Raw genomic sequence first — 72,089 nt, forward strand, 5'->3', positions numbered from 1 at the left:
GAGAACACACACACATGTAAACAACGTGAGGAACAGGATAACGAGAGGGCACACACACATGTAAACAACGTGAGGAACAGGATAACGAGAGGGCACACACACATGTAAACAACGTGAGGAACAGGGTAACGAGAGGGCACACACACATGTAAACAACGTGAGGAACAGGATAACGAGAGGGCACACACACATGTAAACAACGTGAGGAACAGGGTAACGAGAACACACACACATGTAAATAACGTGAGGAACAGGATAACGAGGACACACACACATGTAAACAACGTGAGGAACAGGATAACGAGAGAACACACACACATGTAAACAACGTGAGGAACAGGATAACGAGAGAACACACACACATGTAAACAACGTGAGGAACAGGATAACGAGAGAACACACACACATGTAAACAATGTGAGGAACAGGATAACGAGAGAACACACACACATGTAAACAACGTGAGGAACAGGATAACGAGAGAACACACACACATGTAAACAACGTGAGGAACAGGATAACGAGAGAACACACACACATGTAAACAACGTGAGGAACAGGATAACGAGGACACACACACATGTAAACAACGTGAGGAACAGGATAACGAGAGAACACACACACATGTAAACAACGTGAGGAACAGGATAACGAGAGGGCACACACACATGTAAACAACGTGAGGAACAGGATAACGAGGACACACACACATGTAAACAACGTGAGGAACAGGATAACGAGAGGACACACACACATGTAAACAAGAAATATCAATAACCTACGAAGATGTCAACAAAGAACTTCGCCGTGAGAGTCATCAATGAATGTGTTGACAAAGTTGAGTTTAAAGGCAAGAGGAGCGCCCCGCGAGCACCTGCAGGGGTGTGCTACAGTTACCCCAGCACCTCCTCCTGCACACCCCGCCCCCTACCCTACACGGCGTCCTTGGGGCTGCTTACACCCCTCACCCCCCCCCCCCCCACCAGCACCACACATCCTACCACCATTCCAATCTACTAATCCCCGCCCCCTCCCCCCCCCCTCACGCATACAACCGATATTCTGATGCATCAGTGACGGAGCCCCCGGGGAGGAAGACAGCGACACCTTCACCCTTACTGAGGGAGCACAAGAAGGTGATGAAGAGTCCCCCGGGGTGAAGATGGCCGTCCATGGCCCGTCCACCCCTCACGACCAACTTGCTCTTATCCTTACGGTCCAGTCTGGGGGGGGGGGGGGGGAGAAGCGGAGAGGGGTAAAGTGGAGAGATGGGGAATTCCAAGGTGTTGTGATGGGTCAGTGAGAGGCAATGGGTCCCCTGTGGGAAGGGGGAATGGAACGTAAAAAAGAGGAATACACAGTTAGAATAGGAGAAAAAAAGAGGAAATGGAGGCGAGAGAGAAGGAATGGATGGGTGTAATAATGTGTACCTAGAAAAGATATGTCTGTTTCTCATACCTTGGAGGCCAGACGCCAGGGGCGAGCCTCCACAACTTTCCGATATGATTCACGGACGGTATTTGAGTGTCGTAAGTCTGTGTGCCACAAATTTGAGTGCCACTCTTTATGATATATGGGCATGTATAACCCCCCCCCCCCTCCCCCCCGCCACCAGCAATTTTCATGAAGTCTGAAATAAAGGATGAGATTACTGTAGACTTATATAAGGTTGCATGAGTCTTTATGTAACATTTCCTGGGAGGAGGAGAGGTGTGGTGATGGAAGAGAGGGGGGGGGAGACATTATGAGGAAGGAAGGAGAGGGAAGGAGAAGGGACGCCAGGTGAGAGGGGGAATACTATTGTCTTGATCAATTACATTGATGATCAGGAGGATGCATAATGGATCTTCCTCACCCGCGCCCCCCCTAACACCCACACTGGGACAGGTGTCCCGGGCCGCCAAGACAGCATGACCATAACATGTCTTGACAGAAGGGTTGAGGAAGAGACCCAGATGTTGAGGGAACTGAGCCGCCTTGAACGCCAGACCAGACTCAAGGCCGCACCCCCTTCCCCCCCTCCCCCCACCCTTGACCACGACGAAGACGCCAGGACGCTCAGACTCCGGTAATGTCTTCAAGTCGGATAAGGGTTGACGAACGCATGTTCGTCAACCCTATATTTTAAAGAATCAAAGAGAGGATCGATACGACATCTCGCTCAGTAATTAAGCTGCAAAACATTTAGATACCGAACCCCGTCACTAGCAACGGTCACCTCCAGGATGCAAGTGTTGCTCCACTCACTCACAACTACCCTGCCCCCCCCCCCCCCCCAACAAACATCCCCCCATTTACAACCCCCCCACCCCCCACTCAACTAACCACTCCCACACTCACATATATATAACTACTATGAGGATTGGAACAGGATTGTGAAGATCAGTACAGCAATATAGGATTAAGATTAATTCTTCAGGCACAAAAGGAGAAAGAGCTGGGAGTGGACATGACCCCAGACCTGAGGCCAGAAGCCCACATCAGCAGTATAACAATAACTGACTATGACATACTGGCCAACATCCGCCTGGCCTTCACAAACTTGGACAACGGAGTGTTCTGGGCCATATATACACCGAAGGTCAGACCCACTCTTCAATATGCAGCCCCACCATGGAACCCTAACATGAAAAATGACAAGGACAAACTAGAAGACGTCCAAAGATATGCAACGAAACTTGTTCCGGAGCTGAAAGAATTGAGCTATGAGGAACGACAGAAAGCACTGGACCTTACCACGCTGGAATAAAAGAGAGAGAGAGAGAGAGAGAGAGAGAGAGAGAGAGAGAGAGAGAGAGAGAGAGAGAGAGAGAGAGAGAGAGAGAGAGAGAGAGAGAGAGAGAGAGACAGACACACAGACAGAGAGAGAGAGCACATGATAACAACATAAAAGATTCTTGGGGAAATTGACAAAGTAGACAATTAAAAGCAGTGTTGTTCAGAGCTGTGAACAGTAGAACGAGCGGTCATAGATGGAAGCTGGAATGGAATTATGAGGGGAAAGCGCCAAGCCATTACGACTATATAGATGGAAACTGGAGAAGCAAATGAGTGAGAGAGACACCAGGAAGAACTTTGTCAGTGTTAAAGCTCTATAAATGGTTCAGGTAAATACAGGTTACATGCACAAGTCGTTAAAGATAATTCAATTCAAAATTTTAAATGTAAACATTATAAAAGCTTGATAATGCTCCAAGACGGACCGTAACGTCGTCGTTTGTCCATCTTGTGATGTGTGGCGTGGTCATCATATCTTGAGCCCCGTTATTGTCACTCATTGTCTCCATTATAAATGCATGAGAAATTAAGTAATTTCTTTAATCTAAGACGTTCATATAGCGAGGCCAGGAGCTTAGCTCGATCCTGCAAGCACGTCTAGGTGAGCACACACACACACACACACACACACACACTGGAAAAGGTGCAAAGACATGCTACTAAGTGGCTCCCAGAACTGAAGGGCAAGAGCTACGAGGAGAGGTTAGAAGCATTAAATATGCCAAAACTAGAAGACAGAAGAAAAAGAGGTGATATGATCACTACGTACAAAATAGTAACAGGAATTGATAAAATCGACAGGGAAGACTTCCTGAGACCTGGAACTTCAAGAACAAGAGGTCATAGATTTAAACTAGCTAAACACAGATGCCGAAGAAATATAAGAAAATTCACCTTCGCAAATAGAGTGGTAGACGGTTGGAACAAGTTAAGTGAGAAGGTGGTGGAGGCCAAGACCGTCAGTAGTTTCAAAGCGTTATATGACAAAGAGTGCTGGGAAGACGGGACACCACGAGCGTAGCTCTCATCCTGTAACTACACTTAGGTAATTACACTTAGGTAATTACACACACACGCACACACGCACACATTCTCTTATCAAGAGGATAACATCAGCAGCATATGCCAGGTTGGCTAACATAAGAACGGCCTTTAGAAACTTGTGTAAGGAATCTTTCAGAACATTATATACCACATATGTCAGACCAATCCTGGAGTATGCGGCTCCAGCATGGAGTCCATATTTAGTCAAGCATAGGACTAAACTGTAAAAGGTTCAAAGGTTTGCCACCAGACTAGTACCCGAGCTGAGAGGTATGAGCTACGAGGAGAGACTACGGGAATTAAACCTCACTTCGTTGGAAGACAGAAGATTTAGGGGGGACATGATCACCAAATTCAAGATTCTCAAGGGAATAGACAGGGTTGATAAAAACAGGCTATTTAACACAAGGGGCACACGCACTAGGGGACACAGGTGGAAACTGAGTGCCCAAATGAGCCACAGAGATATTAGAAAGAACTTTTTTAGTGTCAGAGTGGGTGACAAATGGAATGCATTAGGAAGTAATGTGGTGGAGGCTGACTCCATACACAGTTTCAAGTGTAGATATGATAGAGCCCAATAGGCTCAGGAATCTGTACACCTGTTGATTGACGGTTGAGAGGCGGGACCAAAGAGCCAGAGCTCAACCCCCGCAAGCACAACTAGGTGAGTACACACACACACATATCCCTAGTCTTACCTTTCGCTAAGAGGAGATCGTTAAGTGTACCCCTAACTACTCTCCCAGACAATAGTATAAGAGAATATATCCGCAATAATAATGTGAAGTGAAACTCTTGTATGGTAAGAACGTGTAAACGTGAAATCAAGCAAATGAAACAAATATAAAAATATAACATCGATGAAAATTAAAAGTTTACCTTTACATTTTATTTGATGCATATCCCGTCATAGAAAACGAAATATAGAAAACGAGGTGTGCGGTTCTTTGCAGACTAAACTAACTCAATTTACCTGAGGGGGCCTCTATCTCTCTAGTGGCCTCGACGAGGATAGGAACCCAGCGGCTTGTCCGCCATTTGTCCTGACGATTTAATCAAGCTGGATGTTACAATAATTCATTGTATCGGGGGACAGGCAGCCACGGTGTAATTTTGTTGTTATATATACACAAGAGTTTTGACATTGTTGTACAGCCAGCAGCAGCTCCATGGCGTCTCGGGCAGGGCCTTAATAATAATTTCCCCTGGAATACCACCCGCCAAATCGTTTAACCACCAGGTACCGGTTGATTGTTTAATACATCACTGAACTTTATGTTTAACAAATCTCTAACCCGATCCATGGAGGACACAAGACAATTCAAATTCAAATTAAAAAATTCTAAATGTTTATTCAAGTAAACATACATACACAGAAGATGAGTAACAAACATAATGTTGGATTTATAGAGTTAGTGCAGTACATACAGTACCTAAAACCACTAATACACAGTGTTACACATCAGAAATCACAATAGCGTGATGCATCAAATAAATAAATCAACAAGGGCCGTGGCGAGGGTTCGAACCTACGTCCGAGAGGATCTCAGACGCTGCCTTAATCGACTGAGCTACGACATGGCAAAAGAATTGCAACCGGAAGTTTTACTGACCTTACTCGAATCCTGCAGCCTCTCCGAGACACAAACCAGGATTTGAAATGAAGTAAGGGCGAAGAGGTAGAACACCTTATTGATAGAGCTCGGGTGCATGGGGGGAATTGTGTAAAATCCTGGTTTGTGTCTCGGAGAGGCTGCAGGATTCGAGTAAGGTCAGTAGAACTTTCGGCTGCAATTCTTTTACCATGTCGTAGCTCAGTCGATTACGGCAGCGTCTGAGATCCTGTCGGACGTAGGTTCGAACCCTCGTCACGGCCCTAGTGGATTTGTTCACGCACAGCGTTTCGGCCAATGTATATATATATGCTGGTTAGCATTGTAAATGTATGGCCATGTCTGTGGTAGGATATAATAAAACTAAACAAACTATTTCCCAGCGGCGGACAGTTATGGATTGGCGACCAGTCAATCCTCCCCCGGACAGGATACGAACCCAAGTCAAATCGCTCGTGAAGCGCAGGGCGATTTTCTTACTGCTGAGCCACGGGGACTGCGACGTGTTCATACACGTTAGGTTTATATTAAGCCCCCCCCCCCTCCCCCCGAGGACGAATTACTGACCTCTTCTTCTTGATAGTATGTACAGTGTGCATGAAGGGTTTGTCCTCCCGATGACTGCACCAGTACACGTGTTGGGTGAAGAGTTTATGTTCAGGATGATAAAGAGTTTCAAAAGTGCTTGTTGCGTTGTGGTGTAGGTGGAGGAGCGGCGACAACAACAGAGGTGTGTGTTAGAGGGAGACTTGCCGCACCGTAGGCCGGTGTGTTGTGTTTATGGCGTCAGCTGATCCTTGGTGTTGCCACGAGGCAGTTGTTTTCTGTGTTTAGCTGTTGGTGGCGCCAGGTATAAATGTGGCGCGGGTCAGATGTGACCCCAATTTGTTGGTCGACTGAAGATATTTAGCCAGTGCTTTGACTAGTTGGTATTTTTCCTGTAACGAGTGGTCACCTCCTAATATATGCTCCATGGTAAAGGGTATTTTAAGTGAGATAAGCCCAGGATGTAACCCCACAACAAGCTGAATACCTACTTACAGCTGGGTGTAAACTAGTTTACATATTGTAAACAACAATGCATTTGTAATTTTATTTGCAAGAAGCTTTATGGAAAGGGAAACAAATAATTAAATATTAAAGAAAATTAACAAATAAATTCAGGTTTAACTAAGGCTTCCCTGAATTATAAGAGAAAACGAAAAGCCAATTCTTTATTTAAGAAAACGAAATGTTGAAGGACAGGGGTAACATTGTTATTATTCTAACATCCGCACTGGTAGTAGGAGCTCTAATATAGATGGTTACAATTACAGTTCATAAATAAGACATTTATTTCGTGTTGTGTATCAGTCAAATACGCAGACCGAGGTGACATAGAGCACAATATGGATTGATGTGTGGAACATTGAACGCTGGCAGTAAGTAGTGATCCAAGCTTGGCCAGCAGGTAAGATGGGCGAGATGGTACAGTAACTGACGAGAAGGTAGAAGTAATAGGGAAAAGTCAAATATACGGAGAATGTAGTGGTAGAGGGAGAAGGAAGGGAACAGGAAGAAGGTAGAAGAAGCGAGAGAAGGCAGAAGAAGCGAGAGAAGGCAGAAGAAGCGAGAGAAAGACAGAGGCAGAATACTCGCCCCACCAAACACTCCTCCCTACAAGAACACACACTCCCCCAACCCCCACCAACACAAGTCTTCATCATTACACAATTATTCTCGTCCACACACACAAACATCAGCCAGACGATTCTCGTTGTTAAATAACCGGCGAAGGCGACCTCTGCCACTATGGCAGCTGACGGGCAGCAACAGACGGGCAGCAACAGACGGGCAGCAACAGACGGGCAGGTGGAGCTGGCCACGGGTGAACATCCAGCCTACAGGGACACAATGACCGGCGACCTGACTGACATAGGAAGATATCTGCGCAGAGATACAGCCTGGACCGGGGATACATTTGGCCAGGTACAGCCTGGACCGGGGATACATTTGGCCAGGTACAGCCTGGACCGGGGATACATTTGGCCAGGTACAGCCTGGACCGGGGATACATTTGGCCAGGCACAGCCTGGACCGGGGATACATTTGGCCAGGTACAGCCTGGACCGGGGATACATTTGGCCAGGCACAGCCTGGACCGGGGATACATTTGGCCAGGTACAGCCTGGACCGGGGATACATTTGGCCAGGCACAGCCTGGACCGGGGATACATTTGGCCAGGTACAGCCTGGACCGGGGATACATTTGGCCAGGTACAGCCTGGACCGGGGATACATTTGGCCAGGTACAGCCTGGACCGGGGATACATTTGGCCAGGTACAGCCTGGACCGGGGATACATTTGGCCAGGTACAGCCTGGACCGGGGATACATTTGGCCAGGTACAGCCTGGACCGGGGATACATTTGGCCAGGTACAGCCTGGACCGGGGATACATTTGGCCAGGTACAGCCTCCGTGGTATACATGGACCAGGTACAGCTTGGACGGGGTATACATGGACCAGGGACAGCTTGGACGGGATATACATGGACCAGGGACAGCCTGGACCGGGGATACATTTGGCCAAGTACAGCCTGGACCGGGAATACATTTGGCCAGGTACAGCCTGGGACCGGGGATACATGGGCCACGGACAGCTTGGACGGGGTATACATGGACCAGGGACAGCCTGGACGGGGTATACATGGTCCAGGCTGTACATTTGGCCAGGTACAGCCTGGACCGGGGATACATTTGGCCAGGTACAGCCTGGACCGGGGATACATTTGGCCAGGTACAGCCTGGACCGGGGATACATTTGGCCAGGTACAGCTTGGACCGTGGTATACATGGACCAGGTACAGCTTGGACGGGGTATACATGGACCAGGGACAGCTTGGACGGGATATACATGGACCAGGGACAGCCTGGACCGGGGATACATTTGGCCAAGTACAGCCTGGACCGGGAATACATTTGGCCAGGTACAGCCTGGACCGGGGATACATGGGCCACGGACAGCTTGGACGGGGTATACATGGACCAGGGACAGCCTGGACGGGGTATACATGGACCAGGGACAGCTTGGACGGGGTATACATGGACCAGGGACAGCCTGGACGGGGTATACATGGACCAGGGACAGCTTGAACGTGGATTCATGGACCAGGGACAGCTTGGACGTGGTATACATGGACCAGGGACAGCTTGGACGTGGTATACATGGACCAGGGACAGCTTGGACGTGGTATACATGGACCAGGGACAGCTTGGACGGGGTATACATGGACCAGGGACAGCTTGGACGGGTTATACATGGACCAGGGACAGATTGGACGTGGATTCATGGACCAGGGACAGCTTGGACGTGGTATACATGGACCAGGGACAGCTTGGACGGGGTATACATGGACCAGGGACAGCTTGGACGGGATATACATGGACCAGGGACAGCTTGGACGGGGTATACATGGACCAGGGACAGCTTGGACGGGATATACATGGACCAGGGACAGCTTGGACGGGGTATACATGGACCAGAGACAAACTAGGCCTGCGATAGATTAGGTCAAGAGAACACAGAGCCCAGCAGAGACTGCACATATTAAAGTCTGCTGTAATGACAGAATAGCCCACACAGCGGTCCATGTTTATGTTTAGACTGACGTAAGGTGAGACAAGGAGCCCCTGGTCTGAGCTTACACTGAGTACATGTCCCTTGTGTACGTGCACCAGGGTGAATTACCTGTGTACGTGCACCAGGGTGAATGATGACCTGTGTACGTGCACCAGGGTGAATGATGACCTGTGTACGTGCACCAGGGTGAATGATGACCTGTGTACGTGCACCAGGGTGAATGATGACCTGTGTACGTGCACCAAGGTGAATGATGACCTATGTACGTGCACCAGGATGAATGATGACCTGTGTACGTGCACCAGGGTGAATGATGACCTGTGTACGTGCACCAGGGTGAATGATGACCTGTGTACGTGCACCAGGGTGAATGATGACCTGTGTACGTGCACCAGGATGAATGATGACCTGTGTACGTGCACCAGGATGAATGATGACCTGTGTACGTGCACCAGGGTGAATGATGACCTGTGTACGTGCACCAGGGTGAATGATGACCTGTGTACGTGCACCAGGATGAATGATGACCTGTGTACGTGCACCAGGGTGAATGATGACCTGTGTACGTGCACCAGGATGAATGATGACCTGTGTACGTGCACCAGGATGAATGATGACCTGTGTACGTGCACCAGGGTGAATGATGACCTGTGTACGTGCACCAGGGTGAATGATGACCTGTGTACGTGCACCAGGGTGAATGATGACCTGTGTACGTGCACCAGGATGAATGATGACCTGTGTACGTGCACCAGGGTGAATGATGACCTGTGTACGTGCACCAGGGTGAATGATGACCTGTGTACGTGCACCAGGATGAATGATGACCTGTGTACGTGCACCAGGGTGAATGATGACCTGTGTACGTGCACCAGGGTGAATGATGACCTGTGTACGTGCACCAGGATGAATGATGACCTGTGTACGTGCACCAGGGTGAATGATGACCTGTGTACGTGCACCAGGGTGAATGATGACCTGTGTACGTGCACCAGGGTGAATGATGACCTGTGTACGTGCACCAGGGTGAATGATGACCTGTGTACGTGCACCAGGGTGAATGCTGACCTGTGTACGTGCACCAGGGTGAATGATGACCTGTGTACGTGCACCAGGGTGAATGATGACCTGTGTACGTGCACCAGGGTGAATGATGACCTGTGTACGTGCACCAGGGTGAATGATGACCTGTGTACGTGCACCAGGATGAATGATGACCTGTGTACGTGCACCAGGATGAATGATGACCTGTGTACGTGCACCAGGATGAATGATGACCTGTGTACGTGCACCAGGATGAATGATGACCTGTGTACGTGCACCAGGGTGAATGATGACCTGTGTACGTGCACCAGGGTGAATGATGACCTGTGTACGTGCACCAGGGTGAATGATGACCTGTGTACGTGCACCAGGATGAATGATGACCTGTGTACACACACCTGTCGAGGATACACAAGTTAGGGGATACAGTGAATCTTGAACATATTGTAAAAGGGGAAGACTCGTCCAGGGACAGACTGGTCCATGAAAATGCTGTGCTAGGGACAGAGAGGTCCACTGACTGGTCCAGGGAGAGGTAGACTGGTCCGGGGACAGACAATGCCAGGGAGTGACTGTACCTGGGCAGACTAGTCCAGGTAAAGGGGAGACTGGAATCCTAGTTTATCAGGGTTGGAGAAGGTCACTACTTCTGGTTCTACCAAACGGGGGTAGGGGTGGTGCAATTACTGCTCTGCCCACACCAACCCCACACACTCCCCCCACCACCACCACCTCCACCACACACTCTCCTCACCAACAATAACCCGGCAATGTGATGTTATAGTGGCCAGAATACGCCTGGGATAATGACGTATCTGGCAGCTTTCTCAAAACCCAACTGTCGAGTACACAATGTGTCAACTTTGTGAAAGAGAAAATATGCACTCTCTTGAACATTATATTGTAGAATGTCCCATACTGACTGACTTTCGCCCTCCTGGGCTAAGGTATGCTGAACTGTGTAATTACTATATTAGTACTGGAACACTTGATGATTTGTTGGACTTGTACCCAAGATTAACCGTGTAATGTATCAATTATACAATGTATATATATGATGTAACTATATAACCTGAGCTTGTAAAAGCACCTTAATCAACTTCAGAGATTAAGTGCTTAATTGCACACTAGTGTCTCTGTCAGCTATCTCACCCTGTCAGAGTAAAAGAGACAAATGTATGTGAATGCATGTGGGTATATATGTATATATATATATATATATATATATATATATATATATATATATATATATATATATATGTCGTACCTAGTAGCCAGAACTCACTTCTCAGCCTACTATGCAAGGCCTGATTTGCCTAATAAGCCTAGTTTTCATGAATTAATGTTTTTTCGACAACCTAACCTACCTAACCTAACGTGTTCGGCTACCTAACCTATGGAGATAGGTTAGGTTAGGTTAGGTAGGGTTGGTTAGTTTCGGTCATATATCTACGTTAATTTTAACTCCAATAAAAAAAAATGACCTCATACATAATGAAATGGGTAGCTTTATCATTTCATAAGAAAAAAATTAGAGAAAATATATTAATTCTGTAAAACTTGGCTTATTAGGCAAATCGGGCCTCGCATAGTAGGCTGAGAAGTGAGTTCTGGCTACTAGGTACGACATATATATATATATATATATATATATATATATATATATATATATATATATATATATATATATATATATATATATGTATATATATATATATATATATATATGTATATGTACGTATATATGTGTGTGTATAAAGTATATATGGAAGCTGATCAGAATTACATTTCACCTTTGTAAATGTACATTAATGACACTATGTAAAAGACACATCGAACACTTTATGTAGGGCATACGCAAATCTGTGTATCTATGTATTTACGTATGTAGGTTAGCTTAGCATTTTAAAAGCAGCGAATCACCTTCTGTGGTTGAGTGTTCAATAAACCCCTGAACTATATGTTTAACACATCTCTAACCCTGTCCATGGAGGACAGAAGAAAATGTATATATATATGCTGGTTAGCATTGTAAATGTGTGGCCACGTCTGTGGTACAAAATAATAATAATAAAAAAAACTCCCCCCACCATCTCCACACACTCCCCTCCCCCCCCCACCACCACACACTCCCCACCACCACCACCACACACTCCCCACCACCACCACCACACACTCCCCCCACCACCACCACACACTTCCCACCACCCCCACCACCATCACCAGTGCATCAAAGAGGACATACTAGCAAAAAAGAGCAAACTGAAATATGTAACGAATTACAAACAGGTATTCCTTAAAGAGGGACATGACCAGGACAGAGGTAATACAGGCAGCAGATGCAAGGAAAAGGCGCAGGCAGAGGGAAAGGAGCCAGAGAACCTCAACCCCCAACCCAGCAATCCCAGGGAGGAGTGTGGAACCCCAACCCAGCAATCCCAGGGAGGAGTGTGGAACCCCAACCCAGCACCTCGGGAACCCCAGACGGGACTGCAACATCCACACTCACCACCCTATAGGTATGGAGTTCCACCATTCCACCCAATTTCACCCTCTCTCCCTACTTTGAGTACCCCCTCCCTCCCACCCTCTGGTCTTCCTCCTGCCCCAAGCTGGCCCAGACACGAACTAAGTCCTCCATCCCCCACCCCAGTTCTAAGCCATCTTCCCCTGCCCCTCCTTCCCCCCCTCACCCCCACCTCCCTCAGAACCCCTGGTAACTACCCCACAGGAGAATGAGCCTACCCAAACAGCAATGCCCATGGAACAGCTTCCTGCACTAGTGGGGAGGGTGGGTGAAAATGGACATAGGAAAGTGAGCTTCAAGGTAATGTACTCAAACATCGATGGGATTACCAACAAAGCAAGTGAACTGGCAGATAGGACGCAGGAAGAAAACCCAGACGTAATAGGACTCACAGAAACAAAATTGTCAGGAGTCATAACAAATGCTGTTTCCAAAGGACTTTTATATAGTAAGGAAAGAGAGAGAAGGGTTAGGAGGAGGAGGAGTGGCTCTGCTGATAAGGAAGGACTGGAGCTTTGAAGAGATGGAAATTCCGGGCTGCGAAGGATTCAGAGATTACATAACAAGAACTATGACAATGGGTGGACCTAAGATGGCAAATGGCAGTCATTTACAACCCTCCATTAAATGACAGAAGACCTAGACAAGAGTTCGACAGAAACAACATGGCTACCATTAACATAATAGAGAGAGCAGTTTCAGTTGCTTGCAGGAATGGATCCAGACTCTTAATCATGGGCAATTTCAACCATGGAAAGATAGACTGGGGGAATGGGGACCCACGTGGAGGTGAAGACACATGGAGATCTAAACTTTTGGAAGTGAGTACAAGGAACTTTCTGAGCCAACATGTCAAGGGGGCCCACAAGAATGAGAGGAAATGACGAACCAGCTAGACTCGACCTGATTTTCACCTTAAATGGCTCAGAAATAAGGGAAGTCAAATATGAAGCCCCCATATGAATGAGTGACCACAGTGTATTGATATTTGAGTATCTGGTAGAAGTAGGGATAACCTATCAAAGGATGGGATTGGAAGGAAAAAGACTAAATTACCGAAGAGGAAAATATGACGAGATGAGGAACTTCCTAATGGGAATCCAATGGCAAACAGAATTCAGAGAAAAGACTGTACAGGATATGATGGATTATGTCACTCAGAAGTGTCAGGAGTCTGCCGACAGGTTTATCCCAGTCCAAAAAGTGAAAAATGAAAAGCAACAGAAGAATCCGTGGTTCAACTAGGAATGTGCAGCAGCGAAGCAATTGAGTAAAAGAACATGGCGAAACTACAGGAACATCAGAACACCAGAGGGCCAGAAATGAGTACATCAGAGTGAGGAGAGAAGCAGAGAGGCAGTATGAAAATGACATCGCGAGTAAAGCTAAGACCCAACCAAAGCTGCTCCACAACCACATCAAGAGGAAAACAGCAGTGAAGGAACAAGTGATGAAACTGAGAAAAGGGGAGAACAGATACACAGAGAACGATAAAGAGGTGTGTGAAAAACTCAACAAGAGATTCCAGGAGGTTTTCACAATAGAACAAGGAGAGGTCCCTGCACTAAATGAGGAGGCAAACCGAACAACCTTGGAGGAAATTTACCTCACCAGTGATGAGGTCAAAAGAATCTGTTGGAGCTGAATGTGTCAAAGGCTACCTTACCTTGACCTTGAGGTGCTTCCGGGGCTTAGCGTCCCCGCGGCCCGGTCGTCGACCAGGCCTCCTGGTTGCCGGACTGATCAACCAGGCTGTTGGACGCGGCTGCTCGCAGCCTGACGTACGAGTCACAGCCTGGTTGATCAGGTATCCTTTGGAGGTGCTTATCCAGTTCTCTCATGAACACTGTGAGGGGTCGGCCAGTTATGCCCCTTATGTATAGTGGAAGCGTGTTGAACAGTCTCGGACCTCTGATGTTGATAGAGTTCTCTCTCAGAGTACCAGTTGCACCTCTGTTTTTCAACGGGGGTATTCTGCACATCCTGCCATGTCTTCTGGTCTCATGTGATGTTATTTCTGTGTGCAGGTTTGGGACCAGCCCCTCTAATATTTTCCACGTGTAAATTATTATGTACCTCTCCCGCCTGCGCTCAAGGGAGTACAGTTTTAGGCTCTTTAGTCGGTCCCAATAGTTTAGATGTTTTACTGAGTGGATTCTAGCAGTAAAGGATCTCTGCACGCTCTCCAGGTCAGTAATTTCTCCAGCTTTGAAAGGTGCTGTCATTGTGCAGCAGTTCTCCACTCTAGAGAGCACAAGCGTTTTGAAAAGTATCATCATCGGTATAGCATCTCTAGTGTGAAAAGTTCTTGTTATCCAACCTGTCATTTTTCTTGCAGTTGTGACGGCTGTTATTGTGTTCTTTAAAGGTAAGGTCTTCCGACATGAGTACACCGAGATCCTTTACATTGCCTTTTCGTTCTATGTTATGATTTGCCTGAGTTTTGTACGTGGTTTCCGTTTTTATATTTTCATTTTTTCCATAGCGCATGAGCTGGAACTTATCTTCGTTAAACACCATATTATTTTCTGTAGCCCATAGAAAGACCTGATCTACATCTGACTGGAGGTTCGCCGTGTCCTCTATGTTGCCTACTCTCATGAAGATCCTAGTGTCATCTGCAAAGGATGATACAGTGCTATAGGTTGTGTTCTTGTCTATGTCCGAAATGAGGATGAGAAAAAGTACTGGAGCAAGCACAGTACCCTGGGGGACTGAGCTCTTCACGGTTGATGGGCTGGATTTTATTTTGTTGACTATTACACATTGGGTTCTGTTGGTCAGGAAATTGTAGATCCATCTGCCTATTTTTCCGGTAATTCCTTTTGAACGCATTTTATGTGCAATAACACCATGGTCACATTTATCAAAAGCTTTTGCGAAATCTGTGTAAATTACATCAGCGTTATGTTTGTCTTCCACAGCATCTAATGCCATATCATAGTGGTCCAGCAACTGCGACAGGCAAAAGCTCCCTGTTCTGAAACCATGTTGCCCGGGGTTATGGAGTTGCTGTGATTCCATGTATTTTGTGATTTTACTTCTTAGCACTCTCTCAAAAATTTTTATGATGTGCGATGTTAGCGCTATCGGTCTGTAATTTTTTGCCTCTGCCTTATTTCCTCCTTTATGAAGTGGTGCTATCTCTGCTGTTTTTAGTATATCAGGAATAACGCCAGTATCTAGGCTTTATCTCCACAGAATGTGGAGGGCCTGCGATAGTGGTTTTTTAGTTCTTTATGAATATGGAGTTCCAAGAATCCGGGCCTGGTGCAGAATGCATAGGCATACTGTGTATGGCTTCTTCAAAATCCAGTGGGGATAGGGTAACGTCTGATATATGATTTGATGTTGGTATCGTATCCATGAAAAATTCATTTAGGTCAGGCTGTTGGGCCTGACAGAATCTCACCATGGATTCTAAAAGAAGGTGCAGAAGCACTAAGTGTGCCACTCTTTATGGTGTATAACAGGTCACTGGAAACGGGAGACCTTCTGGAAAGCTGGAAGACAGCTAATGTAGTCCCAATTTACAAAAAGGGTGACAGGCAAGAGGCATTAAACTACAGGCCAGTTTCCCTAACTTGTATACCATGCAAGGTGACGGAGAAAATTGTGAGGAAAAGGCTCGTAGAACATCTGGAGGGAAACAGCTTTATAACGCACCACCAGCATGGGATCAGAGATGGTAAATCGTGCCTCACAGGCCTAATAGAATTCTATGACCAAGCAACACAAATTACGCAGGAAAGAGAAGGGTGGGCAGACTGCCCACTTGGACTGTCAGAAGGCCTTTGACACAGTACCTCACAAAAGGCTGTTACAAAAGTTGGAGCAAAAGCAGAAGTAAAAGGTAAGGTGCTCCAGTGGATAAGGGAGTATCTAAGCAATAGGAAACAGCGAGTAATGGTGAGGGGGGAGGCATCAGAGTGGCGAGATGTCACTAGCGGAATCCCACAGGGCTCTGTACTGGGACCCATCTTGTTTCTATTATATATAAACGACCTTCCAAAGGGTATAGACTCATTCCTCTCAATGTTTGCTGATGATGCAAAAATTATGAGAAGAATCAAAACAGATGAAGATAGACAGAGACTACAGGACGACCTGGACAAACTGGAGGAATGGTCTAGAAAATGGCTGCTAAAGTTCAACTCAGGAAAGTGTAAAGTAATGAAATTAGGCGAAGGGAGCAGAAGGCTGAACACAAGGTACCATCTGGGAGGTGAAATCCTGCAAGAGTCAAATAGAGAGAAAGACCTGGGGGTTGATATCACACCAAACCTGTCCCCAGAGGCCCACATCAAAAGGATATCATCAGCGGCATATGTTAGACTGGCCAATATAAGAACTGCCTTTAGAAACTTGTGTAAGGAATCGTTCAGGACCTTGTATAGCACTTATGTAAGACCAATCCTGGCGTATGCAGCTCCAGCCTGGAGTCCATACCTAGTTAAACACAAGACGAAGTTAGAGAAGATTCAGAGGTATGCCACCAGACTGGTCCAGAACTGAGAGGAATGAGTTACGAGGAAGGGCTAATGGAGCTGAACCTCACAACCCTGGAAAACAGAAGAGTAAGGGGAGACATGATAACCACCTACAAAATTCTCAGGGGAATTGACAGGGTGGACAAAGACAAACTCTTTAGCGCGGGTGGAACACGAACAAGGGGACACAGGTGGAAACTTAGTACTCAAATGAGCTACAGAGACGTTAGAAAGAATTTTTTCAGTGTCAGGGTAGTTAACAAATGGAATGCATTAAGTAGTGATGTGGTGGAGGCTGACTCCATACACAGTTTCAAATGTAGATATGATAGAGCCGAATAGGCTCAGGAATCTGTACACCAGTTGATTGACAGTCGAGAGGCGGGACCAAAGACCCAGAGCTCAACCCCCGCAAACACAACTAGGTGAGTACTCGTCCCCCCCCCCCACCATCACCACACACTTCCCCCACCACCACACACTCCCCCCACCACCACCAAACACACTCCCTCCCCCCACCACCACCACACACTTCCCCACCACCACACACTTCCCCACCACCACACACTCCCTCCCAACCACACACTCCCTCCACCACCACACACTCCCCTCACCACCACCACACCCCCCCCCCCCACCACCACACTGCCCCCCCCCTACCACCACACACTCCCCTCACCACCACCACACTCTCCCCCCCACTACCACCACATACCCCCCCCCCCACTACCACCACACACACTCCCCCCCCCCCACCACCACCACACACTCCTGGCCTCGTAGCCTGGTGGATAGCGCGCAGGACTCGTAATTCTGTGGCGCGGGTTCGATTCCCGCACCAGGCAGAAACAAATGGGCAAAGTTTCTTTCACCCTGAATGCCCCTGTTACCTAGCAGTAAACAGGTACCTGGGAGTTAGTCAGCTGTCACGGGCTGCTTCCTGGGGTGTGTGTGTGTCTGGTGTGGAAAAAACACAACTAGGTGAATACACTCCCACCACCACCACACACTCCCCCCCCCCCACCACCATCACCACCACCACACGACACTGTGGCAAGTCATTCCCTCCTGACAGTCACTGTCTCTACCACACCCCATCGTTACTATCTCCACCACCACAGCCCCCTCCACCCCCACCTCCAGCACACTCCCTCCCCCATCCCCCACCCCACAACTACCAGGCCTATCCTCACATCCCGACCATTCCTACTATCGTCCCATTACTGCCCAAGGTGTCTCACTACTCACGTTTTGACCCCCTTTGTCTCCCCCCATTGGCTCTGCCTGGACCCCCCTTCACCGCCGTAACTGTGAAGGTCGCGCCTGCCAGGCCACTGTGACCTACAGTGACCTTGCCAACCTTTCACTCACTTTCCCCTGCACAGTGTTTCAGAGCACTGCCTGCCTCACCCCTGTGGTCCACACTGGTCTCCAGGGACGCACCAATATGACCAAGGGTCCACCACACCCGCGGTCCACCACACCCGTGGTCCACCACACCCGTGGTCCATGAGACTAGTGCTCTCTGAGGAGGAATATTGGGCTGTTGATGTCCACTAACAGCCTCGTCATGGCTGTACAAGTTGCTCAACTGGAGAACGAGCAGCGATCGTTTACGGGTAGAATCCCTTCCCTAAACCATGTAAGGTACCATGCGGGCTGGGTCCATCTAATTACCAAAAACTACCACATACTACACACGCTTCAGAAAACTTCCTGGCAATACGTTAGTAATGAATAAATATGATATATTAAGTTAGGCTGACCTAACCTAACCTAACCTAACCTAACCTATCCTAACCTATCCTAACCAAGTTGCTCAACTGGAGAACGAGCAGAGATCGTTTAAGGGTAGAATCCCTTCCCTAAACCATGTAAGGTACCATGCGGGCTGGGTCCATCTAATTACCAAAAACTACCACATACTACACACGCTTCAGAAAACTTCCTGGCAATACGTTAGTAATGAATAAATATGATATATTAAGTTAGGCTGACCTGACCTAACCTAACCTATCCTAACCTATCCTAACCTAACCTAACCTAACTTAACCAAACCTAACCTAACCTAACCGAAGCTTGGATCGTCGACTTGATTTGGCGTCACCAGCTTTTTATTTTCGTCTAATTTCTTTATAAAAAGATACTTTTTCGGATTAAAATTATGTTTTTTCATGTTGTATGTTCAGCACCAACATTGTAATGAGTAAATATATCATATTTATTTATTACTAACGTATTGCCAGGAAGTTTTCTGAAGCGTGTGTAGCATGTGGTAGTTTTTGGTAATTAGACGGACCGTGCGGGCTGGAAGACACATGCAGATTACACATATCGCAAGAGAAGATACACGATAGTGTAGTCATCCCAGCAATAAGCGGTCTGTAACCACTATTATAATCAGCATGAAATCCTAGCACCCCTAGCATGCTTTCCTAGCACCCCCTAGCATGCTTCCCTATCACCTCCTAGCACGCTTCCCTATCACCTAGCATGCTTGCCCATCACCTAGCATGCTTTCCTAGCACCCCTAGCATGGTTTCCTAGCACCCCTAGCATGCTACGAAAGTCAGGATAAGGATATGGAACGGAGGGGAAAGGAATGGTGCACAACCACTTGGACGGTCGGGGATTGAACGCGGACCTGCACGAAGCGATGCCGTCGCTGTTCCGTCCAACCCAAGTGGTTGGGCTCACTTCATTAGAGAAAGAAAACCAATACGAACCAAATCCTCTTTATATCCACGTAAAGTTATCCATATATCCAACCTAGGCATGGAACAATCCATCCATCCGACGTCTGCTTTGTTACCAGGGAATCTGGCTCATATAGCCACACAGCTTATCAAACCAGTATTTACCCAGGGCTTGCCTAAATCTAAGCTTCTACATTTGATATCCATTTCTGCGTATTTTGTGTTGGCGGCGGCGTGTTTACCCACCAGTTGTGTCCAGTTACCCTGCCCCTTACCTTTATCCCTGCCCATTACCCGTCTCCCTGGCCCCTTGCCTCTCTCCCTGCCCCCTTACCTCTCTCCCTGGCCCCTTACCCCTCTCCCTGCCCCCTTATGTTTCACCTTCTCTCCTTATCATTACCCACAATACCCTCTTCCCTGCCTTTGCCTTCCCTTGTCTTCAGCCTCTACCTGCCCCTAACTCCGCCTTACCTGTGCCCCTGCTCATGCCTCCTACGCGCTTACCTGTGCCCCTATGCTCAAGGGGCCCAGGGCACAGTCAGTGCCCTGGGCCCCTACTGTCCTCAGGCGCTCCCAGGGAAAACCTGAAAGCTTAAATCACTCGACAGGACCGTGGGAAGATTACACACTTCCCCCTCATCTTCTGTGGGGGAGGGGTGTGGGGCAAGGCTGAGAGGGGGGACGGGTGTGGGGCAAGAGGGGGAAGGGGTGTGGGGCAAGCAGCCCGGCCTCTGCAGCGGTCACAACGTCACTAAACTGATGTACTAAACTTCCCGAACCTAGCCTAACCGAGGACCCAGGAATAGAAAATGGGACATCACGTCAAGTTTGCGAGCCGCTATGATTTTTAGTACAGATTTGTTCTGGCCACAGGGAATTTATAAGTCAAAATTCGACGTGGTATTAGAGAAAACGGATTGTTCTATCACCAGAGACTTGTGTATAGGAAGTGTCGTACTCTGTGTGGGGTCCTGTTCAACAACGTATTTTTTCTCAGTAAACAGGAGTGTTGAGGTGTTATGGAAAGGCAGTGAAGAGGGCGTGGCCTTGGTCAAGTGGCCACTGCGTGAGTCATGTCCATAGTGACTCTCATATTCCTCTCTCTTAATGGCGATGGCGTGCCTCAGACATTGTCACAGCTCGACACTTGGTGGCAGCACCAGTATGTACACACACGCATGCGCACGGCCCACTTTCCCCAAACATGCATGAGAACGGCTCTCAGGTGTATTTTAAAACCTTACAGAGTTTTGGTGTTTGCGCCGTCGGCGGGAAGGCGGTTCCATGGGTTAATAACCCTGTGGGTGAAAAACCATCTTCTGTTGTCAGTCCTACACTGTGGCTTGTTGAGCTTGAACCCGTTGCTCCTTGTTTGTGTTACATCTGACCTGAAGAAATTGTTAGGATCAACATCCTCCAACTTGTTCAGTATCTTAAGTTTCAACGACATCCGCCCTGGTATGCCACAAGTGTTATGAGCCCTGTGACCTTCACCCGTTCTTTGTACGAGAGATGACTTAGCTCTAGAATGACTTTTCTTGCCCGGTGTTGCACCTTCTCCAGAGCAGCTGTGTCCTTTGTAAGTGAAGGACCCCAAGCCTTGATACATTAGTTCAAATATGGTGTACCAGAGATTTATACAGTTGAATCACACACACACACACCCATGCACAAGGGACCACCACACACACATGTACAAGGGACCACCACACACATATGTACAAGGGACCACCACACACCCATGCACAAGGCACCACCACACACCCATGCACAAGGGATCACCACACACCCATGCACAAGGGACCACCACACACCCATGCACATGGGACCACCACACACACCCATCACGCGAGGAAAGTGACATAAAGATGGACTCAAGATTCCCCCAAAAGACAAACGACGCGTCCACTGCAATCACCAAACGGTGGCTGTCAAAAGGTTTCTGAACCCTCCAGGCTCTTGTTTATGGGTTTCTGAACCCTCCAGGCTCTTGTTTACAGGTTTATGAACCCTCCAGGCTCTTGTTTCAGGGTTTCTGAACCCTCGATGCTCTTGTTTATGGGTTTCTGAACGCTCCTAGCTCTTGTTTAAGGGTTTCTGAACACTCCAGGCTCTTGTTTAAGGGTTTCTGAACACTCCAGGCTCTTGTTTATGGGTTTCTGAACCCCCCTGACTCTTGTTTAAGGGGTTTCTGAACCCTCCTGGCTTTTGTTTAATGGTTTTTGAACCCTCCAGGCTCTTGTTTCAGGGTTTCTGAACCCTCGATGCTCTTGTTTAAGGGTTTCTGAACCCTCCAGGCTCTTGTTTCAAGGATTCTGAACCCTCGATGCTCTTGTTTATGGGTTTCTGAACCCTCCAGGCTCTTGTTTAAGGGTTTCTGAACCCTCCAGGCTCTTGTTTCAGGGTTTCTGAACCCTCGATGCTCTTGTTTATGGGTTTCTGAACCCTCCAGGCTCTTGTTTAAGGGTTTCTGAACCCTCCAGGCTCTTGTTTCAGGGTTTCTGAACCCTCGATGCTCTTGTTTATGGGTTTATGAACCCTCCAGGCTCTTGTTTAAGGGTTTATGAACCCTCCAGGCTCTTGTTTATGGGTTTCTGAACTCCCCTGACTCTTGTTTAAGGGGTTTCTGAACCCTCCTGCCTTTTGTTTAATGGTTTCTGAACCCTCCAGGCTCTTGTTTCAGGGTTTCTGAACCCTCGATGCTCTTGTTTAAGGGTTTCTGAACCCTCCAGGCTCTTGTTTCAGGGTTTCTGAACCCTCGATGCTCTTGTTTATGGGTTTCTGAACTCTCCTGGCTCTTGTTTAAGGGTTTATGAACCCTCCAGGCTGTTTATGGGTTTCTATACCCCCCTGACTCTTGTTTAAGGGGTTTCTGAACCCTCCTGGCTTTTGTTTAATGGTTTCTGAACCCTCCAGGCTCTTGTTTCAGGGTTTCTGAACCCTCAATGCGCTTGCTTAAGGGTTTCTGAACCCTCCAGGCTCTTGTTTCAGGGTTTCTGAACCCTCGATGCTCTTGTTTATGGGTTTCTGAACCCTCCAGGCTCTTGTTTCAGGGTTTCTGAACCCTCGATGCTCTTGTTTAAGGGTTTCTGAACCCTCCAGGCTCTTGTTTCAGGGTTTCTGAACCCTCGATGCTCTTGTTTATGGGTTTCTGAACTCTCCTGGCTCTTGTTTAACCCTCCAGGCTGTTTATGGGTTTCTATACCCCCCTGACTCTTGTTTAAGGGGTTTCTGAACCCTCCTGGCTTTTGTTTAATGGTTTCTGAACCCTCCAGGCTCTTGTTTCAGGGTTTCTGAACCCTCAATGCGCTTGCTTAAGGGTTTCTGAACCCTCCAGGCTCTTGTTTCAGGGTTTCTGAACCCTCGATGCTCTTGTTTTAGGGTTTCTGAACCCTCGATGCTCTTGTTTATGGGTTTCTGAACCCTCCATGCTCTTGTTTAAGGGTTTATGAACCCTCCAGGATCTTGTTTTAGGGTTTCTGAACCCTCGATGCTCTTGTTTATGGGTTTCTGAACCCTCCATGCTCTTGTTTAAGGGTTTATGAACCCTCCAGGATCTTGTTTATGGGTTTATGAACCCTCCAGGCTCTTGTTTATGGGTTTCTGAACCCCCCCTGACTCTTGTTTAAGGGGTTTCTGAACCCTCGATGCTTTTGTTTATGGGTTTCTGAACCCTCCATGCTCTTGTTTATGGGTTTCTGAACCTGCCAGACTCTTGTTTAAGGGTTTCTGAACCCCCAGGCTCTTGATTAAGGGTTTCTGAACCCTCCAGGTTCTTGTTTAATGGTTTCTGAACCATCCAGACTCTTGTTTAAGGGTTTTTGAACCCCCCAGGCTCTTGTTTACGGGTTTCTAAACCTTCCACGCTCTTGTTTACGGGTTTCTAAACCCTCCAGGCTCTTGTTTAAGGGTTTCTGAACCCCTCAGGCTCTTGTTTAAGGGTTATTAAACCCTCCAGGCTCTTGTTTATGGGTTTCTGAACCCTCCACTCTTGCTTATGGGTTTCTGAACCCTCCAGGCTCTTGTTTAAGGGTTTCTGAACCCTCCAGGCTCTTGTTTAAGGGTTTCTGAACCATCGGGGCTCTTATTTAAGGGTTTCTGAACCCTCGAGGCTCTTGTTTAAGGGTTTCTGAACCCTCGAGGCTCTTGTTTAAGGGTTTCTGAACCCCTCAGGCTCTTGTTTAAGGGTTACTAAACCCTCCAGGCTCTTGTTTATATGTTTCTGAACCCTCCAGGCTCTTGTTTATGGGTTACTAAATCCTTCAGGCTCTTGTTTAAGGGTTTCAGAACCCTCCAGGCTCTTGTTTAAGGGTTTCTGAACCCTCCAGGCTCTAGTTTATGGGTTTCTGAACCCTCCACTCTTGTTTATGGGTTTCTGAACCCTCCATGCTCTTGTTTAAGGGTTTCTGAACCCTCCAGGCTCTTGTTTAAGGGTTTCTGAACCCTCCACGTTCTTATTGAAGGGTTTCTGAACAATCCAGACTCTTGTTTAAGGGTTTCTGAACCCCCAGGCTCCCTTTTATGCGTTTCTGAACCCTCCAGGCTCTTGTGTAAGGGTTTCTGAACCATCCAAGTTTTTGTTTAAAGGTTTCTGAACCCTCCTGGCTCTTGTTTAAGGGTTTCTGAACCCTCCTGGCTCCTCTTTAAGGGGTTTTTGAACCCTCCAGGCTTTTGTTTAAGGGTTTCTGAACCCTCCAGGCTCTTAATTAAGGGGTTTCTGAATCCTCCAGGCTCTTTTTTAAGGGGTTTCTGAACCTTCGGGGCTCTCTTGTTTAAGGGTTTCTGAACCCTCCAGGCTCTTGTTTAAGCGTTTCTGAACCCTCCAGACTCTTGTTTATGGGTTTCTGAACCCTCCAGGCTCTTGTTTAAGGGTTTCTGAACCCTCCAGGTTATTGTTTTAAGGGTTTCTGAACCCCCAGGCTCTTGTTTATGGGTTTCTGAAACCTCCAGGCTCTTGTTTAAGGGTTTTTGAACCCTCTAGGTTCTCGTTTAAAGGTTTCTGAACCCTCCTGGCTCTTCTTTATGGGTTACTGAACCCTCCTGGCTCTTATTTAAGAGGTTACTGAACCCTCTTGGCTCTTGTTTAAGGGTTTCTGAACCCTCCAGGCTCTTGTTTAAGGGTTTCTGAACCCTCCTGATTCTTGTTTATGGGGTTCTGAACCCTCCTGACTCTTGTTTATGGGTTTCTGAACCCTCCAGGCTCTTGTTTATGGGTTATTGAACCCTCCTGACTCTTGTTTATGGGTTTCTGAACCCTCCAGGCTCTTGTTTATGGTTTCTGAACCATCCAGGTTCTTGTTTAAGGGTTTCTGAACCCTCCTGACTCTTGTTTATGGGTTTCTGAACCCTCGATGCTCTTGTTTATGGGTTTCTGGGATGGAGTAACCCTGAGAGTTGACTGCACTAGTGTTATCATCATCTTCAACTTTACGGATTTACCAACGTTATTAAAATGATGATTTTACTAATATGGCTGAAAACCAGGTGGGTGACACTGCCGTAGAAGTGTACAATGGAAGGCGAACGAGGCTGTTTGACCCTGTCAAACAGCCTGTCTCGTGTCTCTCCTATTGAGGTCAGAGGTCGCAGCATGGTGCCCCACACGTGCCTGGTGCCCCACACGTGCTTGGTGCCCCACACGTGCCTGGTGCCCCACACGTGCCTGGTGCCCCACACGTGCCTGGTGCCCCACACGTGCCTGGTGCCCCACACGTGCCTGGTGCTCCACACGTGCCTGGTGCTTCACACGTGTCTGGTGCCATACACGTGTCTGGTGCCCCACACGTGTCTGGTGCCTCACACGTGCCTGGTGCCCCACATGTGTCTGGAGCTCCACACGTGTCTGGTGCCCCACACGTGCCTGGTGCCCCACACGTGCCTGATGCTCCACACGTGCTGGTGCCCCACACGTGCCTGGTGCCCCACACGTGACTGGTGCCCAACACGTGCCTGGTGCTCCACACGTGCCTGGTGCTCCACACGTGCCTGGTGCCCCACACGTGCCTGGTGGTCCACATGTCTCTCCTCTCCTAAGGGTTTGCTATCCCGGAGCTGGCATTGGTGATATTATAAACAACATGAATGATATTATGGCTGGTAATGGGAACAATCCCATTATTTGCATTAGCGTGGGAGGAAATGATGTTGGTCGAGGCAGGAGTGAGGAACTGATTCAGAGGTATAAAACAGCCATAGAGTTAGTTAGGAGCAAGGGAGGAATCCCGATCATATGTGGCATTCTTCCAAGAAAGGGAGTGGGAAATGAATGGATATCGAGGGCACTTGGTGTCAATTGCCGGCTGGAAAGATATTGCAAATCAAATGCAATATCTTTCATAGACAACTGGGAACACTTCTATGGAAGAAATGAAATGTATGCTCGTGATGGGGTGCATCTATCGAGAGCTGGGGTTGTTGCTGTTGCGAACTCGCTAGAAGAAGTGGTTAGAGGTGTTTGTTTGGGTTTAAACTGTTAGTAGATAGAGGTATGGGAATTGATTTGGAGGAAGGAGGTAATAAAAGTATGTGTTTGTGGGAGAAAGGAATTGGCAAAACGAACAGGGAAAGAGAAGGTCCGCAAAATAACAATTCACTTAGGGTATATTACACTAACAGTAGAAGTCTAAGAAATAAAATTAACGAATTAAATGCTCTTGTCTGCACAGAAAAAATAGATATTATTGCACTTACCGAAACGTGGATGAATGTAGAAAATAGAGAACTATTAGCTGAATATCAAATATATGGATTTAAACTATTTCACACAGATAGATATATTAGACGAGGAGGTGGAGTAGCCATATATGTTAGGGACAATTTGAAATGTAGTCTCAAAGAGGGAATCAAAACAGAGCCACACACAGAAACTATTTGGATTGAATTAAACGAAAAAGCTAATAATATTATAATAGGAGTAATATATAGGCCACCAAATTTAGACAGAATGGAAGCAAAGCATCTATGGGATGAAATATCTAGAGCATCTAGATCTAACAGTATTTATGTCATGGGTGACTTTAATTTTAGCGGAATAAACTGGTTGAACAAAACAGGGAATAGTGAAGCAGAAGATTTTCTAGAATTAATTGACGATTGCTTTCTTACGCAACACATTAAGGAACCAACACGGGAAAATAATATTTTAGATTTAGTGTTAACTAACAGGGAAACGCAAATTAATGACATCGAAATAGGGAGTGAGCTAGGGAGCAGTGATCACAAAGAAATCAGATTTAGCATAGAATGGAATAGACCAGTAGGAGAAAATTCTGTTAAAGTGCCAGATTTTCGAAAAGCTGATTTTAATAGCCTAAGAAATTTTTTGGGTCAAATTGATTGGAAAAGCTTGGGTATGGGGTGTGGGCCAGTCTTGGAGCGAGACATGAACCCAGCGATAGGTGACTTAAATGGGGATTTCGATGTGGATTCAATATATAACTTATTTAAGAATATTCTAAACAAAGCACAGGAACGTAGTATACCATACAAATTGAATAGATCGTATACTAATGACCCAAAGTGGATAACAAAGAATTTGAAGAACCTTATAGGTAAAAAGAGAGCTTGGTACAAAAGGATTAAAAATGGGGAGGTCACTTTAGAACAGGAATTCGTACAACTGGTTAGAAATGTTAAAAAAGAGATAAGGAAAGCAAAAAGAAACTATGAAGTTCGCATAGCAGGGCAAGCAAAGACAAATCCTAAAGGGTTTTTTCAGTTATATCGTACTAAGACTAGGGAAAGGATAGGTCCATTAAAAACTGAGACAGGTCAAATAACAGATAGTGATGAAGAGATGAGTAGTATTTTTAATAAATATTTTGTATCTGTATTTACTAAAGAGGAACTTAACAATATGCCTTCAGCCGAACAAGTCTATGTGGGTGGGGACGAGGACAGGTTGACTAGTTTAGCAGTTACCAGGGAGGATGTTCTTAAACAAATAGTAAAACTCAAACCAAACAAATCCCCAGGGCCGGATGAAGTGTTTGCCAGGGTGCTTAAAGAATGCAAAGAGGAGCTTTGTGACCCACTGTCAACCATATTTAATAAATCAATAGAGTCAGGCAGAGTGCCAGAGTTTTGGAAAGTTGCTAATGTGATACCAGTTTTTAAGAAAGGAGATAGATCACTTGCGTCTAACTATCGACCAATTAGCCTAACGTCTATTGTGGGAAAGTTACTCGAATCTATAATAGCAAATAAAATTCGTCTTCATCTTGAAAAACATAAATTAATAATTGAGTCGCAACATGGTTTTATAAATGGCCGTTCATGTTTAACAAATTTGTTATCTTTTTATTCTAGCATTGTTGAGGCAGTTGATAGTGGTAAGGATTGCGATGTTGTATACCTTGACTTTAGCAAAGCTTTTGATACAGTGCCACATGAAAGACTGATTAAAAAAATAGAGTCTCATGGTATTGGGGGTGCTATATTAAGCTGGATTAGGGCATGGCTATACCAAAGGAAACAGAGAGTTAGTATAAATGGAATCAAGTCAGAGTGGGAAAATGTTGTAAGTGGAGTGCCTCAAGGCTCTGTCCTGGGACCTCTGTTGTTTATAATATATATAAATGATTTAGATTCAGGTTTGAGTAGCAACATTTGCAAATTTGCCGATGATACGAAAATCGGTAGGGAAATTAATTCGGAGGAGGACTCACTATCACTTCAAGTTGATCTAGATAGGGTTTTGAAATGGTCAAAGGATTGGCAGATGCAGTTTAATGCTGATAAATGTAAAGTTCTGAGGTTAGGTAATGATGATAGAGTTACAAGATACGAGCTAGATGGTGTTGTGATTGCGAAGTCGGATTGCGAAAGGGATCTGGGAGTTATGATTAGTAAAAATTTAAAACAAAAGGATCAATGCATAAATGTTCGTAATAAGGCAAATCGGACACTTGGATTTATTAATCGCAGCGTTAGTAACAAGACACCTGGTGTGGTTCTCAAGCTATATCTTGCTCTAGTTAGGCCCCATTTAGATTATGCAGTTCAGTTTTGGTCGCCATATTATAGAATGGATATAAATTCACTTGAACGTGTCCAGCGTAGGATGACTAAGTTAATTCCCCAAATTAGAAATCTTTCATATGAAGAAAGATTAACAAAGCTTAAGTTGCATTCACTGGAAAGGCGAAGAGTTAGGGGTGACATGATAGAGGTTTACAAGTGGATGAATGGACATAACCGGGGGGATATTAATAGGGTATTAAAAGTATCAACACAGGACAGAACACGAAACAATGGATATAAATTGGATAAGTTTAGATTTAGGAAAGACTTGGGTAAATACTGGTTCAGTAACAGGGTTGTTGATTTGTGGAACCAATTGCCGCGTAACATTGTGGAGGTGGGGTCCCTCGATTGTTTCAAGCACGGGTTGGACAAGTATATGAGTGGGATTGGGTGGTTATAGAATAGGAGCTGCCTCGTATGGGCCAATAGGCCTTCTGCAGTTACCTTTGTTCTTATGTTCTTATGTTCTTATGTGCCTGGTGCTCCACACATGCCTGGTGCCCCACACGTGCCTGGTGGTCCACACGTGCCTGGTGCCCCACACGTGCCTGGTGACCCACATGTGCCTGGTGTCCCACACGTGCCTGGTGCCCCACTCGCGCCTGGTGCCCCACTCGTGCCTGGTGCCTCACACGCGCCTGGTGCCCCACTCGTACCTGGTGCCCCACTCGTGCCTGGTGCCCCACACGTGCCTGGTGCCCCACACAGGTATTGCAACTAGACAGTGTATGGATGGAATATTTCTTGGTCCTGTGTCAGGTTAGGCTCGGGTTCGGATAATTTAGTACATCATTTTAGTGACGTTGCGAGTGGTGAAGACGGGCCTTATCTTACTTGTTGGCCCTGACCACGAACCGCCAATTCGTTTTACTCTCAGGTCCCCAGTTACTGTTGGGTGAACAGTTATGGATTCCGGTTGGGTCACGTTGCTAGGTTGTATCATGTGTGCCGTGTTATATATGTAATTACCTAAGTGTAGTTAAAGGACGAGAGCTACGCTTGTGGTGTCCCGTCTTCCCAGCACTCTTTGTCATATAACACTTTGAAACTCCTGACGGTCTTGGCCTCCAACACCTGCTCACTTATCTTGTTCCCACCGTCTACAAATGTAAACTTTCTAATATTTTTTCGGCACCTTTGTTTCCTTAGCTTGAATCTATGACTTCTTGTTCTTGAAGGTGCAGTTTTCAAGAATTCGTCTTTGTCAGTTTTGTTTATTTCTATTACTGTTTTGTAAGCAGTGATCATATCACCTTTTTTCTTTTATCTTCTAGCTTTGGTATATTTAACACCAAGCCTGACCCAACCATGATGACCACGTACCCAATAGCAATGGCTGTGAAAAATATTGTGAGGTTAGCTCCACGTGCCTGACTTCCAACCCTCGAATAGAGAAGACGAGGTTTATTTTTCTCAATATATTCATCCTTTTTTAAGGATGACATTGGGAAAATATACCGCATCCTCTCCTCTCCGACCAATTTTAATGCGAAAGAATCCCTAACAATACTACGAAGGCGAGTTGTTGGTTGAAGCTTGATAATGCCCAAAGGTTTGGCCTTCACCCGCCAAAAGCTAATGGAGAATAAAAGCCTTGATATATATTTATCGGACTGTCAAGTCCCATAAACTGGAAAATCCACTTGAACCGATCATCGGCCAGATGTCTACACGCTCCTACACACTCAAGTTAAGTGACTCACAACTCTGCCGGCTCCATATGTGCCATACATATTAAACCCAAAGTCTACATATGTGCCATACACATTAAGGCCAAAGTCTACATATGTACCATACACATTAAGCCCAAAGTCAACTTATGTGTCATATGTAGACTTTGAGCATACACACAGACCTCAGTAGAGTTGATCATCAACTGGCTCTTAATTGACAGTTGAGAGGCAGCCGAAAGGCAGCGCTCAACCCCCGCAAGCACATCTAGATGAATACTTATTATGACCAACACTACAGTACCTGGCCCACCTATTATGGCCAACACCGCAGTACCTGGCCCACCTATTATGACCCAACACTGCAGTACCAGGCCCACCTATTATGACCAACACTGCAGTACCTGGCCCACCTATTATGACCAACACTGCAGTACCTGGCCCACCTATTATGACCAACACTGCAGTACCAGGCCCACCTATTATGACCAACACCGCAGTACCTGGCCCACCTATTATGACCAACACTGCAGTATCTGGCCCACCTATTATGACCAACACTGCAGTACCTGGCCCACCTATTATGACCAACACCGCAGTACCTGGCCCACCTATTATGACCAACACTGCAGTACCTGGCCCACCTATTATGACCAACACTGCAGTACCAGGCCCACCTATTATGACCAACACCGCAGTACCTGGCCCACCTATTATGACCAACACTGCAGTACCTGGCCCACCTATTATGACCAACACTGCAGTACCTGGCCCACCTATTATGACCAACACCGCAGTACCTGGCCCACCTATTATGACCAACACTGCAGTACCAGGCCCACCTATTATGACCAACACTGCAGTACCTGGCCCACCTATTATGACCAACACTGCAGTACCTGGCCCACCTATTATGGCCAACACCGCAGTACCTGGCCCACCTATTATGACCAACACTGCAGTACCAGGCCCACCTATTATGACCAACACTGCAGTACCTGGCCCACCTATTATGACCAACACTGCAGTACCAGGCCCACCTATTATGAACAACACTGCAGTACCAGGCCCACCTATTATGACCCAACACTGCAGTACCTGGCCCACCTATTATGACCAACACTGCAGTACCAGGCCCACCTATTATGACCAACACTACAGTACCTGGCCCACCTATTATGACCAACGCTACAGTACCTGGCCCACCTATTATGACCAACACTGCAGTACCTGGCCCACCTATTATGACCAACACTGCAGTACCAGGCCCACCTATTATGACCAACACTGCAGTACCAGGCCCACCTATTATGACCAACACTGCAGTACCTGGCCCACCTATTATGACCAACACTGCAGTACCTGGCCCACCTATTATGACCAACACTGCAGTACCAGGCCCACCTATTATGACCAACACCGCAGTACCTGGCCCACCTATTATGACCAACACTGCAGTACCTGGCCCACCTATTATGACCAACACTGCAGTACCTGGCCCACCTATTATGACCAACACTGCAGTACCAGGCCCACCTATTATGACCAACACCGCAGTACCTGGCCCACCTATTATGACCAACACTGCAGTACCTGGCCCACCTATTATGACCAACACCGCAGTACCTGGCCCACCTATTATGACCAACACTGCAGTACCTGGCCCACCTATTATGACCAACACTGCAGTACCTGGCCCACCTATTATGACCAACACTGCAGTACCTGGCCCACCTATTATGACCAACACTACAGTACCTGGCCCACCTATTACGACTAATACTGCAGTGCCTGGCCCACCTATTACGGCCAACACTACAGTACCTGGCCCACCTATTACGACTAATACTGCAGTACCGTGTTAGTATTCAGCGCCCAGTCAGTATTCTCACAGACCCAGAGTAGGTTGGACCTCGGTAGGCCAGATATATACTTGTTACATTACTCAATAAACTGCAGAAGTGACCATCTGTCTATTCTCTACAAGCCAACAACAACCATACATCAAAAGTAACAAATACTGGTGGCAGCGGTGGGATTCGAACCCACGCCTCCGAGGAGACTGGCCCACCTATTATGACCATTTAACCACCTGACAGGAACTTTGCTCCATAACTGACAGACCCGTGACCTGTCCACCACCAGCCCCAGGCCACGGTTGACAGTCACAGCGAGACTGAGTTGACGTAGTGAGATAGTGGAGTAGAGGTAGTAAGGTAGAGGTAGTGAGGGAGAGGTAGTAAGATAGAGGTAGTGAGGTAGAGGTAGTGAGGTAGAGGTAGTGAGGTAGAGGTAGTAAGATAGAGGTAGTGAGGTAGAGGTAGTGAGGTAGAGGTAGTGAGGTAGAGGTAGTGAGGGAGAGATAGTGAGGTAGAGGCAGAGGTAGAGGTAGTGAGGTACGCCAAGAAGACAAACCTACAGAATCCATAGACAGGAAGGTGAAGTAAAGACAGGAAAGGAGTAAAGTAACTTTATAAAGCTGACATAAATATATTAGACAGAGGGATAGGGAGAGACCCATCCTCCGAATACAGTACATTTTAATACTAAATGTAATAATACATTCCTGACTCTGCATAGTACATAAATGCACTTATTGTGCTGTTACATTCACCTCCCCATACATTCTCCTCATTTTGTGTTAATACACTCAAAATTCTTAGGTTGAAGTTTTCGTGTTCAATGCTATATACACAAGTTTTATGTATAAAGAACTTTTTTTTCAGTTGTATTAAACATTTATTATACAATTTTTTATACAGAATTTGAAAATATCCTGAGTTACTTTATAATTTATTGAGACTCTAGTTGTGTTTTATTAGTTTTATAAAATTGTAATATCAGTATAGCTATAGTTTAAGTACTAATTGTAATTAGAAGTTATAAACGCTATTTACATGCTTGTCCTCCTACACTCCCAAGGTTAGGTTAGGTCGTGGTTTTCTATACAGCTTTTCAGGTAAACTCTAATATTCACAATAGTTTGACGCGATGCTGGCGATTAAGTGTATTTATGTACTATGCCGATAGTCAGGCTTGTACTTATTACATTTAGTATTAATTAAAACGTACTGTCTATTCGGAGGATGGGCTGGAGAGAGGAGAGGTGGGTAGAGGAGCAAGGAGAGCGTCACAAAGGAGCGGGAAGGATGTTACGGCCAGCACAACACCGTCACGCCACGAGCACCCCTTCACACACACTCCAGTCACGCCCACCTACAGGCGGTAGGGGGGGGGGGGTGAGGCCAGGCTCAGGGATAAGGAGGGAGAGAGGGGGGAGGGGGAGGAGTGAGCGTCTAACAGACAAAAGAGACAGACACAGCTGATGAACGAAGCATACGCAGACAAAGAAGCCAGACACAGGAGACCAACTAGTCAGAAACAAAGGCGACAGAAACAGCAACCACGCCAGAGACGGTTGTCTGCTAGTGACTGCCGTGGCTGGCCGGGCCTGCCGAGGCTGGCCGGGCCTGTCGTGGCTGGCCGGGCCTGCCGTGGCTGGCCGGGCCTGCCGTGGCTGGCCGGGCCTGCCGTGGCTGGCCGGGCCTGTCGTGGCTGGCCGGGCCTGCCGTGGCTGGCCGGGCCTGCCGTGGCTGGCCGGGCCTGCCGTGGCTGGCCGGGCCTGCCGTGGCTGGCCGGGCCTGCCGTGGCTGGCCGGGCCTGCCGTGGCTGGCCGGGCCTGCCGTGGCTGGCCGGGCCTGTCGTGGCTGGCCGGGCCTGTCGAGGCTGGCCTGACCTGCCGTGGCTGGCCGGGCCTGTCGTGGCTGGCCGGGCCTGCCGTGGCTGGCCGGGCCTGTCGTGGCTGGCCGGGCCTGCCGTGGCTGGCCGGGCCTGCCGTGGCTGGCCGGGCCTGTCGTGGCTGGCCGGGCCTGTCGTGACTGGCCGGGCCTGCCGTGGCTGGCCGGGCCTGTCGTGGCTGGCCGGGCCTGCCGTGGCTGGCCGGGCCTGCCGTGGCTGGCCGGGCCTGCCGTGGCTGGCCGGGCCTGCCGTGGCTGGCCGGGCCTGCCGTGGCTGGCCGGGCCTGCCGTGGCTGGCCGGGCCTGTCGAGGCTGGCCGGGCCTGCCGAGGCTGGCCGGGCCTGCCGTGGCTGGCCGGGCCTGTCGTGGCTGGCCGGGCCTGCCGTGGCTGGCCGGGCCTGTCGTGGCTGGCCGGGCCTGTCGTGGCTGGCCGGGCCTGTCGTGGCTGGCCGGGCCTGCCGTGGCTGGCCGGGCCTGCCGTGGCTGGCCGGGCCTGTCGTGGCTGGCCGGGCCTGTCGAGGCTGGCCGGGCCTGCCGTGGCTGGCCGGGCCTGTCGTGGCTGGCCGGGCCTGCCGTGACTGGCCGGGCCTGCCGTGGCTGGCCGGGCCTGCCGTGGCTGGCCAACTACAAGAGACAAGCCACCTCAACACGGGTCAGGTAACGAGCGTGGCGGGTCTAATTACGCCGTGAATGGCAGACACGGCGCAGACAGCCAATGGCAGGCCTGGGGGTGATGAGGACGCAGCAAGATGATTGACATCACGTAATGATAACCATTACTGATGGGGTAATTCAATAAAAGGTATTCCAAGAATAGGTATTATGTTAGAGATGTACTCACCCACCTAGTTGTGCTTGCAGAGGTTGAGCTTCGGCTCTTTGGTCCCGCCTCTCGACTTTCAATCAACTGGTGTACAGATTCCTGAGCCGATTGGGCTCTATCATATCTACACTTGAAACTGTGTATGGAGTCAGCCACCACCACATCACTGCCTAATGCATTCCATCCGTTAACTACTCTGACACTGAAAAATTCTTTCTAACGTCCCTATGGCTCATTTGGGTACTCAGTCTACACCTGTGTCCCCTTTTTCGCGTACCACCCGTGTTTAACAGGTTATCCTTGTTTACCCTGTCAATTCCCCTGAGGACTTTGTAGGGAGTGATCATGTCTCCTCTTACTCTTCTGTCTTCCAGTGTGTGTGTGTGTGTGTGTGTGTGTGTGTGTGTGTGTGTGTGTGTGTGTGTGTGTGTGTGTGTGTGTGTGTGTGTGATGGTGGCGTCACCACCACCACACACCACACCCCATGTTGTGCCTCGAACCATAACCCTCCCTCCTGGACACAATGACCCTTCACAACCCGCCAGTATAAAACCTTAAAAGAAACTTGAACAGGAAGTATGTACAGTCAACTACCGATAAGGTACAACAAACTATCTGACAAATTTGAACAGTGCATGTTTAATATAACCAAACAGAGACAGTGAGCGTTCAAAGTTAATTGACGTTAACAGAAAATGAAGTATTCCAAATATTCATCACTAAGAGAACGGGATAATTAAGAACAATACACCGAGAGGGCTTCAAAAGACAGCCGTTTACAGTCATTCTGGACAACAGAGCAACAGGAAAGGTAGAGGCGACAACAGTGGCACTGTCTCACCCTTGACGGTGAGACAGTGAACCATTACCGAGACGTTCAGCAGCCCCCACGACACGCGTCGACGCCAAGCCACGACGCGCACGACGGCCACAACCCAGAGAAGTGTGCACGAAGAACAACAAGGTGAGCAGCCTCAGACCCCCACAAACTATCCAACACAAAAAGGCGGAATTTGCTTTTTTACTTTGAGCAGCGAAGCTATGCGGAGGAGGAGACCGGGGAGAGCAGCGTGGGGAGAGCTGCCTCAACACTGACGGAGCCCTGCTGAAACCCAGCGGAGCCCTGCTGGAACCCACGGAGCCCTGCTGGAACCCAGCGGAGCCCTGCTGAAACCCAGCGGAGCCCTGCTGGAACCCAGCGGAGCCCTGCTGAAACCCAGCGGAGCCCTGCTGGAACCCAGCGGAGCCCTGCTGAAACCCAACGGAGCCCTGCTGGAACCCAGCGGAGCCCTGCTGGAACCCAGCGGAGCCCTGCTGGAACCCAGCGGAGCCCCTCTGGAACCCACGGAGCCCTGCTGAAACCCAACGGAGCCCTGCTGGAACCCAGCGGAGCCCTGCTGGAACCCACGGAGCCCTGCTGGAACCCAGCGGAGCTCTGCTGGAACCCACGGAATCCTGCTGGAACCCACGAAGCCCTGCTGGAACCCACGGAATCCTGCTGGAACCCAGCCGAGCCCTGCTGGAACCCATGGAGCCCTGCTGGAACCCACGAAGCCCTGCTGGAACCCAGCCGAGCCCTGCTGGAACCCACGGAGCCCTGCTGGAACCCAGCGGAGCCCTGCTGGAACCCAGCCGAGCCCTGCTGGAACCCACGGAGCCCTGCTGAAAATCAGGGAGCGACGGTAGCAAGCAATGACTCTTGGTTTCAACTCCTTTGTATTCCATTTATAAAGTGTTGATAATGAAGCGGTAAATGAGGCTGCCAATCTTCCTTTAAAGGAACACAATGGTGTGAAGTTTGTCACATGTCTAACTTGAGGCCCTCGCTACAACTTGAGGCCCTCGCCACAACTTGAGGCCCTCGCCACAACTTGAGGCCCTCGCTACAACTTGAGACCCTCGCCACAACTTGAGGCCCTCGCTACAACTTGAGGCCCTCGCCACAACTTGAGGCCCTCGCTACAACTTGAGGCCCTCGCTACAACTTGAGGCCCTCGCCACAACTTGAGGCCCTTGCTACAACTTGAGACCCTCGCCAGAACTTGAGGCCCTCGCTACAACTTGAGACCCTCGCCACAACTTGAGGCCCTCGCTACAACTTGAGGCCCTCGCCACAACTTGAGGCCCTCGCTACAACTTGAGGCCCTCGCCACAACTTGAGGCCCTCGCCACATCTTGAGGCCCTCGCGACAACTTGAGACCCTCGCCACATCTTGAGGCCCTCGCCACAACTTGAGACCCTCGCCACAACTTGCGGCCCTCACCACAACTTGAGACCCCGCCACAACTTGAGGCCCTCGCCACAACTTGAGGCCCTCGCCACAACTTGAGGCCCTCGCCACAACTTGAGGCCCTCGCCACAACTTGCGGCCCTCGCCACAACTTGCGGCCCTCGCCACAACTTGAGACCCTCGCCACAACTTGAGGCCCTCGCCACAACTTGAGACCCTCGCCACAACTTGAGGCCCTCGCCACAACTTGCGGCCCTCGCCACAACTTGAGGCCCTCGCCACAACTTGAGGCCCTCGCCACAACTTGAGGCCCTCGCCACAACTTGCGGCCCTCGCCACAACTTGAGACCCTCGCCACAACTTGAGACCCTCGCCACAACTTGAGGCCCTCGCCACAACTTGCGGCCCTCGCCACAACTTGAGACCCTCGCCACAACTTGAGACCCTCGCCACAACTTGAGGCCCTCGCCACAACTTGAGGCCCTCGCCACAACTTGAGGCCCTCGCCACAACTTGAGGCCCTCGCCACAACTTGAGACCCTCGCCACAACTTGAGGCCCTCGCCACAACTTGAGGCCCTCACCACAACTTGAGACCCTCGCCACAACTTGAGGTCCTCGCCACAACTTGAGGCCCTCACCACAACTTGAGGCCCTCGCCACAACTTGAGACCCTCGCCACAACTTGAGGTCCTCGCCACAACTTGAGGCCCTCACCACAACTTGAGACCCTCGCCACAACACGCACAACTTTCTTTAATGTAACTGGAAATGTTTAAATATGAATTTCTCGTCATGACGAAACAATCTTACAAATATGAGGATTTCAATGATTAATCTAACAATAAAATCAACAATTATATTATCCAATGCAGAAGAAAATAGCTAAAAGAAGCTTCTGCTTCTTTTAGTATCCATGGGGAGATTCCATCCAGGCCTATAGTCTTTGTGTGTGCGTGTGTGTGTGTGTGCGTGTGTGTGTGCGTGTGTGTGTGCGTGTGTGAGTGCGTGTGTGAGTGCGTGTGTGAGTGTGTGTGTTTGTGTGTGTGTGTTTGTGTGTGTGTTTGTGCGTGTGTGTGTGCGAGTGCGTGCGTGAGTATATGTGTGTGTGTACTCACCTAATTGTGCTTGCAGGGGTTGAGCTCTGGCTCTTTGGTTCCGCCTCTCAACAGGTGTACAGGTTCCTGAGCCTATTGGGCTGTATCATATCTACACTTGAAACTGTGTAAGGCCCTGTGTACTCACCTAGTTGTGTTTGCGGGGGTTGAGCTCTGGCTCTTTGGTCCCGCCTCTCAACCGTCAATCAACAGGTGTACAGATTCCTGAGCCTATCGGGCTCTGTCATATCTACACTTGAAACTGTGTATGGAGTGAGCCTCCACCACATCACCCCCTAATGCATTCCATTTGTCAACCACTCTGACACTAAAAAAGTTCTTTCTAATATCTCTGTGGCTCATTTGGGCACTCAGTTTCCACCTGTGTCCCCTTGTGCGTGTTCCCCTTGTGTTAAATAGACTGTCTTTATCTACCCTATCAATCCCCTTCAGAATCTTGAATGTGGTGATCATGTCCCCCCTAACTCTTCTGTCTTCCAGCGAAGTGAGGTTTAATTCCCGTAGTCTCTCCTCGTAGCTCATACCTCTCAGCTCGGGTACTAGTCTGGTGGCAAACCTTTGAACCTTTTCCAGTTTAGTCTTATCCTTGACTAGATATGGACTCCATGCTGGGGCTGCATACTCCAGGATTGGCCTGACATATGTGGTATACAAAGTTCTGAATGATTCTTTACACAAGTTTCTGAATGCCGTTCGTATGTTGGCCAGCCTGGCATATGCCGCTGATGTTATCCGCTTGATATGTGCTGCAGGAGACAGGTCTGGCGTGATATCAACCCCCAAGCCTTTTTCCTTCTCTGACTCCTGAAGAATTTCCTCTCCCAGATGATACCTTGTATCTGGCCTCCTGCTCCCTACACCTATCTTCATTACATTACATTTGGTTGGGTTAAACTCTAACAACCATTTGTTCGACCATTCCTGTGTGTGTGTGTGTGTGCGTGTGTGCGTGTGTGTGTGTGTGTGTGTGTGTGTGTGTGTGTGTGTGTGTGTGTGTGCGTGTGCGTGTGCGTGTGCGTGTGTGTGTGTGTGTGTAAATCACGAAAATTAACATGTGATGAAAAATATGACAAGTGTCAAACCACGGAGGAAAAATTGACACAGGAATTTCCTTAAGTAATTTCGTATTTAATAATTCATCTTCAGAAGGATCAATCCTTCTGAAGATGTATTATTATTTACCATAGCAGCGACATGTTCAGCGGCCAGCATTGTAACCCCCGAGACCTGGGGTTACAATGGTGCCGAGAGATGAAGTAAACTATGATGCCATATGAAGTGTGTAACCCAACACTCACATACCACCACCTCAGACAACATAACACCCACCCTCCCCAACCCCCCTTGTGCTATGGCCTCACCATTGCTCAAAGTTAATGTTGACTGACCAAACAACTTTCACCGTAGTGGCACAGGGCCATGAAGAGTATCGTCTCCAATAGGCATAGTGCCTGAGATCGCGTGTGAGATTATCCCCTCCAGGGGACACAACGCTTAAGGACTCTAAGCTCATGCCTCCAGTCTTCTGAGTTCCCAATGCTAAGTCTCCCTCTCTAAACCAGTTTTGTTTTTGGCTCACTCCTTACCTACCTGTTGACGATTTTGGGGATCAATATCTCCGCGGCCCTGTCTCAAACCAGACCTCCGGGTTGCTGTTGTGATCAACCAGGCTGTTCGATGCGGCCTGACATACGGTGCTCGTAGCCTGACATACGAGTCGCAGCTTGGTTGATCAGGTAAACTTTGACGCTGGGGAGAAAAAATGATACAAGATGTTGGAGATAAGGATGGCATCGTTTAACAAGACAAATTGACCAAGTACAATAAGGGCCATCTATCCCTAGGCAACAAAGAAACTAAAACTGACATAGCAACATTAGACTCCAAGGTGTGGTGGTCAGACGACGCAGTTCCACGTCTAAACTGACAACTAGCACTCGAGACAAGGCTGACGGACCCCATGACAGCATATATCCTCGCAAGGTCACAAAATCAAGAAGATGTAACAACTGCCTCCTTTACTTGCCCTACAGTCCGTCTCAGAATTCCCGAAGACAACGGAGAACCACCAAGATGTTCATCTCCTTAAATCAGAAGAAAGAGGGAAGACAATAGTGTGGGCCCTGGACACTGGTGGACACACAGACGGTGGTGTGGGCCCTGGACACTGGTGGACACAGACGGTGGTGTGGGCCCTGGACACTGGTGGACACACAGACGGTGGTGTGGGCCCTGGACACTGGTGGACACACAGACGGTGGTGTGGGCCCTGGACACTGGTGGACACAGACGGTGGTGTGGGCCCTGGACACTGGTGGACACACAGACGGTGGTGTGGGCCCTGGACACTGGTGGACACACAGACGGTGGTGTGGGCCCTGGACACTGGTGGACACACAGACGGTGGTGTGGGCCCTGGACACTGGTGGACACAGACGGTGGTGTGGGCCCTGGACACTGGTGGACACACAGACGGTGGTGTGGGCCCTGGACACTGGTGGACACACAGACGGTGGTGTGGACCCTGGACACTGGTGGACACACAGACGGGGTGTGGGCCCTGGACACTGGTGGACACACAGACGGTGGTGTGGGCCCTGGACACTGGTGGACACACAGACGGTGGTGTGGGCCCTGGACACTGGTGGACACACAGACGGTGGTGCGGGCCCTGGACACTGGTGGACACACAGACGGTGGTGTGGGCCCTGGACACTGGTGGACACACAGACGGTGGTGTGGGCCCTGGACACTGGTGGACACACAGACGGTGGTGTGGGCCCTGGACACTGGTGGACACACAGACGGTGGTGTGGGCCCTGGACACTGGTGGACACACAGACGGTGGTGTGGGCCCTGGACACTGGTGGACACACAGACGGTGGTGTGGGCCCTGGACACTGGTGGACACACAGACGGTGGTGTGGGCCCTGGACACTGGTGGACACACAGACGGTGGTGTGGGCCCTGGACACTGGTGGACACACAGACGGTGGTGTGGGCCCTGGACACTGGTGGACACACAGACGGTGGTGTGGGCCCTGGACACTGGTGGACACACAGACGGTGGTGTGGGCCCTGGCCCTTACCATGTCTGTCGGAAAATCCGACACCATTTAATAATACTACATACAGGCAGATAATATTGCTGCTGTATTGTATAAACAAGTTACCCCATAGAAAATGTAACTTGTAGTGGAATTTTCCGTCAATAGAAAACGGGATATCATTGCCACATACTATTATAAATTCACCAGCTATTCTGCTGGGAATTATTCTTAAACACAATAGTCTTTGGACTTTACCATCATAAAAACATCTCATATAAATTAACTTAATTATCAATATTAAAATAGAGTAAATATGACCCTTCTATCACTTTCTGATATCTGGACAATGTTGGCTAGTAGCGTCTGTTGTGAGGGAGTGGTCAGCCATTGTTATTGTTGTTAAGACCAGAGTCGTTGGAGCAAGTAACAGCTCCTATAAATTCTCTTGGACGAAGTGTGACGAAGATCAGAGTAGTGGTCTTCCTTCATCAACACGCTGTCAGCAAATACAAGGGAGGTGTCTTTCCGAAACCCGTTTATCTGATCATTTATGGCCATAAATATTAGGTAGATATTGGGTGACCCGGTTAGATCACAAATGATCGACTCAAACAAGGTAATTAAGCCTTGGTCTTTATGGTTCAATGTACAGTGTTTTCTCTGATATAGCTGTCATTTATTAGGATTCTGGCTTCATAGCTAGCGCCCCTTTGACAGGTCAAGACAAGGAAGCATGCTTTGTGCATCAGTTACCAGGGTGATGGAAGCTACCTCACACGAGGAAAATTTGGTGTCTACATCCTAGTTATACCTGGTGGACTAAGGCCTGCTGTATAAATAAGATAAGGAACCTCTAAAATGTATGTAGTCTAATATTGTAGTTTGATTGGCTGCATATATATAAATTCAATATAACCCCCCCCCCCTAATGTGCTGTGGATCGATTTGTGAGATTATTGCAGAAATACAGTCCACTTATACAAATTGCTATCGAAATATATAAATTAGTGTAAATATAAATTCTATATAAATTCATATAAATTAAATAAATATAAGTCTCACAGGTCGGTTCCCACAATGTCCGCCAAATACAAGCCTCCGCATGAAGCCAAAATGCATGCATTGTACCGGACAATTCTGTAACCGGTTATGATAACACTGCTTTGAGCACAAGCAGGAAGCACCAGCAAGGTGAGGTTCATCAATCACCAACCAGCAGGAGAGACGTTGGCAGGTCCCACTGGGTGCCGAGAACACAATGATCACTACACATGATGATACATGTACACGGAATGGTGAAGACATCATCACTCGAACAGACTTTGTGTTCAACGATGAAGTGGTGTCCTGGGGTAAAATGATGATAGTGATGAACATGTTGAACCTTGTGACCAAGGAACACAAGACATTTTTGCGGTAAAATGCTTTTATTTCTTGACAGTAATGGATGAAAAGCTTCATATAAGGCATACCATCACTCACAGCCTTACTGTGCATGCCTCCAAGATGGCTTGGAGGCCACCCCCCGCCCCCCCCCCTCTCCCAAGTCCAAACTCAGGGTGTTTATTACAAAGGAAGAGAAGTGTTCAAGGCTGACCTCACTCCTGGACACGCCCTGGCTGGAGCACGAGGACAACCTTCGAGACAGAGGTATGCTAAGAGCCCCACCGTTACCTTCAAGGTCTTCCTCCATACCCGGAAAAGGAACATTATTCCTGGCGACTCTGCTGATGACTCTCCTGGCGTCTCTGCTGGTGACTCTCCTGGCGTCTCTGCTGGTGACTCTCCTGGCGTCTCTGCCGGCGACTCTCCTGGTGACTCTCCTGGTAACTGTCTTGGTGACTCTGCTGGTGACTCCACCCTCACCAACGTCACTCCAGCGCCACCTTGATGTAGCCTCATGGTCACTCTACCTACAGTCACGACTCCTCCTCCACTTTCCAACACATCCATACAACTCACATTTACTGGATAGATCTAGTGAGCCAATACAACCTTTAGATATAGCAGTGACAGTGAGGAGACACTTGTAACACCAAAATTCAATCACCATTGCGTTGAACTGGTGAAAGTTTAGCACACTGCCTGCCTCCATGCCTGCTTCCCTCCATGCCTGCCTCCCTCCTTGCCTGCCTCCCTCCTTGCCTGCCTCCCTCCTTGCCTGCCTCCCTCCATGCCTGCCTCCCTCCTTGCCTGCCTCCCTCCATGCTTGCCTCAATCCTTGCCTGCCTCCCTCCTTGCCTGCCTCCCTCCATGCCTGCCTCCCGCCTTGCCTGCCTCCCTCCTTGCCTGCCTCCCTCCATGCTTGCCTCAATCCTTGCCTGCCTCCCTCCTTGCCTGCCTCCCTCCATGCCTGCCTCCCTCCTTGCCTGCCTCCCTCCATGCTTGCCTCAATCCTTGCCTGCCTCCCTCCTTGCCTGCCTCCCTCCTTGCCTGCCTCCCTCCATGCCTGCCTCCCTCCTTGCCTGCCTCCCTCCATGCTTGCCTCAATCCTTGCCTGCCTCCCTCCTTGCCTGCCTCCCTCCATGCCTGCCTCCCTCCATGCCTGCCTCAATCCTTGCCTGCCTCCCTCCATGCCTGCCTCCCTCCATGCCTGCCTCCCGCCTTGCCTGCCTCCCTCCATGCCTGCCTCAATCCTTGCCTGCCTCCCTCCTTGCCTGCCTCCCTCCTTGCCTGCCTCCCTCCATGCCTGCCTCCCTCCATGCCTGCCTCCCGCCTTGCCTGCCTCCCGCCTTGCCTGCCTCCCTCCATGCCTGCCTCCCTCCATGCCTGCCTCCCTCCATGCCTGCCTCCCGCCTTGCCTGCCTCCCTCCATGCCTGCCTCCCTCCATGCCTGCCTCCCGCCTTGCCTGCCTCCCTCCATGCCTGCCTCAATCCTTGCTGTCCTCCCTTCATGCCTGCCTCCCTCCATGCCTGCCTCAATCCTTGCCTGCCTTCCTCCATGCCTGCCTCCCTCCATGCCTGCCTCCCTCCTTGCCTGCCTCCCTCCTTGCCTGCCTCCCTCCATGCCTGCCTCCATCCATACCTGCTTCCCTCCTTGCCTGCCTCCCTCCTTGCCTGCCTCCCTCCATGCCTGCCTCAATCCTTGCCTGCCTCCCTCCTTGCCTGCCTCCCTCCATGCCTGCCTCCCTCCATGCCTGCCTCAATCCTTGCCTGCCTCCCTCCATGCCTGCCTCAATCCTTGCCTGCCTTCCTCCATGCCTGCCTCCCTCCATGCCTGCCTCGCTCCTTGCCTGCCTCCCTCCTTGCCTGCCTCCCTCCATGCCTGCCTCAATCCTTGCCTGCCTCCCTCATTGCCTGCCTCCCTCCTTGCCTGCCTCCCTCCATGCCTGCCTCAATCCTTGCCTGCCTCCCTCCATGCCTGCCTCCCTCCATGCCTGCCTCAATCCTTGCCTGCCTCAATCCTTGCCTGCCTCCCTCCATGCCTGCCTCCCTCCATGCCTGCCTCCCTCCTTGCCTGCCTCCCTCCTTGCCTGCCTCCCTCCTTGCCTGCCTCCCTCCATGCCTGCCTCCCTCCTTGCCTGCCTCCCTCCTTGCCTGCCTCCCTCCTTGCCCGCCTCCCTCCTTGCCCGCCTCCCTCCTTGCCCGCCTCCCTCCTTGCCTGCCTCCCTCCTTGCCTGCCTCGCTCCATGCCTGCCTCCCTCCTTGCCTGCCTCCCTCCTTGCCTGCCTCCCTCCATGCCTGCCTCCCTCTATGCCTGCCTCCCTCCTTGCCTGCCTCCCTCCTTGCCTGCCTCCCTCCATGCCTGCCTCAATCCTTGCCTGCCTCCCTCCTTGCCTGCCTCCCTCCACGCCTGCCTCCCTCCACGCCTGCCTCCCTCCACGCCTGCCTCCCTCCACGCCTGCCTCCCTCCTTGCCTGCCTCCCTCCATGCCTGCCTCCCTCCATGCCTGCCTCCCTCCACGCCTGCCTCCCTCCACGCCTGCCTCCCTCCATGCCTGCCTCCCTCCACGCCTGCCTCCCTCCACGCCTGCCTCCCTCCATGCCTGCCTCCCTCCATGCCTGCCTCCCTCCATGCCTGCCTCCCTCCACGCCTGCCTCCCTCCATGCCTGCCTCCCTCCACGCCTGCCTCCCTCCACGCCTGCCTCCCTCCACGCCTGCCTTCCTCCTTGCCTGCCTCCCTCCACGCCTGCCTCCCTCCATGCCTGCCTCCCTCCATGCCTGCCTCCCTCCATGCCTGCCTCCCTCCACGCCTGCCTCCCTCCACGCCTGCCTCCCTCCACGCCTGCCTCCCTCCACGCCTGCCTCCCTCCACGCCTGCCTCCCTCCATGCCTGCCTCCCTCCATGCCTGCCTCCCTCCATGCCTGCCTCCCTCCATGCCTGCCTCCCTCCACGCCTGCCTCCCTCCATGCCTGCCTCCCTCCATGCCTGCCTCCCTCCATGCCTGCCTCCCTCCATGCCTGCCTCCCTCCACGCCTGCCTCCCTCCATGCCTGCCTCCCTCCACGCCTGCCTCCCTCCATGCCTGCCTCCCTCCATGCCTGCCTCCCTCCATGCCTGCCTCCCTCCATGCCTGCCTCCCTCCATGCCTGCCTCCCTCCATGCCTGCCTCCCTCCATGCCTGCCTCCCTCCACCCCTGCCTCCCTCCACTGTTTAACGCGTTATCACACAAACTATACAGATTAAGGCATTAACGCACAACTCAACAGTGTGTCATGTAACGTGACTTTCCCTCTTGACTCCAGATCGTCACTATCTAACACATGTGATCCATTATTTAGTGTCATTCACTGTAGAGTGAAGGACACCACTCTCACACTGACCAGTCATACACACCACTCTCACACTGACCAGTCATACACACCACTCTCACACTGACCAGTCATACACACTCTCACACTGACCAGTCATACACACCACTCTCACACTGTACAGTCATACACACCACTCTCACACTGACCAGTCATACACACCACTCTCACACTGACCAGTCATACACACCACTCTCACACTGACCGGTCATACACACCACTCTCACACTGACCAGTCATACACACCACTCTCACACTGACCAGTCATACACACCACTCTCACACTGACCAGTCATACACCACTCTCACACTGACCAGTCATTCACACCACTCTGACACTGACCAGTCATACACACCACTCTCACACTGACCAGTCATACACACCACTCTCACACTGACCAGTCATACACACCACTCTCACACTGACCAGTCATACACACCACTCTCACACTGACCAGTCATACACACCACTCTCACACTGATCAGTCATATACACTGACCAGTCATACACACTGACCAGTCATACACACCACTCTCACACTGATCAGTCATATACACTGACCAGTCATACACACTGACCAGTCATACACACCACTCTCACACTGACCAGTCATACACATCACTCTCCTGACCAGTCATACACACCACTCTCACACTGACCAGTCATACACACCACTCCCACACTGTCCAGTCATACACACCACTCTCACACTGACCAGTCATACACACCACTCTCACACTGTCCAGTCATACACACCACTCTCACACTGACCAGTCATACACACCACTCTCACACTGACCAGTCATACACACCACTCTCACACTGTCCAGTCATACACACCACTCTCACACAGACCAGTCATACACACCACTCTCGCACTGACCAGTCATACACACTCTCACACAGACCAGGCATACACACCACTCTCACACTTACCAGTCATACACACCACTCTCACACTGACCAGTCATACACACCACTCTCACACTGACCAGTCATACACATCACTCTCCTGGCCAGTCATACACACCACTCTCACACTGACCAGTCATACACACCACTCTCACACTGACCAGTCATACACACCACTCTCACACTGACCAGTCATACACTGACCATACACACCACTCTCACACTGACCAGTCATACACACCACTCTCACACTGATTAGTCATATACACTGACCAGTCATATACACTGACCAGTCATACACACTGACCAGTCATACACACCACTCTCACACTGACCAGTCATACACACCACTCCCACACTGTCCAGTCATACACACCACTCTCACACTGACCAGTCATACACACCACTCTCACACTGACCAGTCATACACTCCACTCTCACACTGTCCAGTCATACACACCACTCTCACACTGACCAGTCATACACACCACTCTCACACTGACCAGTCATACACACCACTCTCACACTGACCTGTCATACACACCACTCTCACACTGACCTGTCATACACACCACTCTCACACTGACCTGTCATACACACCACTCTCACACTGGCCAGTCATACACACTCACACTGACCATACACACCTCTCGCGCTAATAATTAACATTGTAGTCACGCTACAAAATGTTAGCAGAGTGTGTATTTACTATTTATGTCTGCAGGATAGAGCTCGTAGCTCTTGGGCCCCGCCATTCTAACCGTCGGATGTATAATTTACTGACTCCTGACTTATTTTTCCTGTATATATTTCTTTCTCACACACACATTCTTAGGAAGCAGCTCGTTGCAGCTATTTCCCAGGTATCTATTTACTGCTAGGTGAACAGTGGTATGAGTGAAAGAAACTCTGCCCATTTGTTTCCGCCTCCGCCGGGGATCGAACCCGAACCCTTATTAAGACTAGGAACACCGAGCGCTGTCCACTCAGCCGTCAGGCCCCATCTGTGTCTTGCACCCTGTATTTCATTAAAGTTCTTCCTTTTGATCATACCTAAGTTCTTTGAATTTATCACCATTAACCAGGTTATTTACCGTTGCCCAATTAAAGATTTAATTGATACGGCTTGAAGCTTTTCTTCTACAGACGTAACTTTCATGCCGATTTTTATATCTTCTTTAAAGGATGACACAAAACTGTGACTTGTATTTTTGTCAACATCTAATATGAGAATGAAAAAAAATAGTGATGCTAGAACTGTGTCCTGAGGTACAAAAATTATCAGTGCTTCGTCCTGATTTTATTTGAATGTTGCTGTTTGTATTCTGTTTGACAGGAAAATGAAAATCGATCACCCTACTTTACCTGTTATTCCTATTGATCTCATTGTATGGGCTATCACTCCATAGTTACATTTATCAAATGCCTTTGTAAACGCCGTGTATCTGCCTGTTGCGTTGCTTCTAATGCTTCCATTATTTTGTCATTGTGGTTGAGTAACTGTGGAATACAGGATCATCCCGCTCTTAATCCATGTTGTCCTGGGTTGTGAAGTTCATTGTTCTCCATAACAATTGGAGATCTGATTCATAATCACTCTTTCAAAACTAATTATTTGTGCTGTTGGTATGACCGGTTTATGGTTTAGCCAGTGTTTTACTACCTCCCTTATGTAATGGTGTGGTAGCTGCTGGTTTAAGAGTGTTATGTATTTTCCCTACAATCAAGCTTTTTCTCCGTCTTACACCGTGTGTTCGAGCTTTACATCACTTTTTACATTTACTTTACATTTCTTTATAATTATGAAATTCAATGAGTCAGGACCCAGGGCTGAGTGCATGAACATGTTGTCAATATCTCGTTCAAAGACTTCTGTGTTCGTGTTAATATTAGTTATATTGTCTTGGGTGTGGATATTGTTCATAAAGAAGCTGTATGGATATTCCACCTTCATGTTGTTTATGGTGATGGTGGTGTGTGGTGGTACACGAGGGCCACTGTACACCTGGTCTTATAAAGCGGTGGGTGCTGGTGTGTGGTGGTACACGAGGGCCACTGTACACCTGGTCCTATAAAGCGGTGGGTGCCTGGTGTGTGGTGGTACACGAGGGCCACTGTACACCTGGTCTTATAAAGCGGTGTGTGGTGGTACACGAGGGCCACTGTACACCTGGTCTTATAAAGCGGTGTGTGGTGGTACACGAGGGCCACTGTACACCTGGTCCTATAAAGCGGTGGGTGCCTGGTGTGTGGTGGTACACGAGGGCCACTGTACACCTGGTCTTATAAAGCGGTGGGTGGTGGTACACGAGGGCCACTGTACACCTGGTCTTATAAAGCGGTGTGTGGTGGTACACGAGGGCCACTGTACACCTGGTCTTATAAAGCGGTGTGTGGTGGTACACAAGGGCCACTGTACACCTGGTCTTATAAAGCGGTGGGTGCTGGTGTGTGGTGGTACACGAGGGCCACTGAACACCAGGTTATATGTGCCACATGTGACTTATGACTTACTTAAAATCATTCACTTCATTACTTATCTTATTTCTGAGGGCAGATGGTGACCCATCACATGAACACGGGGAACACAGATGTGTCACTGATTATTACTATGATAATTATTACTATGATGATTATTACTATGATGATTATTACTATGATGATTATTACTATGATAATTATTACTATGATGATTATTACTATGATGATTATTACTATGATGATTATTACTATGATAATTATTACTATGATGATTATTACTATGATGATTATTACTATGATGATTATTACTATGATAATTATTACTATGATAGTTATTACTATGATAATTATTACTATGATGATTATTACTATGATGATTATTACTATGATAATTATTACTATGATAATTATTACTATGATGATTATTACTATGATGATTATTACTATGATGATTATTACTATGATGATTATTACTATGATAATTATTACTATGATAATTATTACTATGATAATTATTACTATGATAATTATTACTATGATAATTATTACTATGATGATTATTACTATGATGATAATTACTATGATAATTATTACTATGATGATTATTACTATGATGATTATTACTATGATAATTATTACTATGATGATTATTACTATGATGATTATTACTATGATGATTATTACTATGATAATGAAATGCTTGTCACTTGGGCTCAGTCTGTGATGCTAGAGGGAAGCCGATTTATTCATGTTCATTTATTTTGCGTTTTGCTTCAAATATTTCAGCGTGTCGAGGCTGCTGAAATGACTTCAAGGAAGCATGATAAATTCCACCATATGGCCCCCAAACACGACCTAGGGGGCCGAGAGGTCAAAACTGAGAAAAAAAACTGAGGTAAGAGAAAACGCCGGAGACATGATTACTACATACAAAATGCTTAAGTAAAGTGACAGACAACTGGACACGGAACAAGAATGACTACCGAGCCATGGCGATATATTACAATTAATTTCCTAAGTGTCACAGTTGATGGAGTTAGTGAACTCCGGAGTCTAGATGAGCAGAGGAACCCAAGAGCTGTAATTCAACCACCATAAGAATGACAAAGTAAAAAATCGAACTTACATGACAAAAAAGTTCCTTAAACTGCTCTAGCACGAGAACAATAAACCCCAGACTCTCAGCCACATAAAACAAGTTGAAACGACAAAGAAGCCCACAAATGTGCGACTGGAGGAGGAGCGAGGCCCGGGCCGTAGAGCCGGGCAGGTGTAGACATAATAGTGAGATGAACTTCCGGGATAACACCGGTGTCCTTGTGCTGATGCACCGATGATCATGGCGCACCGTCCACTCCCAACCTGTAGGGCTGGTAATTAATGCCAGCCTTAGCAGATAAAGGGCCAGCTGCTTATGCGGTCATGTTCATCAACACACACACACACACACTCTCACTCACTCACTCACTCACTCACACACATTAAATTAAATTAAACCTCACTTCGCTGGAAGACAGAAGAGTTAGGAGGGACATGATCACCACATTCAAGACTCTGAAGGGAATTGATAGGGTAGATAAAGACAGTCTATTTAACACAAGGGGAACACGCACAAGGGGACAAAGGTGGAAACTGAGTGCCCAAATGAGCCACAGAGATATTAGAAAGAACTTTTTTAGTGTCAGAGTGGTTGACAAATGGAATGCATTAGGAAGTGATGTGGTGGAGGATGACTCCATACAGTTTCAAGTGTAGATGTGATAGAGCCCGATAGGCTCAGGAATCTGTACACCTGTTGATTGACGGTTGAGAGGCGGGACCAAAGAGCCAGAGCTCAACCCCCGCAAACACAACTAGGTGAGTACACACACACGGGCGCGCGCTGCCCTGTTGAATTCTCACGCTGCTGATGGCCAAGATAAAATTATTCTCGCGCTTTCATTTCTCCTCCCAATTGTGTGGGTGTTCCATCAAGTGGTTGCTTTCCGCGCGTTGTGTTACTCTGCCAGCCTTCACCCCAAGACTACTGGACACTTCCTAAAACAGCCTGCTTCTGTGTGTGTACTCACCTAGTTGTGTTTGCGGGGGTTGAGCTCTGGCTCTTTGATCCTGCCTCTCAACTGTCAATCAACTGGTGTACAGATTCCAGAGCCTATTGTGTGCTTGTGTGTGTGTGTGTGTGTGTGTGTGTGTGTGTGTGTGTGTGTGTGTGTGTGTGTGTGTGTGTGTGTGTGTGTGTGTGTGTGTGTGTGTGTGTGTGTGTGTGTGTGTCTACACTGTCACCTAACAGTGACTACCGGGGAGTGAGGTCTCGCTCTTCATGCCTGGCAACTCACCTTGTTAAACCTCCATCGTTAAAATTTAAAATATTCAGTCTCTGAAGTTCAATTTTTTGTAGAATCTGGCGCTAAAGTTGTGGATGGAGGCGGCTTCCACAACTTCTTCTTTCAGTGCATTCCACTTGTTGACCATCCGGTACAGTGTACCAGTATTCCCACACATTCCTTCGGGTCATTTGATTTTCCAACTGTCACCTGTGTCTTCTTGTCCTACGTACTTTCAACTTTAAGAGGCTCTCTTTTTTTTCTAGCTTCTCTATTCACCTTGAGTATTTAGTATGTTGTCATCATATCCCATCTGATCCTTCTATCCCCTAGGGTTAAGAGATCCAGTTTTATTAGCCTATACCTTAACCCTCTTAGCTCTGGCACCAATTTTCTTGTAAATCTCGGTAATGTCTCAATTTTGGTTTTAAATGCTTCACTAGGAGTGGGTTCCAGGTCGGTGTAATATATTTCAGTGTTGGTCTAACAAAGTATGTAAACATTACATTGGAAAAAATAAAGCCTAAACGATGTCCAAATGACTGCCAGCATCTCATACGCCGCCAATGTTACCATGTTTGCTTGTGCCCCAAGTGTTAGTGTGGGGAATTATATCCGTTACTCAATTTATTCTCTCTCCAATACCAGTGGTTGTCTTCCCCTCGTGGCTTAGGTACAGCTTGGTCTTCCTTCTCCTTGTCTCATCTGCTTTACCTTACACTTGTTTCGATTAAATTCCAGCAGCCAATTACTTGGCCACTTGTGGAGTTTATCAAGGTCCTCCTGTTGGTCCTGCTGGAGGACCTTGTTCCTCCTCTGCTTTTATATTCCTCATCAGCTTCATGTCATGTGTACCAGCTCACTCCCTCGGCTGCGCCGTTCGCATACATTTCTAACAGTAGCCGTCCCACTTCAACATGACTCTAATCGTCTTTATACTTTAACCATTACAATAATTACACTCATGATGGGCTGAAGTATTATCATAATACTACAAACTGTGTCTACGTTAGGCGCTGCTGCCCGTAGCTTAAAAAGCTTGTTTCATTTACAATAAAATTACCAGTTATGAAAATGAATATCTTTGAAAACCTTCATTTTTAATGTTTTGTATAATTATCATCCATGTCTATGAGAGAATGTTTTTGTTTTACCGTCCAAGGTTGGAGGCCAGACGCTTGGGGCCTCACACAACTTTGCAAGGGGAATGGTCTGGGGTACTGGATGAACATAGGCTGGTGCAAGTCACTTGAATTCAAAAGGGAACAGCGTGCCAGGGGGTCACATTCTGACCCCCACAACTACTTTTGGCACTACTCGCATGATACACCTAGTGAAATGTTTGGAAAAAAATTCAAAATAATTTTTCTTACAGAAAAGAAGTTACAAAACTTATTTTTCTCCATTATCCACTGATCTCGGGTAAATTACACAAATGTCTTCTATTCATACTTTGGCCGTAGTAGCCAGGCCGACTTCCAGCTTAGATAGTAGTTACAGTAACCGTGTGGACCACTGTACATATGTTGTCGTTATGGACAATTGCAACCAAGAATTTGGTACTACTGAATTTGGACAAACCAGAAAAGGTTTTGCATTTATGTTGCTAATATATCATAACGTAACTAACCATCCTAGACTTAATACATCCTATCTGAGGCCTAATATAGTACATATATGTGCTATGAACAAATCCACAGGGGCCGTGACGTGGGTTCGAACCTACGTCCGAGAGCCTGATATGTGCTAAACTAGGCTTATGAATATTCAACTTTGCCCTTTTGCTTTATTTTTTTCTAGACTCTTAATAAGTGAATAGTACCAAATTCAATTATTTAAATGTCCATTACGTCTATATATGTCCACATCGGTACAAAAATGTAAACAGTAGGATGGGCTGTAGCAGCGCAAGCCAGACGATCATCACAGTCTCAAAGGCTTTCTCAAGTCTCGTCCAGTTCTCAATGCAAATGACTATTATATTTGTTCAATATTTCCCCCTGCTAGACTCCTCCCACACACCAATTGTAGACTATTATATTATTTGTATAAAAGAGCGACAGAGAGCTAGTCAGCAAAAAGACAGAATGAGGAAGACAGAAACATAAGAGATACGCCTGCGGACAGACCGGGTCGACCAGGGTAAAGAAAGAGACATACAACATCACACTGGGACAGAAGCAGACACAGAGAAAGGGAGAGATTAGGAGAGAAAGGTGGAGAGGAAGAAGGTCTGCAGGGAGGGGAGACAGATGAAGACTTGAGAAAGGGAAAGAGAAGAAAAAGAGTAATTTAATGTAGAGTAATTTATCCGTTCTCAATTTTTATGACTTGTTTGTTTGCACTGTACATAGCCAAGGGATTGTCTTTGTTTTAAATTTGCTTTCCAGTTAATTAAAGTTTCATTTTTCATACTATGTGTTTTGCGTGTCTTCCCTTACTCTACCACAGACAACAGCCAAGCAGTCTTTTTTTTTTGTAAATGTGACAGGCATTGACACCAGCCATTAGGAGGACTGCCGAACATCTACACTCCTACACTTTCCCGTCACAATATATATATATATATATATATATATATATATATATATATATATATATATATATATATATATATATATACTTGTCCAAGGAAACGTCGTGCAAATTATACAAATAAGTGTAATACACTCTATAGTAAATCACTTCTTTTCTTCACCTTAAAAGTACGAAAATATATATCTTGTCTTGTATATATATACTTGTCTTGTATATATATATCTTGTCCAAGGACAAGACAAGAACATATCGATGCCAACACAGAAGACAATGTCCAACATAACAGGCCAATTACACTGGATTAATCTTTGTGTTTAGATAGGAGATGCCTCGTATGGGCCAATAAGCCTTCTGCAGCCCCTATGTTTATCCCTTATATATCCCCCCATGTTTTCACCTTCATTGTATTATCACCTGACCTAATGCGGGTATAAAATCAACTAGTATTGTAAGATCTGTTCACTTGAGAATGAACCATGGAGGTTCGAAACGTCGTGCAAATTATACAAATAAGTGTAATACACTCTATAGTAAATCACTTCTTTTCTTCACCTTAAAAGTACGAAAATGAGTTTTGGAGAACTCCTATTTCAATTAAGCCCTGATGCTAAGAAAATAGTTAGAGGGATAGAAGCCCTAAACCAGAAAATAATAAATACAGAATATGCGGTCATATTCAATGAAACATATATATATATATATATATATATATATATATATATATATATATATATATATATATATATATATATATATATATATATATACGAATTAATGTCTGTTTTTCTATCCAAGGTTGGAGACCAGTTGCTTGCGGCTACCCCCTCACCCAACTTTGCAGAGGGAATTCTCTGGGGTAGAGGACGGCCATAGGCTGGTCTGGGTGGGTGTTATTTACAGCGGGTAGGGACCAATTGTTACCCCGCCACGTAACTGGTGAAATGTGGTTGGCAGTCCCTAAATTTCTTCACTAGACACGACGAATTTGAATTATATTTTCTAAAGAGAAAGAGAGAGTAAAAGTGAGTGAAAAAGGTAGAGAAAAGGAGAGAAGAGGGAAGGAGAGTTGAGAGAAAGGGGAGATTGGAAAACAGGGAGGAATGGGGGGAAGAGAGGTGTGAAAAGAAGAGAAGGGGAAAGTAGATGAGAAAGGTGGAGGGGAAGGGAATTGGGGAGAATACGGAGGGAAGAAAGGGAGGAGAAGAGCCAAGAGGGGTAGAGAGAGAGAGGGATCTTGGGAGAGAAAGTTGAAGGGAGGGGATGGGAAAGGTGGGGGGGGGATAGAAAACTGATTATATAAATATACAGAAGACTGGTAGAGGACTTTAAAGTACCTTTTTATACAGGCAATTGGGTATTTAGCATATAGCGATCATTAGTTGAACCCGGAAATTGGGTCCACCCTGCTCTATTGGCAGAGATTCGATCGCGCCTCTGACAGCCAGACTGATAGGTCGCTAACAGTGACCGCTTTGCCACTGTAGCCAAGGCTGGAAACAAGGTCGTCAGGTCCAGTTATTGTTCTTGCTTACCTACATCAACATCATGAAATAACTATCATAACCTAACCTGAAAAGAGCACGTTAATTGCAAGTGATTTTTATTACAACACTTGAAAGACCGTTTACTGACCTTAACTGTCTTAATACATTAATTCTCTCATACACACACACACTCATTCACACACACACACTTATTCACACACACACACACACACACACACACACACACACACACACACACACTCACACACACACACAGTGCCACACAAGAGGCTAGTGCGAAAGTTGGAGATGCAGGCTGGAGTGAAAGGGAAGGTACTCCGGTGGATAGACGAATACCTAAGCAACAGGAGACAACGAGTCTGTGTGGCAGGTGAGGTCTCAAATTGGCGAGACGTTACAAGTGGAGTCCCGCAGGGTTCAGTCCTTGGACCTATACTGTTTCTGGTATATGTAAATGATCTCCCAGAGGGTATAGATTCGTTCCTCTCAACGTTTGCCGACGATGCAAAAATTATGAGGAGGAGTAAAACAGAGGATGATAGTAGGAGGCTACAAGATGACCTAGATAGACTGAGTGAATGGTCCAACAAATGGCTGTTGAAGTTCAACCCGAGTAAATGCAAAGTAATGAAACTAGGCAGTGGAAACAGGAGGCCAGACACAGGATAAAGAATAGGAGATGAAGTACTTAATGAAACAGACAGAGAGAAAGATCTAGGAGTTGATATCACATCAAACCTGTCTCCTGAAGCCCACATAAAGAGAATAACGTCTGCGGCATATGCGAGGCTGGCTAACATCAGAACGGCGTTCAGGAACCTGTGTAAGGAATCATTCAGAATCTTGTACACCACATGTGTAAGACCAATCCTGGAGTATGCGGCCCCAGCATGGAGCCCGTACCTTGTGAAGCACAAGATGAAGCTGGAAAAAGTCCAAAGGTATGCTACTAGACTAGTCCCAGAACTAAGAGGCATGAGTTATGAGGAAAGGCTGCGGGAAATGCACCTTACGACACTGGAAGACAGAAGAGTAAGGGGGGCCATGATCACAACCTACAAAATCCTCAGGGGAATCGACCGGGTAAACAAGGATTAACTATTCAACACTGGAGGGACCCGAACAAGGGGACACTGGTGGAAACTGAGTACCCAAATGAGCCACAGAGACATTAGAAAGAACTTTTTCAGTGTTAGAGTAGTTAGTAAATGGAATGCATTAGGAAGTGATGTGGTGGAGGCTGACTCCTTACACAGTTTCAAATGTAGATATGATAGAGCCCAATAGGCTCAGGAATCTGTACACCAGTTGATTGACGGTTGAGAGGCAGGACCAAAGAGCCAAAGCTCAACCCCCGCAAGCACAATTAGGTGAGTACAATTAGATGAGTACACTCCTGAAGCCTACAACAAAAGAATAACATCGGCGGCGTCTGCAAGGCTGGCTAACATCAGAACTACCTTCAGAAATCTGTGTAAGGAATCATTCAGAACCTTGTATACCACATAGGTAAGACCAATCCTGGAGTATGCGGTCCCAGCATGGAGCCCGTACCTTGTCAAACGCGAGACGAAGCTGGAAAACGTTCAGAGGTCTGCCACTAGGCTAGTCCCAGAACTAAGAGGCATGAGTTATGAGGACAGACTACGTGAATTGTACCTCACGTCGATGGAAAACAGAAGAGCTAGGGGAGACATGATCACCACATACAAAATTCTCAGAATTGACGGGGTAGACAAGGATGGACTATTTAACACGGGTGGTACACGCACAAGGGGACACAGGTGGAAGCTGAGTACCCAGATGAACCACAGAGCCATTAGAAAGAACTTTTAGAGTGAATATGGTTAGTAAATGGAATGCACTAGGAAGTAATGTGGTGGAGGCTGACTCCATACACAGTTTCAAATGTAGACACGATAGAGCTGGAGAAGCTCAGGAATCTGTACACCAGTAGATTGCCAGTTGAGAGGCGGAACCAAAGAGCCAGAGCTCTGTTACGTACCCTTATAAGATACGTAAGTGAATATATTAATATGTACATTTATAATTGTATGTAAATTACAAGCATGTATATTGTATACTTATGTTCTATGCAAATGCACATTCATGTTACAGTGTTGGCGTTAGGCCCAGCGTATCGTGGGAATGATTGTTTATTTCTTTGTGTGATCAGTTTTCCCACGGGAACTAATGATTTATATGTGATCATCAGTGGGTAACAGAGTGAAATAATAATTGAGTGAACTGTATCTGGCAAATTGTCGTGGGATCGTCCGTTGCTGGGGTGTGCATGCCATTATGCTATTCTGTATGCATATTTTAATTACTATGTAAAGAAACACGTACTTTTGTTGTCTATATCAATATGTACTAATTATTCATTAAGTTAGTTTAAGATTACTCTTGTCACAATGTAGTGCTCCATTGTTGAAATAATAAATATTGTAACTTTGGCAATTTATTCGCGGGGCGAGGCAATCTCTTTTGATTCTCGCGTGATTTTGTTGAGTAGCTGAGCAGAAACCGGGGAGATAACACTTGTTGGAGTTAAGTCATTCTTTTATTCTAGCCATATAATTATTCTTAGTATTGATTTAATGTCTGGAAGTTACAGTGATATTTTTAATGTGATATATTGTGACCATATAATCATCTGTTTGCCTTTGAGATTTATTTAATATAAATGATATATATATGCTTAGTCTTTATTCTTCAGTCCTATGAAGATTCTATTTTATGCTCATTACCCATTAAGGGGTTATACTGGTGATTCGCTATTGAGAACAGCAGTTGTGTCATATCCCTAGACTTATTAAAGTTTGGCTGCTGTAGAATCACGAGCCGTAACGTACGATAGGTAACAAAGAGTTATGGGGGCCTGTGCCGGGAAATATTGTCCCACTTTAACTTAACTATGCTAATCTAACCTTGCCTTCCTAGGTACCAGTGTGTCAAGTGTCTCTGTGTGTTTCTTAAGAACTATTCCATGTGCCAAGCAAGCCTTCCTGTGTGTCAAGTAACAACGTTTCACGATTTTGAGGTAAGTCATCCTATATATTTTGTTTGTGCAGTGAGGCCAAGCGAATTTTCAGTGTGGTGACAATTTTACAGTGAAGTGTAGTGCAGTGCCATTGTGTTTAATTATTTTTGTGAATCAAGTGCCAAGTGTTAGTAACGATGGAGGAGAAAGTTGCAGCGTTGGTGGCTCACCCAGACTTTGAAGGGATTCAGAACCTTAAAAAGACTGAGTTAATACAAATGGCAAATCATTTGGATTTGACCGCCAGCAATAGAATGGTTAAAGCCCAAATATTGAAAGTCATTGTGACGCATTTTGTTGAGAATGGGGATTTAGATGAAGAAATTCTAGAAGAGTTAAGAGAGGAGTCGAGTGATCAGATGACGTTAAAGCGTCTTGAGTTAGAAGCGCAAATAGCCAATGCTAAGCTTGAAGCTCAAAGGGAACAGAAAATATTAGAGGCTGAAGCTCGTCAAAGAGAGATTGAAGCTCAACAGCAACAGCAAATATTAGAGGCTGAAGCTCAGCAAAGGGAGCTGGAGACTAGGCGTTTAGAAATTGCGGCACAAAACCAGAGAGGTTTAATTGAGATGCAACTTGAAGCCACAAAGAAGCAACAAGCCGAGGAACAAACTAGGCAATTAGAGATTCAACAACAAATGGCTGACACTAACTTCAGGCTTGAATCACAGCGTATGGCAGCTGGGCATGGAAATACTAGTAATGTTTCAACAAATAGTGATAATAATCCCATCAGGATGAATAAGTATATAGAGTTGCCCAAGTTCAATGAGGAAGATCCTGAGGTTTTCTTTGCACATTTTAATAAAATTGCCATCAGTATGAACTGGCCAAGGGATCAGTGGGTAGCCATTATGCAGTCTCAATTCAAGGGGCGTAGTCAGGAGGTTTTCACATCCCTCCCTGACGCTCATAGTTTTGATTATGACTTTGTAAAGAAAAGCATCCTCAATGCATACCAACTAAATCCAGAGGCACACAGGCAAAAGTTCAGGAACCTAAGGAGAATCAAGGATCAAACAATAGCAGATTTTACTCGTCAGAAGACGAAATTTTGCAACAGATGGTTAAAGTCACTTGCAGTCACTGATTTTGATGCTCTAAAGAATCTTCTCATAATGGAAGAAGTATTGTCCTGTCTTCCAGACCAGTTGTCTACTTTTATGGCAGAACAAAAGAATGTAACCGATATTGATGAGCTGTCAAAGCTCGCGGATGAGCATGAGTTGCTGACTAAGGCCCCGTTTACGGCCACTTCACCTAAGTCTAGTCGTAGAGTAAATTTCAATGCTCACCGTACTCCTTATCAGTATAAGTCTCCTCCTGGTGCGACAGTTACTCCCGTGAACTCTTCTCTTACTAACCCTAAGATGGTTACTCCATTGCCAGGATCATCTAAGCCTAGTAATGCTAATTCTAAACCGGCAGTTGGTTATACCAGTGTGTCCACTGTCAAACATTGTACCCATTGTAAGAGAAGGGGGCATGTGATTTCTTCATGTTTTAGTTTGCATCCTGAACTCCGACCAACTGGTCTTATTATGAGTAAAGGAGTGCAACCTATTAATTCTTCATGTATTACAGTCAGTCCCAATTGGATGGCTGAATTCAAACCCTATATGTCCACAGGTACCTTATTATGTACTAATGGTAGACATAAGACTGTTCAATTACTCCGTGATACTGGAGCTTCACAGTCTCTTATTACCCAGAAGGTACTTGATGATGTTGACACCCGAGATCTGGGTGAAGTTGTGCTTCTCCAGGGTATTGCCGGAAGTGTGCAACCAGTGTCCTTATTGCAAGTTAACCTTGATTCTAAATATACTTCAGGATGGTGTAATGTTGGTGTAAGTAAACAACTGCCCATTCCTGGGGTAGACCTTATTCTAGGTAATGATTTTGGCAACCAAATGGTTGTAGGGCCCAAGTGTCCCATCATGTTAACTAAACCCCATAATGTATTAGCTCAACCGGAAGCAGATGATGATATTATTTACCCTGCTTGTGTTGTTACTAGATCAATGGGAAAAACAGGTGAGAGTAATCCTGTCTTCACTAAGGTTGCTGATCCCAAGACCAGGACCCCTTCAGTAAAGGAGTGGGAGGTGGATCTTGAGGATTCTTTTATGACTCGACTGGATGATGAGAGTGAGGCCGTAGTAGAAGCCCCGCCGAACCTAAATCACAAGGAAAGTGAAGGTGAGGAGGCTGAACTATCTGTACCTTGCCCGCTTGTCTCCAGTGCGCCAGTTGTCGAGAGTGAGGCCGAAGTAGCTATGACTCCATTTTATTCTGATCAATCGGGAAAAGAGATCAAGCTACTAGGTTCTTGCCCGCTCGCTGCTGAGTCTGAGTCATTGCCCTTAAGTGTTGTACAGACTACTGATCCTAGTTTAAGTAAGTGTATTTCTGAGGCTCCTGATAAAATTGATGCATTGGAGGAAGGGACGGGTTTCTTCTTCAAGGATCGACTTCTGATGAGAAGGTGGAGACCCAAGGGAACTCCCTCTTCAGAGGATTGTGAGATTAGAACCCAACTCGTTGTCCCCAATGATTATCGTAGGCAGGTCCTGCAGGCTGCACATGATGACCCCATGGGAGGTCATCAAGGTATCACGAATATGTACCATAAGATAAGTAAATATTTTTTCTGGCCAAAGTTAAAGAAAGACGTGGTCAGATATTGTCATAACTGTATACCCTGTCAAATTGTTGGTAAACCAAATCAATCTGTACCTAGAGCACCATTGCAACCTATTGTAGTTCCTGATGAACCATTTACTCATGTTGTAATTGATTGTGTGGGTCCTTTACCTAAGACTAAATCGGGTAACATGTTTTTGTTCACTCTCATGTGTATGACTACTAGATTTCCTGAAGCTTATGCTCTACGGAATACCAAGGCTCATAATCTCATCAAGTGTCTTGAAAGATTCTTTTCGTTGTTTGGAATGCCTAGAGTTATTCAGAGTGATAATGGGGGAAATTTTGTTTCTAAAGTTTTCAGAACTTTTTGCGAATCCCGAGGGATTCGGCACAAATTGTCCAGTCCATATCATCCACAAAGCCAAGGTGGACTTGAACGTTTCCACCAGACTTTGAAACAAATGCTGAAGACAACCGGAGAAACTCATCCACGTAATTGGGATGAGAATCTCCCCTTTGTGTTGTTTGCTGCTAGAGAAGGGCTACAAGAGTCATTGGGCTGTTCACCCTTTGAACTAGTGTTTGGTCACCAAGTAAGAGGTCCTCTTAAAATGCTACAAGAAAAGTTGTTGGGAGATGTCTCTGTTCATCAGAGCAGATTGTACTTGAGCGAGGTCAAGGCTAAGTTGTGTCGGGCTCGTGAGTTGGCGAAAGAACATCTGGGAAGGACTCAACAAGCCATGAAAGTACGATATGACAAGAAGTTCAAAGCTAAGCTAAGGTCGTTTGATGTCGGAGATTTGGTGTTGGTGTTGAAACCTCGTATGGGGACTTCCATGTCCCATAAGTTCGCAGGACCCTACCAAGTGGTAGACAAGGTGGGAGACCTAACTTATAAACTAATTAACCCTAATCTTTCAGAACCCCAAATGACTGTGCACATTAACAGATTAAAAGCTTATGTTGGACCTGGTGTAGTAGCTTGTTTTAGTCGGGAAGAGTTACCACCTGAGGATAATTGTAGTGAGGGACATGTTGTTAATATCCCACTTCTCAGTTCCAGTTCCAATGGCAGGGAGATGCTATGTCATTTACAGGAGGAACAACGTGATGAGTTCCAGGTTCTGCTGGACAACCATTCATCTCTGTTTGGGGAGGTTCCTACCCAGACCCACCTCATCACACACGACATTCAGCTCCTGGACAGCACCCCCATTCGACAACATCCGTACCGAGTGAATCCCGAAAAGAGGAAAATTATGCAAGCAGAAGTGGAATATCTGCTCCAGCATGATTTCATTCGGCCAAGTCAAAGTACTTGGAGCTCTCCGTGTTTGTTAGTGCCAAAACCAGATGGAACCTGGAGATTGTGCGTGGATTACAGGAAACTGAACAAGAACACTACAGTGGACGTTTTTCCTTTACCCTTGTTGGAAGAATGTATAGAGTCCATAGGTCATGCCGAATATGTAAGTAAGCTTGATTTGTCAAAAGGGTATTATCAAATTCCATTAACAGAGTATGCTAGAGAGGTTACTGCTTTTGTTACACCTGATGGTGCGTATGAATTTAATGTCATGCCATTCGGTTTGAGAAATGCACCTGCTACTTTTCAAAGACTTATGAATTTCTTACTCAAGGATGTGCCAGATTGTAGGGCCTACCTTGATGACATTGTTTTGTACAGTAAGAATTGGGCCGATCATCTCTTAGGCCTTAAGAACTTGTTTACAGTGTTAGAAAACGCAAAGTTAACCATAAATATGAATAAGTGTAGTTGGGCAAAAGGTACGATAACTTATCTTGGCCACGAGGTGGGACAAGGTAAGATTATCCCCTTACAAGATAAGATTCAAGCCATTGTGGACTACCCAGTGTTGACCAATAAGAAAGGAGTCCAACGGTTTATTGGTATGTGTGCATACTATAGGCGTTATTGTAGAAATTTTTCAACAGTAGCTGCTCCTTTGACAAACTTGTTACGCAAGCAAGTAAAGTTTCAGTGGACACAAGATTGTCAGAATGCTTTTCAGAACCTAAAGGGCATATTGTCCACCTCACCTATTCTTGCTAGTCCCCAATTTGATAAACCATTTATATTACACATTGATGCTTCAGATGTTGGGATAGGTGCTGTGCTTATTCAAGTTGGTTTAGACCAGATTGAGCATCCTGTGTATTACTATTCCAGAAAATTTAATGCAGCTCAGAGAAATTATTCCGTGGTAGAAAAGGAGGCGTTGGGTCTTATATTGTCAATCAAGAAGTTTGAGATTTACTTATCAGGAAATAAAGTGTTAGTATTTACAGACCACAACCCCCTTATCTTTATAAATATGATGAAAGTCAAGAACCAACGAATTCTGCGATGGTCATTGTTTTTGCAGGAATTTAATGTAGAAATCAAACATATTCCAGGCAGACAAAATGTTATTGCTGATGCTTTGTCAAGAAGTTTTGATGTACCATAAATGAAATGTTTCTTTTTACTTAACATTTTTACTTCTGAAAAAATGCCATTGATCTTCAATCCATTGCATTTTTTTTCTTGGAGGTGGAAGTGTTACGTACCCTTATAAGATACGTAAGTGAATATATTAATATGTACATTTATAATTGTATGTAAATTACAAGCATGTATATTGTATACTTATGTTCTATGCAAATGCACATTCATGTTACAGTGTTGGCGTTAGGCCCAGCGTATCGTGGGAATGATTGTTTATTTCTTTGTGTGATCAGTTTTCCCACGGGAACTAATGATTTATATGTGATCATCAGTGGGTAACAGAGTGAAATAATAATTGAGTGAACTGTATCTGGCAAATTGTCGTGGGATCGTCCGTTGCTGGGGTGTGCATGCCATTATGCTATTCTGTATGCATATTTTAATTACTATGTAAAGAAACACGTACTTTTGTTGTCTATATCAATATGTACTAATTATTCATTAAGTTAGTTTAAGATTACTCTTGTCACAATGTAGTGCTCCATTGTTGAAATAATAAATATTGTAACTTTGGCAATTTATTCGCGGGGCGAGGCAATCTCTTTTGATTCTCGCGTGATTTTGTTGAGTAGCTGAGCAGAAACCGGGGAGATAACACTTGTTGGAGTTAAGTCATTCTTTTATTCTAGCCATATAATTATTCTTAGTATTGATTTAATGTCTGGAAGTTACAGTGATATTTTTAATGTGATATATTGTGACCATATAATCATCTGTTTGCCTTTGAGATTTATTTAATATAAATGATATATATATGCTTAGTCTTTATTCTTCAGTCCTATGAAGATTCTATTTTATGCTCATTACCCATTAAGGGGTTATACTGGTGATTCGCTATTGAGAACAGCAGTTGTGTCGTATCCCTAGACTTATTAAAGTTTGGCTGCTGTAGAATCACGAGCCGTAACGTACGATAGGTAACAAGCTCAACCCCCGCAAGCACAACTAGATGAGTACACCCACACACACACAGAACAAAACAAAGAGGAACACAAAAATATTCATGAACATAAACAGGAACATAACACATTCCTTCTTTCTGTCTGTCTCGCTGTCTTTCCTTTAGTGATGGCAAAACATGATTTTTTTAAATTTTGCAGATATCAGTGTATAATGTTTTATGATATGGTAAGAACAGACATTCTAATTTACAGATGTAGATGAACGGAATATGAAGTATGTAGAGGAGCACCCAAGAAGACAGCAGACTTAATTCAAGACGACATTCCGTCTACAACTATATTATTCCATCTACAAGTCCATCTTCTCGCATTTAGCGAGAATAACATCACTGAACTAATAAAGCTAAACGCACAAAATATCAGGAAGCTTGAGTAAACCAAAGACATTTTAGGAAAATATTCTTAAATTTATATATTTTACTGAATTCCATTTTTTAGTCGTGTGCCTGTGAACCCATCAATAGGTCTACATCAACATGCCTTTGAACCCCACCAAAGGAACGTCTACGTCAATGTGCCCCAAAACCCCATCAATAGAATGGGGCAAAGTCTTGCCTCACAAACGTAGGTAAAGTTAATCATTTTCAAGTCTACCACCGTTACTTATAACTGCAGACCAACAAGCCCCCCACCCACACCTGGCCTCCCCATTAACCCCCCCCCTACCTGTCCACCCTCTCAACTCCACCCCCGGAACCTCCCCCCCCCCCACCCCGCCCTCACTGGGTGACCGTGACATCTCACCCTGCCCAACATCGGAATTCATCCAATAATACATCTTGTATTATTTTTTCAGCATCCGGTAATTAACAAGCCCAGCAGGGCGGCCTTGCTCCCTCACCACCACCACCACCTCCCACAGTGTCTCCCTCATCACCACCACCTCCCACAGTGTCTCCCTCACCACCACCACCTCCCACAGTGTCTCCCTCACCACCACCTCCCACAGTGTCTCCCTCATCACCACCACCACCACCTCCCACAGTGTCTCTCTCACCACCACCACCTCCCACAGTGTCTCTCTCACCACCACCACCTCCCACAGTGTCTCCCTCACTACCACCACCACCACCTCCTCCCACAGTGTCCGTGGCCCGCCTGTCCTCACACTTGCTCCCTCACACCATTTTCACTGTCGACAGCACCGTCAAAATTCCGGTGCTTCAGTGATATCAAATGTAAGGTTGGTTGCCGAGGTTTTCATGCATCTGGTTAGGCAAAAACACTTCAGATTTGACGCTTGTTAATGTAACAACTGTCTCCTCCCGGCAACTCTCCTCCCGTCCATTAATCTGACTGAGTGACCATATATCTGTCCCGAATATCGTGTTCGTCCGTCAATGAACTAGACAGAAGTCTGGCAGACATACAGAGTTCAACCTCATCTGGTGGACAAATCTATCAGTCTAGTATTTATTTAGGGCCTGGCGGTTGAGTGGACAGTACTCAGGGCTCGTTGTCCTAACGGACCGGATTCGATCCCCGGCGGAGGCGGAGACAAATGGACATTTTCTTTCACCCACATGCACCTGTTCACCTAGCAGTAAATAGGTACCAGGAAGTTTGACAGTTGCAACGGGCTGCTTCCTGGGTGTGTGTGTAAATATTAGGATTAAGGACTTACCCGAAACGCTATGCGTGCTAGTGGCTGTACAAGAATGTAGGAACTCTTTTGTATAATATATATATATATATATATATATATGTCGTACCTAATAGCCAGAACGCACTTCTCAGCCTACTATTCAAGGCCCGATTTGCCTAATAAGCCAAGTTTTCATGAATTAATGTTTTTTCGTCTACCTAACCTACCTAACCTAACCTAACCTAGCTTTTTTTGGCTACCTAACCTAACCTTACCTATAAATATAGGTTAGGTTAGGTTAGGTAGGGTTGGTTAGGTTCGGTCATATATCTACGTTAATTTTAACTCCAATAAAAAAAAATTGACCTCATACATAGAGAAAAGGGTTGCTTTATCATTTCATAAGAAAAAAATTATAGTAAATATATTAATTCAGGAAAACTTGGCTTATTAGGCAAATCGGGCCTTGAATAGTAGGCTGAGAAGTGAGTTCTGGCTACTAGGTACGACATATATATATATATATATATATATATATATATATATATATATATATATATATATATATATATATATATATATATATATATATATATATATGTATAAATATATATACATATATATATATATATATATATATATATATATATATATATATATATATATATATATTATATATATGTATAATTATATATACATACATATATATATATATATATATATATATATATATATATATATATATTATATATATATGTATAATTATATATACATACATATATATATATATATATTATATAATATATATATATATATATATATATATATATATATGTATAAATATATATACATACATATATATATATATATATATATATATGTCGTACCTAGTAGCCAGAATGCACTTCTCACCCTAGTATGCAAGGCCCGATTTGCCTAATAAGCCAAGTTTTCATGAATTATTATAATTTCTCTATTTTTTTTCTTCTGAAATGATAAAGCTATCCATTTCATTATGTATGAGGTCAATTTTTTTTTATTGGAGTTAAAATTAACGTAGATATATGACCGAACCTAACCAACCCTACCTAACCTAACCTATCTTTATAGGTTAGGTTAGGTTAGGTAGCCGAAAAAGTTAGGTTAGGTTAGGTTAGGTAGGTTAGGTAGTCGAAAAACAATTAATTCATGAAAACTTGGCTTATTAGGCAAATTTGGCCTTGCATAGTAGGCTGAGAAGTGCGTTCTGGCTACTAGGTACGACATATATATATATATATATATATATATTATATATATGTATAATTATATATACATACATATATATATATATATTATATAATATATATATATATATATATATATATATATATATATATATATATATATATATATATATTATTAAATATGACCGAAAAAGTAAGATTAATAATTCTAACACGAATTTTCTCAATCTTTCGAACATTTCTTTTCACTGTTGGAGGTAATTCAAAAATCAATTCTCCAAAATTCATTTTTATTTCTAGTCTGATGCGACACGAGCGCGTTTCGTAAAACTTATTACATTTTCAAAGACTTTAGTTTACAAATACACAACTGAATAGAACTTACACATCTCCGATTTTGTTTATATCTACATTTGAGTGAGGTGGATGGGGTGAGGTGGCATTAATAGGGTATTAATTTCATCAACACAAGACAGAACAAGAGGTGGCATTAATAGGGTATTAATTTCATCAACACAAGACAGAACAAGAGGTGGCATTAATAGGGTATTAATTTCATCAACACAAGACAGAACACGAAGCAATGGGTATTGAAATGGAAGTGATTGTAGAAAGCCTATTGGTCCATATTTCTTGATGCTTCTATATTGGAGCGGAGTCTTGAGGTGGGTAGAATATAGTTGTGCATTAATTGGCTGTTGATTGCTGGTGTTGACTTCTTAATGTGTAGTGCCTCGCAAACGTCAAGCCGCCTGCTATCGCTGTATCTATCGATGATTTCTGTGTTGTTTACTAGGATTTCTCTGGCGATGGTTTGGTTGTGGGAAGAGATTATATGTTCCTTAATGGAGCCCTGTTGTTTATGCATCGTTAAACGCCTAGAAAGAGATGTTGTTGTCTTGCCTATATACTGGGTTTTTTGGAGCTTACAATCCCCAAGTGGGCATTTGAAGGCATAGACGACGTTGGTCTCTTTTAAAGCGTTCTGCTTTGTGTCTGGAGAGTTTCTCATGAGTAGGCTGGCCGTTTTTCTGGTTTTATAGTAAATCGTCAGTTGTATCCTCTGATTTTTGTCTGTAGGGATAACGTTTCTATCAACAATATCTTTCAGGACCCTTTCCTCTGTTTTATGAGCTGTGGAAAAGAAGTTCCTGTAAAACAGTCTAATAGGGGGTATAGGTGTTGTGTTAGTTGTCTCTTCAGAGGTTGCATGGCGTTTCACTTTCCTTCTTATGATGTCTTCGACGAAACCATTGGAGAAGCCGTTGTTGACTAGGACCTGCCTTACCCTACAGTTCATCGTCGACTTGCTTCCATTCTGAGCTGTGGCTTAGAGCACGGTCGACATATGCGTTAACAACACTCCTCTTGTACCTGTCTGGGCAGTCGCTGTTGGCATTTAGGCACATTCCTATGTTCGTTTCCTTAGTGTAGACTGCAGTGTGGAAACCTCCGCTCTTTTCCATGACTGTTACATCTAGAAAGGGCAGCTTCCCATCCTTCTCCATCTCGTAAGTGAAACGCAACACAGAATTCCGCTCAACTGCCTCTTTCAGCTCCTGCAGATGTCTGACATCAGGTACCTGTGTAAAAATGTCGTCAACATACCTGCCGTATATGGCCGGTTTCAAGTTCATGTCGACTAAGACCTTTTGTTCGATGGTACCCATGTAGAAGTTCGCAAACAGGACACCTAGGGGAGAACCCATGGCGACCCCATCTACTTGCTTATACATGTGCCCATCCGGGCTCAAGAACGGTGCCTCTTTAGTACAAGCTTGGAGTAGTTTCCTTAGAATGTTTTCTGGTATGTCAAGAGGAGTACAGGCCGGATCACGATACACTCTGTCCGCTATCATCCCGATTGTTTCATCCACAGGTACGTTGGTAAACATTGATTCTACGTCCAACGAGGCTCTTATCCCTGTGGCCCGTGTTCCCCGCAGTAAGTCAACAAATTCCTTTGGAGACTTCAGGCTGAAGGTGCAAGGGACATAAGGAGTCAGCAAGCCGTTGAGTCGCTTCGCCAGTCTGTACGTGGGTGTGGGTATCTGGCTAATGATTGGCCGAAGTGGGTTTGCAGGCTTATGTGTCTTGACATTTCCATACGCGTATCCAGGCTTATATTCCCCAATAATCTTTAGCAGGTGGAGTCCGAATTTCTTGGCGTTCACAGTTTCGATCAATTTGTTGACCTTCGACTTCAATTCGGCTGTAGTGTCCTTCGTTACCCTTTGGATAACCAAAGGGATAACTGGCCTACAATACTAGCCTTCTGGCGTCAATGTTGACCTTCAGGTGTCAATACTGACCTTCAGGCGTCAATTCCAACCTTCAGGCGTCAATACTGACCTTCTGGCATCAATACTGACCTTCTGGCGTCAATACTGACCTTCTGGCGTCAATACTGACCTTCTGGCGTCAATACTGACCTTCTGGCATCAATACTGACCTTCAGGCGTCAATACTGACCTTCAGACGTCAATGTTGACCTTCAGGCATCAATACTGACCATCAGGCGTCAATGTTGACCTTCAGGCATCAATACTGACCTTCAGACGTCAATGTTGACCTTATGGCGTCAATGTTGACCTTATGGCGTCAATGTTGACCTTGTGGCGTCAATGTTGACCTTATGGCGTCAATGTTGACCTTCAGGCATCACTGTTGATCTTCAGGCGTCACTGTTGACCTTCAGGCGTCACTGTTGACCTTCAGGCGTCAATATTGACTTTCAGGCGTCACTGTTGACCTTCAGGCATCACTGTTGACCTTCAGGAGTCACTTGACCTTCATGCGTCACTGTTGACCTTCAGGCGTCAATGATGACCTTCAGGCGTCACTGTTGACCTTCAGGCGTCACTGTTGACCTTCAGGCGTCACTGTTGACCTTCAGGCGTCACTGTTGACCTTCAGGCGTCACTGTTGACTTTCAGGCGTCAATGATGACCTTCAGGCGTCAATGATGACCTTCAGGCGTCACTGTTGACCTTCAGGCGTCACTGTTGACCTTCAGGCGTCACTGTTTACCTTCAGGCGTCAATGATGACCTTCAGGCGTCAATGATGACCTTCAGGCGTCACTGTTGACCTTCAGGCGTCACTGTTGACCTTCAGGCGTCACTGTTGACCTTCAGGCGTCACTGTTGACCTTCAGGTGTCACTGTTGACCTTCAGGCGTCAATGATGACCTTCAGGCGTCAATGATGACCTTCAGGCGTCACTGTTGACCTTCAGGCGTCACTGTTGACCTTCAGGCGTCACTGTTGACCTTCAGGAGTCAATGATGACCTTCAGGCGTCAATGATGACCTTCAGGCGTCAATGATGACCTTCAGGCGTCACTGTTGACCTTCAGGCGTCACTGTTGACCTTCAGGCGTCAATGATGACCTTCAGGCGTCAATGATGACCTTCAGGCGTCACTGTTGACCTTCAGGCGTCACTGTTGACCTTCAGGCGTCAATGATGACCTTCAGGCGTCAATGATGACCTTCAGGCGTCACTGTTGACCTTCAGGCGTCACTGTTGACCTTCAGGCGTCAATGATGACCTTCAGGCGTCAATGATGACCTTCAGGCGTCACTGTTGACCTTCAGGCGTCACTGTTGACCTTCAGGCGTCTTCTCCTCCATTATTCTTACTATGCCACCTCCACATCCTCATCCTCCTCCCAAGCATCCTTCTCCATCTCCTGCCATTGTTCACCTTCCTCCTCCTCTCCTGCCTCTTCCTCAACCTGCTTCCTGCTCCTTGTGGTCTCGTCCGCGCCCACTGAGGTGCTGACGGCCGGGCAGGCTGCAGAAGACCAGGACTGAGACTAGCAGGATGGGTCCGAGAGGGGCAGGATCACCCACGATACATACGGGGTGGGAAGGGATCATTACCTGTAGTTTACTTGTAGTTGATTAACAGTCGGTGGTATTTAACTCTGCGTTCCTGACTGGAGTTTAGAATTACTCTCAATCATTGGTATTATACACTATTGGTAACTCCACTAGTAACTTTACTGGTAACTTTACTGGTAACTTTACTGGTAACTGTACTGGTAACTTTACTTGTAACTTTACTGTTAACTCCACTGGAAACTGTACTGGTAACTCCACTGGTAACTTTACTTGTAACTTTACTGATAAC

At 46.5% G+C, this 72,089-nt stretch overlaps 2 protein-coding genes across 2 annotated transcripts; both read left to right on the plus strand.

The window, feature by feature from the left end:
- The first annotated feature begins 9,335 nt into the window (after window positions 1-9,335).
- LOC138373630 (low-density lipoprotein receptor-related protein 1-like) lies at window positions 9,336-10,523 on the plus strand. The gene has a single exon (XM_069339966.1). It carries the CDS (start codon window positions 9,336-9,338, stop codon window positions 10,521-10,523), a length of 1,188 nt encoding a protein of 395 aa, XP_069196067.1.
- A 20,372-nt stretch (window positions 10,524-30,895) lies between these two features.
- On the plus strand, window positions 30,896-36,429 carry LOC138373631 (formin-2-like). The gene is made up of 2 exons (XM_069339967.1): window positions 30,896-31,570; window positions 36,187-36,429. Exons 1-2 carry the CDS (start codon window positions 30,896-30,898, stop codon window positions 36,427-36,429), a joined length of 918 nt encoding a protein of 305 aa, XP_069196068.1.
- The last annotated feature ends 35,660 nt before the right edge of the window (window positions 36,430-72,089 follow it).

The sequence above is a fragment of the Procambarus clarkii genome, chromosome 43 (assembly GCF_040958095.1).
Source record: "Procambarus clarkii isolate CNS0578487 chromosome 43, FALCON_Pclarkii_2.0, whole genome shotgun sequence".
In the NCBI taxonomy this organism is placed as follows: domain Eukaryota; kingdom Metazoa; phylum Arthropoda; class Malacostraca; order Decapoda; family Cambaridae; genus Procambarus; species Procambarus clarkii.

Excerpts from the sequence above, each read along its gene's own strand:
- LOC138373630 (XM_069339966.1), top strand. The coding sequence starts at position 9,336 with ATGAATGATGACCTGTGTACGTGCACCAGGGTGAATGATGACCTGTGT.
- LOC138373631 (XM_069339967.1), top strand. The coding sequence starts at position 30,896 with ATGACCAACACTGCAGTACCTGGCCCACCTATTATGACCAACACTGCA. Across the intron at positions 31,571-36,186 it reads CTATTATGAACAACACTGCA|CGGAGCCCTGCTGGAACCCA; the intron begins GTACCAGGCCCA and ends GCTGAAACCCAG.